Genomic DNA, 72,089 nt, shown 5'->3' on the forward strand with positions numbered 1-72,089 from the left:
TGCTTCAATCAAAACGAAATCCGCTTAAATTAAGAGGCTTAGTTCTTGATTTAAGCTAGATTCTGATTGAATCAAGAGTACTTTTTCTTGCCCATGTTTTTAAGAGTCTAGACTCTAGATCCATTGTGTTTTTTTTCCAGTGTGTTATTATCTCCGAAAGATGTTATTGTCTCCAGTGGCGTGGCGTGAATTGCGATATATCGATTGTTATGCCATTTAAACCTATGAAAAAAGATCGATTATCAGGGTGTTCGCAGCGAACACCTTAGTAATCGATTCTTTACCATAGTTTCAAGTGGCGAGATATCGATAATCGATTATTCACGCCACGCCACTGATTGTCTCCAAAACATCCCCAACGCATATCGATTATTTATAACTATTTCTTAAAAACAAAACTAAACTAAACACCTCCTAACCGCTCCGCGGTCCAACCCACCAATGCGTTTTGCGCCTCAAGCTTCATCCGCGACACGTTACTTTTATGATTTCATAAAGTGGAGTGAGATTTCGGGGAAAAAGGATAGAATTTTCGCCCTTATCTTCACTTTTGGCTATTAAACGCGTTACTTACTGTTATGATTTCATATGATGGCGTAAGATTTTGGTTGCATTTCCACGCTTTTCCTAGAAATTTCATAATATTTCCTCACACCTTACTTACTGTTATGAAGTCATGTTTTAGAGTAAGATTTCGGGAAAAAGTGATAGCATTTTCGCCCTTTCCTCAGTATCTTAAAATATGTCATTGTCACGCTACCCGTTGCAAAGTATATCATATTTGTTTCCATCGTGAATCAAAATTTATCACCAAGACAGCCCTAAATTGGCGACATGATGAAAGAAAAAGCAATATTCAAAAAGGCTGTCAAAGTAATAAAAGTATATTCCAACTTGAAACCAATCCATCCCTTTTTTCTCGGGTTCATCGAATCCTACCTGACTTTATTACTCGCACATTCCCCTTCATTTTTTATGTTATGCATCTTCGATGGCTCCAAATCTGTGCTCAGGCAACGCGGCTGTAACACAATTCTCCTGCATCCCACCCCCGCCCCGCCCTGCCGCGCCTCGCCCGCTGGCACAGGAGCAGCAAAGTTCGGAACTTTATTGCGCGATTATCGACAGCGGCAGATTAAGTTACTCGGCCCGGCTTCGACCTAGCGTAAAAGCGGCGTTGCCAAACATTTTTCTGATAGAGTTTTTGAGCATAACCAAATCGTGAGCAAAGCTTATAAGGAGGAGCCAGAGGAATAACTCACCATCTTGATGGATGGACAAATAAACCTTATTTCAGTAATGACTGTGTCCGTTGCGAAAACACCCTGTGGCTTTGGCCTTCGTGCATCAGCACAAACAACCAAGCAAAATGAAAACTGCTCAACTCCGCCTGTTTGAATAAAAGCGCCAAACACAGTGCGGTCGGCGTGCAACTGTGACGCATACTGGCGCCTACAAGACCGCGCGAATACTTCACGCATTGCGTCAATCACGGTACGGTACGGTTGGCTCGGTCGGCTTGGAACGCATATTAGCGCCTACAAGATTGTGCGAATACTTCACGCATTGCGCTAAACACAGTGCGGTCGGCGCGACACGCACATTCTTACCTTGAATATTCGTAATTTAAATTAATTGGTAAAAGATCTATCGCCCGCAGGGTGCAATATTTCTAACCAGTGCATACCGCGTGTGACAAACACTAGTGTACAAAAAAAAAAGAAATATGTTGCGTTAAAAATAGTGGTATTCCCTCTTTCCCCTGTTATCGATCCTTTTTCATAAGTGCAACTGGCAGATCAATTGATAAATCGCAAAGCACCCCACACCGTTGGCAGTGTCCTTGGCTAATATACAAGATAAAAAAGGAAGACCCTCATGTTATCATAATGACCAAATTAAATTATTTGAAACTGGTAAAATTTAATGTCGCCTTCATCGACCCAAGTTGATTTAGCTCCAGTTATTCGTTGTATCGTCTGAACGTTTTCTTGATCTCATTAATTAATTCATAACTTAACGGGGAGTTTGATATTTTCAATAAATATTAAAAAAATTTGAACAGGAATCAGATCACTTTAACAACTGTGTAACTTTTTCGGAGGTCTTAGAGTTGGAAAAGTTCCTTTAGAAAAAGTGAGCGAAAGAATGATATTTGTCGACTCAATGAAGTCTCTAGGAGTACGAAAAAGTTCCTGTGATCAATGTTCCCGTGCTTCTATTAACATGCTACCCTTAAAGTAATTACGTGCGCTCTGCGACACCCAACCGCCACTAATAGCGATCCTGCCAGAGATCTTCCGGCAAATTGCATCTCCTCATTTCCTGCCTCATTCCACCAATCCACATTTGGCAGGAACTTCTCTACGTTCCCGCGAATTCCATTGAATTTTTGAAAAAATCAAAAGAAAATTAGAGCAACTACAACGCTGTCAAAATTAAGAATTTCACTTTTTAATACTCGTTAAGACGCCGAGCATAAAGCAAAATTTCCTTGGCAATTGATACGAAACGGAAATTTGCATACATTTATTTTACGGCGCGATCTGACAACGCGGAAAATACGCATCGCTCGTCTGCTCTGTGCCGATAAACCCACCCACTCGACTGTGGTGCAAGTATATACGGGGCAAAGCGCGAGATTTGCAGGAAGAAAACAGAGAAAGGCGTGAGGTGGGGGTGGGGCAAACTGGGGGTGGGGGGTGATGGATCGGTATTTTATTGACCGATTATGTTGGAGTAAAGTTCAACAAGCGGAACAAAAGCTGAACGCACAGAAGGCGACCACTCATCATCGCTGTTTGTGTAGTTCCAAGTCAGCCGAGGTGGCAGAAGAAAGAACTGCCGAAGTTAACACAATCTGGATTTTGACTCCGTCTTAGAACAGGACAGAACGGAACAGAACGGGAAAAATGGAGATTTTCAGGAATGAGATCAAATCAAAGACCAATATTCCAGGGCAATTTTAGTTTCCGCGGATTAATTGAACTTTCACTCATTTAAACATTGATGCCAAAAGTTGCGGAAAACTTTGAAAGTTACACCCAAAAAGACCGTCCTTATCTTAAACGTGCCGCACTTTTTCGGCGACCCCCCCCCCCCCTTGAAAAGTTTTTGTAACGTAGGGCTCTATCCTTTAACAAGTAAAAAAGAAATGGCGTAACGGTCTTCTACATAACACCCCCCCCCCCCCCGGAGCATTACGTAATTTTCAGACGGCCCTGAAGATCGATTTTCCGAAAAACGTAAAAATTCATCGCTACGTAACGCATGAAAACCTCGATTCATTAGGCCTCGATTCAGACGACCAAATTCCGATCTGAATGTTTGTCACCATGGTATACATTCTTCTTTGATCAAATTTTGATCAAGCAGGAGTAAAATCATTCATTAGTTTTTGTTTTCATCTGTGAAAAATGCAAAATAAAGCTTTAAGGACTAAAATGACTTCCTTTCATATTCACTGGAAAAAAAAACAAACAAAAAAACACATTGGATCTTGAGTCCAGACTCTTAAAAACATCGACAAGAAAAGGTACTCTTGATTCAATCAGAATCTGGCTTCAATCAAGAACCAAGCCTCTCAATTTAAGCCGATTTCGTTTTGATTCAAGCAAAAATCCGTTTGAATCAAGAGTGTTTTTTCTTGTCAATGTTTTCAAGAGTCTGGACTCTAGACCCAATGTGTTTTTTTTTTTTCCAGTGTTGATCAGATTTTGATGAAAACTTTGATGGTTAATCGAGAGCTTCCCGGAAACGGAGATCAACTCAGGAGCTACAACAAAGGGACACCTAAGAGGCTCAGCCGATCATGAGTTTGGTCACGATCCAGATTAGGTAGCTCGATAATATTCAAAGGCTACAAGACTCCCCCGATCAAACTCATTAAGGAGAGCTTGTGAGGAGCTTTCGAGGCTTGCGCGGGGGAAGCGATGACTCGTTAAGGGAGAATTAAAATCGAATCTTTTGCCCTTCGAGCTCGGATTCAAGTGTTGACATGATGACATCCCCTGGACGCTCACGCTGGGAGGGGTGGGGAGTGGCGTGGCGCCTAGGTTTCAGGCTTGGTTGGGGTGCCGATGCCCACTCGCAAATACTTGAGAAATTGAATTCGGAGCCCCATTCTCGACTGTCTCGTCCACGGTTGCCTAATTTTATTATGCTACATTCAATATTGATGGTTACACTGCAGAAATGCGTACCTCAGTTTGCGATGTCGCAGACTTTCTGTACCGTCATACTTTATTTTCTGCATGGAAAGTTGCTGGACGTCATTTTTTCGAAAACGGAGGATCTTCTCCGAGATTTAAAAAAAGGAACATGTTCTCTTCCAGACGAGCCGTACACCGAAAGAAAAGGATGCTGACTTAACATCCTGATGGAAAAAAGTTTGCGGCAACTCACAGAACAATGAGTTAATAGTAACTCCGCATTTTGTGAGTCATCGCACACTTTTTTACGACAGGATGTTACGTTAACATCCCTTTTTTTTCGGTGTGGTTCTGGAACAGTTTTCCTGATTTTTCCAAGGTTAATTCTCGATTCTAAACACCATGTTAAATAAGGAAACGAGTTCTCCTTCAGATTAGCCATATTTCGTGTTACCGGATGCAGTTTTCAGCACTGGAAAAAAACACATTGGATCTAGAGTCCAGACTCTTAAAAACATCGACGAGAAAAAGTATTCTTGATTTAATCAGAATCTAGCTTACATCAAGAACCAAGCCTCATCTTAATTTAAGCGGATTTTGTTTTGATTCAAGCAAAAATCCGATTGAATCAAGAGTATTTTTTCTTATCGATGTTTTCAAGAGTCTAGACTCTAGATCCCATGTATAAGTTTTTTTTTTTTTTCCAGTGAGGGCTCATACCAGAGTTGATCCCTAATGGAAGGGTTGCCACTATATCTAGAAAATGAAATTCCCTGATAATTGAATGCATGCCAGATGCTTAAAAAGACATTAGAAATAGTTAACAGGCAAAATTTTTTGTTCGAAACGGTGACTAAACAATTTTTCTCTGACATTTCAACCCTTTTCGCTGACATTTCTAGGTTATCCCAGACTTTTTAAAATTCCCGGAGATTTCCCGGTTTTCCCTGACTGCGGCAACCCTGCAAGGGGACAAACGATGCCTTTGACTAGGAATATTAGATCCTGGCGCAAGATGAGACAACAAGGTGCTCGGTGGACAAGAGCCTCGACACTCGAATGCTTGAGCCGCGGCACGGGACTGACTCCGTACGGGTGCATAATAAATCCCAATGAGCATTTCATTACAGATTTGCAGTCCGCCCCACCCACGCCCCCTCCCCGTTGGGGTGTCACCGCTGAGGCAGGGACACGGGGACCCGCTGTGAGGACGATAAGGAGGGACTTCGAATCAGGATCCCGCTCCCCCATCCGCGCGCTGCAAATTTGTTCCCGGCAACGATAAATGAATTTTCAATGACGTCATGCTGGCGTTGGTGGCACCCGTGCCAAGAGAGGGGTGGATGACTCTTGAAGTCCTCACCTTCCGACCAAAGTATCACAAGCGTCATGTGATTTAACAAATTTGCGCCGCCATTTTATTTTTTTATAGAGAAACTTTTGGTTGAATGTGTTTGAAAATTTCACCGAATTTTATTAACAGCACAAGGAAAATTCAGTGAACTTTTCAAGCAAATTCAACCAAAAATTTCTCTGTAGAAAAATAAATGGCGGCGCAAATTTATAGACGTCGCATGGCGCTTGTGATACTTGTGCCGGAAGGTGACAAAGTCTTGAGCATGGTTTCTAGAATGTGTCACTAAAGGATGAGAAAGTTTTGGCTTGCGGATGCATTTATCGAAAGGTAAAAGACGCATAGAACACGATCTTACATTAAACACACGAAAAAGTGACTCAAAAACCGAGAAACGCGCAGTTCAAAGCCGCAACTTTTCCGCGACATTTAAAACGCCCCGGTTTCGCGCCGAACCGAAGATGTCATCCGGCACCAATCAGAAGCAAGCACGGGTTTCCATGACTTCCGTCGAAAGTCTCTCTACTCATCGTATATGAAAAAATTGGAAAGTCGAAACTACATCTTGCGCCGAATTTCTTGGTATTCTGGGCAGGGCTGATATTTTTACTCGCAAATAAAATTTTGAAATTTCATGCGAGATATTCCATGACATTTTAGAGGAAATATGAAATATATTTTTCGAAATTAAATAAAAGGCAAATGGTTGTTACTTTCAGGTTTTTCAGTGCGTGTTGCATATAATCAGACCTTGAAAATATGTTTCATATTTTTCACAACTTTGTGAAATTTCAAGAAATTTTTCGCGGCAATTACCAAGATTTCATTTCACTTGTGAGAAAATTGCTCGACGGACGCGACACCTCAACATCAACATCATACTGAAGTCCAATCCCGAGTGTCTACATGAATATGGTAACAACTTCGGAAGGATGAAAAATGCGCCGAGAACAATTCCCACGAATTCAGAATCGGCCATTACCGCCATTCGATAATCACTCGCGCGGACGAACGAAAAAAATCCGGGGTATTAAATCAAATCGAATGCAGACTCCATCACTACGACACGTGTAATTTCATCAAAAGGGGTGAAGGGGGGAATCCAGTTCGAAAGAGGATAATTGAAAGGCCCAGACAGTCGTAATGACCCCCTCCCCTCTTCCTTCGTGCTGCAGCAAAACGTCATAAATATCGGGGAACTGGGTTGCGCGATGCTGCCAGCTGTGGACTTCGCAAATATGAGCGTCATAAAACGCACTGTTCCACGGAGGGGCGATTTTGCAAGTTCGCAACACTGTTTTTCCTCCATTTAAATCCATTGAAAACATCGATTTTCGGTAAGGCAAGCTGCCTCACCAAGAATCGATCGTTTTACACACATTTAAATGAAAAAACAACAGAGTTGCCAAATTTCAAGAATCGCCACTGGCTCCATGCGTACGGCGGCGAATGATGTATTAGCAAACTCGAACACCATACATCGCTCGAAAGTGTTGAGTTTTTCAAAGATGAGCAGCAGTTTGAACGGACTTGATCTACAGTATGTAGTTGGTTCAAGAGGCTGAGCAAGAGGGTGTCTACTAAAACAGGCTGGCCAAGAATCAGTACTTTTACAGTACTTTTTCAGTACATTCCCAAGAAATCCAGTACCTCCTCAAAAGAAATATTCAGTACTTTCCAGCAACTTCGTTTAACGAAATTCGAAAAAGTTCAAAAAGTTTAATTCCTCGCTCAAATTGCGACAAAATTGACACAAATTCCGGACTTTCTGACAGAATTTCCGCACTTTCACAGTATTTCTGGACAGCCCTTAACAAAGCATTACAATTACCAAACCTTCCGGAAATTCGGAACTTGTAGACACCCTGGTTACAGGTGCGTGACGGGGAGGATGGTGGGGGAGATATCAGGAAATCCAACATTCAGCGCTACGTTTTTTTTATACGAACGGCCTCCAACATCCCTCCCAACGAAATAAAATTCAACCCTGGGTTCGGCGATCAAAACTACCGATTTTCGACGTGAGCCATCAATTTATGCCTCATCGCAACGCTACATCACCCCCTGCACGTACCGCACCGCACCGTTCCTAACCGAAGCCGAAGCGTAAAAATACTGCCGAACCCGCTCGAGGCCATCAACCTTCCGCGCTGTCGCGGGGGGCCGGGGGAGGGGGGGGGGTTCCGGGGACAGAGGGCCAGATAATTAAGCCCCGTTCTACGCGGCGCAGGCGGGGTGGGGCGGGGAGCTGGCGAAATCCCGGGGGGTCAAATCAAAGAGATCGGAATTCGCTCGCTATGCGACACTAATTAAGCCGTTTCAATTCCCACCGCGGTGTTCGATAGCGCTCGCACCTACTTTCGGGCGGGGGCCCGTCCGGACTTGGCGGAAATGTAACAGCCTCGTAACGCACGCTACGAGGGGGGCGGACGGAGAGGGGGAGGGGTGGCGTGTCCTTTTGGCCCCCGAAATATGGACGGAAAATTTGAATGTAAATTGACGGCGACGGCGGACGCATAAATTCTGCGTGATGGCGAAGAGAGCAATAAGTGCTTAATGGGATGAACCTCGAGATACGTAAAAGCATGTGCTGACCATGGCTCATACGGAAGTGCGCTTACTGCTCTTTTCGCTACCACGGCAGAATTGCGACTGCGTTCGGGTTGACGTTGTTGGTCGCCGTGGCGCATCCCCGAGTCAAGATTTCCCAAAGTGAGGTGAGGTAACACCGAAAAAATACGCGAGAAACATTTATTTTAGAAATGAAAAAGCGATGGTTTTGGATTTAAGAAATTTTTTTGTGCTCCAGATATTCACGTTTTTAAGAGGAAAATGTTCTCAAAGCGAATAGGCATTATTTCCTTTCTCGATTCAACTTCACTTATTTTAGGAAAAATTATTCCGCTCCTAAAAAATTATTGTAGTTAAATAATTTTGAATCAGATGTATAGAAACGAGATCAAGATGTCTTTCCAACCATAGTTATCAATGAGAGTTTAATAACTGGTGGAAGAACACATGCGATAAAGTAAAATGAGAAAAAATAATAATAATAATTCGAGGAAAATAATAATAAACTTCAGGAATACGGAGGACCCTTCTAACTGAGATCGAATGCTGCAACGAGACCGATATACAGAAATTTAAGGCAGCTGAAACTCTTCAGAAGAGTGAGCCTACAGAATACGCTTTAAGACACCCCCACCCCCCTTCTATCTCGTGTCGGCGGGGTGACAAAATATATTAGCAGCGCTCATTACAGCTCCCGAGGGAAAGATTGAGGATTTTGAGTTCCGCAGCTGAGGAGGGCTCATTGTCAGGCTGGAGGAGACAAATGGCTCAGATGACGCAACACGAAGTGGATCGATTTTAGCAATCATGAGACAATTCATCAAAATCCTCGAATATTGCGCGATGGGCTCGATATGCAAAACATTGAGAAAAAATGTTTCCAATAAATGAAAAGTATTGGCTCATTTCTTTTGGAAAACAATTTCACGCGTGATGATTCAAACACAGATAATTTTATTATGCTAAGAATTGTGTTGTTCTTGGTTTGAAATATGAAAAAAATGGACAAAATTTTACTCACGAAACAGGAAGACTGGGGGAGAAACATAGAGAACACGAAAAGTGACTCACCTGAAACAGAAGAAATACGTTGAACGGTAAGAACATAGTAAGATAAAAGTTAATAAAGATAAACATCACAGAGAACATGAAAAGTGACTCACCTGAAATAGAAAAACTTAGTTGAGTGGTAAGAAAATAGTAAGTTAAAAGTTCATAATATACATAATAGAAAGTCCCGAATCAGAGCGTCTAGTAATTTTCAAAAAATTAAAAAAAAAAATTCCCTGACCTGACAATAACGGCCGAAAAACCGGGCAAGATTCAAAATTCCTAGACGAACTTGACGAGAAGGAAAAAAATATTTTACCTCAAAATTTTAATCCCAAAACTCCCCCAATATACATACTCTGTACAGTGACGTGGCACGGTTCGTTTCAGAGGAAGGTAAATGAAATTGTGTTGCCCACTCAAAATTCCTTCGGGATCTTAAAGTAGGATGCTTACACAGTCATTTAAGCCTAAAATGAAAATATTCTGTCGAGCTCTTCGAAAATAAAATCGATTTTTGTGTTTTTGGCGCTAAAATGGCCTTCAAAGACGATCGATGATTCAATTCCGATGGGTTGTGCATATGTAAAATGGTACATGTGTGATGGGCTCTACGTATTTTTGGACCAGGAATCGATTGAGCAGGGTCCTGAATCGGTCCGAAGCTTCATTGACTGAAAAATGGGCCTTTTTTGGATTTTAGGGGTGTTTTGGGCCCATTTTCCCCCAATTTTGGCGTGAAAAAACCTGTGCCATCATGGGTAATGATTATCGGGTCATTTCGGGCGGACCATCGAATGCACTTGGTCCCGAGACACTCCGGGGCTTCCGGAGTGATACAGGTTTTCGAGATACAGGGGATCAAAGTCCCCGATTTTCACTCAATTCTGCAGGTATTTTAATGTTCAATTCCGACTATAAATTGATTTCTGATTTAGATATCGAAGCGCATTTTGCGGTGGTTGATTCAGCTACGTGTGGTGGATTTTTCTACATATTTCACAAACCCTCACTAGCTGAATCAACCACCGCAAAATGCGCTTCGATATCTAAATCAGAAATCAATTTATAGTCGGAATTGAACATTAAAATACCTGCAGAATTGAGTGAAAATCGGGGACTTTGATCCCCTGTATCTCGAAAACCCTGTATCACTCCGGAAGCCCCGGAGTGTCTCGGGACCAAGTGCATTCGATGGTCCGCCCGAAATGACCCGATAATCATTACCCATGATGGCACAGGTTTTTTCACGCCAAAATTGGGGGAAAATGGGCCCAAAACACCCCTAAAATCCAAAAAAGGCCCATTTTTCAGTCAATGAAGCTTCGGACCGATTCAGGACCCTGCTCAATCGATTCCTGGTCCAAAAATACGTAGAGCCCATCACACATGTACCATTTTACATATGCACAACCCATCGGAATTGAATCATCGATCGTCTTTGAAGGCCATTTTAGCGCCAAAAACACAAAAATCGATTTTATTTTCGAAGAGCTCGACAGAATATTTTCATTTTAGGCTTAAATGACTGTGTAAGCATCCTACTTTAAGATCCCGAAGGAATTTTGAGTGGGCAACACAATTTCATTTACCTTCCTCTGAAACGAACCGTGGTGGGGTGTTTCGCGATATATCGATTGATCTGTCATTTAAACCTAAGGAAAAGAATCGATTAACAGGGCGTTCGCAGCGAAACACCTAAATCATCGAGTCTTTACCATAGCTACAAACGGGAAAATATCGATAATCGATCATTTACCACTGACTCTATATCAAATACGTGTGCAGTAAATGCAAGTTGTAGTCTGCAATCCGGCGGCACCGAATCGGGATGACACCGGCATCGCATTGCTCACCGGTGCTGGGTGAGTTTGCGGATCCATATTTCATCGGTGACTCCCGCGCACAGGCGCACACCCTTCTTCCTTGCCCGCTCACCGTTGGCCGACGACGGCAATCCACCATCCACCTTGGAGCGGGCAACCGCAACACGGTATCGCCGAGATCTCGCCGGCCTGACATTGATTGAGTCATAGATCCGGAGCAACCCTCGACACCCGGACTCGGACACGCCTGCGCACACCTCCTTCATCCCGGGGTTTTTGGCCGAGTTTCTTCGGCTTCCTCGTCGGAACGGTCGGAAAATGACGATGAGCACGGCAGTCATTGATCAAACATGACCGCACCTCTTGGCAGTCGATTGACAGTCTGGGAAGGAACCAGTTGGACAACGGACTGCTATTAGTGGCTAAAACTTCTAGCTCATCCGTGATAACACTTGTGTGCATAAAGACAATAATGTTGAGTTTAATCCTGTCTATTCTAGTAAAATCACTTTCAGGGTGTCTAATGAAACAGGCTGGTCAAAAATAAGTACTTTTACAGTACTTTTTCAGTACATTCTCAAGAAAGTCAGTACCTCCTCCAACAGAAAAATTCCGTACTTTTTCAGTAGCTCCATTTGACAGCATCTTTATACCGAATTTTTGTTTTCTCGGTGAGGAAATTGAGCTTTAGAATGCCGATTACATTCGTTTCATCCGAATTGCAAGCGCAACACTATAAACTTCTTCAAATTCAACTCATTAGTGAGAATTATCGCTTTTTGTGCTGGGATCAAATATTCCACTTGCCAAGAACAAAGGTCTACCCTAAGAAGAAGCGGTCATTAAGTTTAATTTTCAGGTGCTTAGCAATTTTTTTATTCCGATAAGATTCTTCATGACGGTTTGCTCCATCCTCAAGCTGACAAGGAATCAAGAAAAATGCGGTGTTTCGCACGATTTGTCAACGTGGCGCGAGTAAAAGTGCTCCTGGAGCGAGAGATGCTGTGTCACAAAAAGGCTAGCCCGCCCACGCAAAGGCAGGCCTGACGCGCTCAAGAACCGAAGAAGTCCTGTTTGCGTCTGAGATTTGCCAAAACACAGTTCATTCATCAACGTCTCACTCATAACCCACAACCCCCTTCCCTCCCAATGCCCCCCCCCCCCCCCCAGAACCCCATTCCGGGACGAGAAGGAAGACGCGCGTATAGACTTCCCTCAGCGGTGATTAACTCGAGGTTTGAAGGGCTTTCTGCGGCGTTGCCGCTTACTGACACAAATTAAAGCTTATCTTTACGGGATTTGGCTATTTGATTACAAATTCTGGCAACGCTGACTCGTTTGCACTATGAGGTCGGCTTTAGCTTCCGAATTAAAATTTTCTGTCATTCTAACCTCAAACAAAAAGGATGAAGGTGATTTTTAGAAATTTGAAAATTTATAATCAAATCATGATAAAGATTATATCTTTGCAGCATATCTGAAGAGTCAAACACTAATGGACTATTAGAAAGTGGTTTCAATAATATTTAGACTTAAAATTATCATTTTAAAACCCTTAAAAAAAGGCTTCTGAGCTAACTATTTTCACTGGAATGGCTCCGATAAAATACTTGGATCTGAAATGGCTCCGATAAAATACTTGGATGGGTATATAAGGCTTTAATTTTGACTAATTCACATATATATTTTTGGCGTTACGAATAATTGGAAGTGTAAAAGGGTCATTTGGACCGCAGTTGGCAGAAAGGATCCAAGCCGCATCAGCTGTTGCCAAATTTAACCGAGCTTAATTTTGAACACATTTGTGCGATTCCTTTGAAAATTTTCGGAAGTTGGCTTGGTACGATGCAAAAAATTCACTGAATTTTTAACGAAAATCGTGACACCCGTTTCCCTGTAAAAAACGAAATCGCCCAATTTGGCAATAGCTGGTGTGGCTTGATTCCTTTCAGCTAAACGCGGTTCCATTTATAGTTATGAGGAAAAAATACAGTTTTTCCATCCTCTTTCCACTTAACTATGGGATTTTCGGCCAACTTACGCAACGCAGTCAAGAATTGGGAGACTGTTTGTAGCTGGATTTGTACCCCCGGATTAACTCAACCGCAGTCTCGAGACCCTGAAAGGTCGGGCGCCCCTCCAGCCTGCGCGGCGCCCCCCCCCCCCCTCCCTTGAAATTCACTCGAAAATTTAGTGATTGATGAATGAGCGAGGGTTTTGCTCCTGTCATCTCGATGACGGTAAGTAAAACATTCAAATTGGCCCCGGAAAAAGGGGCGACGTCTCTGAGTGCCTCCGCCAAGGCACTGCTGCGTCTCTTTCTTCATCCCTCGCCGCTTTCGAGTTCGAGAGGGATGAAAAAGAGACGGATCGAAAGTTCAGACTTTCGTATCGGAAAGTTCTCTCAGGGATCGCAGAGGACGCTCAAATCCACAAATCTGAGGCGACTGCGGACTCGGTTCATGCACGAGTCCGTCTCGCTTTCGCTATCAATCAACATCAATTGCTCATTCATAACTGAATTCCATTTGAGGTAATGATCCCGATGTATGTTCTGTCGAGCGCTGCTTCAATTTTAATGCGGTGATTTATTTTCCTTGAATCAGGACTTCGAAAAATGTATCAATTCTTCACGTTGTTGCATTCTTCCAGGATGTCTACTGAAATTTAAATTTGTACTTTACTGATTTTTCCTGATATTTGGAACAAGAATTCCTGATTTTTAGAGAAACGAAACCAGTTTGATTAAAAAAAATTTACAGATTTGATAAATGGAATCAAATGTTTGAAAAAGCTTGGATCACTCAGAATTTTCTGATCCATGACAGATTTCCCTGAAATTCTGGGACAAAGGGTTTGTGCCCTTTAATGGCACAAAACTTCAGCATTGTTTTGATATAGGCAGGTCTTATCTTCCCGAGATTGGCAGAGCTTTCTGGCATAAGTGATTTCCAAACACCAATGAACTGGTGAGAAGAGTTCGTAACATATTCGTAAAAAAAAGATATCTTTCGCGGTACTGTCTCAGAATTTCGCGTCATCTTTCCGGTCCGATGTTGACATCGACTGCAATTCTTAGCACTCATTTGTGCGAATCAACGTGCAGAATGTTAACACTTAGTCTACGGAAATGTCACATATTTGAGGCTCTCGGCAAAGTTTGCATAGTCTTAGATGTCTCCGAGAAGAGAGAAATTTACACCGTGAAACGTTTGACTAAGTCTCGCACTTTGTAGCTTCTCTGACGTATGGGCGTATATCAATTTTAAAACGAGCCAAGGAAAGCAGGAAGTTAAACGGAAAATAGGGATCATCCCAAAATATAGTTACGCCCTCACGTCCAGTGGCGTGGCGTGCTTTGCGATATATCGATTGATATGCCATTTAAACCTATGGTAAAGAATCGATTATTAAGGTGTTCGCTGCGAACACCCTGATTATCGATCCTTTTCCATAGGTTTAAATGGCATATCAATCGATATATCGCAAAGCACGCCACGCCACGGCTCACGGCAAAGGAGTGACAACCTATGCACACCTGATGAATCAACGTATGCTTCCAGTGTCCTGTACACGTCATCAGAGTACAAAATGCGTGTTTTGTTTGACCAAAAGAGCCAAACTTAAAGGAAATGACTCATAACCTGAGTGGATTAGACCTGGAGTTGCTGCAGGTGGGTGGAGACCAAAAGAAAAAAAAAGACGGAGAAAAAGAGGAGTGAAAAATATGTGCTTGACAGCTTGACAGAAAGCAGAGCACAAAAAGATAGGCCAATACTGCCGTGCTAAGGAAAATCGCCTCATAAGCCTTCAGGCGTTGCCGAATTTCCTCTGGCAAATCACTAATTTTCAAGAAAATTTTTGCATATTTGTCTTCCAATTTCTAAGGCAAAAATATTGCTGATTCAACAACTAATTTTGTTTAAAAAGTATGACAGTAGTAATAAAGACAAAAAGTAAAGTCCAAGTATGACAGTCAGTGGCGCACTATGGTCCACAGACTGGATTTAACGGAACTTTATTCGAAAATGCACTGCACCGTTATAAAAGGTGTTGGATCTTATGTTTTTTGGGTCGCTGATTTCATTTTACATCTTAGTTTAACAAAATTGTAACATCCTGACCGAGAAACTTAACTTCAAATGTGATTTCTGGCGCTTTTAAGACAGAAGATTTTTTCCACCCTATTTTGACATGTATAAAAATAATAACAAAAGTGTCTCTCGGTCGAGATCAGATAATTCTCATGTACTTTTAGGCGGTAAATCCGAATATGGCCTCCGTCTTGGTCCATCGCCCTTAAATTTTCCGGAAAAGCCGATTTTACCCGGAAAAAATGGACATTTTTGGTGTTTTTGCGACCGTTGACCTCTGCAACATGTAGGTAAAATTTTTTCCAGGTACTAAATAGTACTATTTCGATGTATATTGATCTACTGAGTCCGAAAATGACCTTTGTTGTTTCTTATCACCTCTCACTTTTCCGAAAAAGCGACTTTTTCCCGGGAAAATGAGCAAATTTGACGTATTTTTGTCATAATTGCAATTCATGTTGATAAATTATACTGGACCCGTGGTAAAGCGATTCTATCAAGTATATTAAGCTGCTGAAATCCGAATATGACATAGGTTTTGGTTTATCACCCTCCAGTTCTCCGATAATGCCGATTTTTCCGCGCCTTTTGAGTAAAACCTTTCCCGGACTCTTGTGTTAAAAATACGGTTTAAAATTGATTTCGATGTTTGATATATCGATTCTTATGTATTTTGACTTGCTAAACCCGAATATGACCTTAGATTTTTCCTATCACCCCTCATTATCCCGGAAAATTCAATTTTCCTCGGAGAACGAGCTTTTTCGGTATTTTTGCGCCAATTTTCCTATTCTATGGAGTTGTAGCGATTTTCCAAGTTCCTCTTTAGGTCTTCTCTGACGTCTTAAGAAACATTCAACCGGAGTTCAACCTCAACTTGCCTCTTACAACCCCCCGTTTTCCTCAGAATACGGAAAATCGTCGCAAAAATACCAAAAAAGCTCGTTCTCCGAGGAAAATTGAATTTTCCGGGATAATGAGGGGTGATAGGAAAAATCTAAGGTCATATTCGGGTTTAGCAAGTCAAAATACATAAGAATCGATATATCAAACATCGAAATCAATTTTAAACCGTATTTTTAACACACTAGAGTCCGGGAAAGGTTTTACCCAAAAGGCGCGGAAAAATCGGCATTATCGGAGAACTGGAGGGTGATAAACCAAAACCTATGTCATATTCGGATTTAGCAGCTTAATATACATGACAGAATCTCTTTATCACGGGTCCAGTATAATTTATCAACATGAATTGCAATTATGACAAAAATACGTCAAAATTGCTCATTTTCCCGGGAAAAAGTCGCTTTTTCGGAAAAGTGAGAGGTGATAAGAAAAAACAAAGGTCATTTATGGACTCAGTAGATTAAAATATATCGGAATACTTTTATTTTGTACCTAGAAAAAATTTAACAGTCGCAAAAACGCCAAAAATGCATGGAATATTCCACATTTTGATGTACGGAGGTGCACTCCGAAAAAAATTGATTTCGACCGTTAGGCGCAAAAAGGCGCAATTTAAATTGGCATCATTTTAAACTTAAGGATATGTTGAACAAGATTTCTCAATCCGCAAAGCATTAACTAGAATTAAAAAAAAGTTAGAGCTTCCTAAAAATTACGAATTTCACTGATTTCTAGCATTTTTTGGCGTATGTTTGGAGCGTTCAAAAGCATACAAATTTCGGTTCAAAATTAATGAAACGGGGTGAAAAGGAAGTCACTTGCCATCAGGTGGATCCATGTTGCCCAAAAATTTACATAGATGAGGCGTAACTCGGTAAAATAAACACCCTGTAACGCACCACCGAATGCGGCTCACAATCAGCTAATGAAGACCTGTCGCGCGCTCTGTTGTTAGGGTCCGTCACAATCTTATAAATCATTATTAGTCGATGAAAACTTAGGTGACGATCCATGAGAGTATGTACTATAAAACTGTAGTGCCAAACTTTAATTTTTTCCATCCTCAAAATTTGACTAAAGTTCCGTTAAATAGGGTCTGTGGATCATAGTGTGGCGTGGCGTGCTTTGCGATACATCGATTGTTTTGCCATTTAAACCTATGGTAGAGAATTGATTATTAAGGTGTTCGCTGCGGACACCCTGTTTATCGCTCCTTTTCCATAGGTTTAGATGGCATTACAATCGATATATCGCAAAGCAAGCCACGCCACTGCACCAAATTACAGAAAAGTTACTCTCATTCGGCATATCTTCAACGGAGCTCTATTGTGGCAACATCGCACTGCTCGTTTTCCTTCTTCACCATTGGCATTCTAAGTACAGAGCGAGGCATTGTCCGCCGGCGCGGTTGACTTCTGCATGAGTCGAGCACGATGATTTAACCAGTGACGTCGGATGTGCGAAAAAAATAAACCGTTTTATTTGTTGTTATAGAGAGTCGAGGATTTTTCGAAATGCGTCAACGGTGGATGCGCCCGACGCCGCTCGCCACTCCAACCCAACGGTCAACGGTTGCACAGTCAACATACATCGGACCCTGGGTTCGCGGGTCGTATAAAATGTTTGCCCAACCATACCGGCTGAGAGCTCCGTCGCTTCAACTCCACAAACTTCAAGATCGAAATTTGCGAGAGACAAAATATTTTAGAGACGTCACGCAGCTATGTTCAGGGTTGCCACAAAATTTAGGAAAATAAAATTCCCTGACACCTATGAGTAAAATTCGCTGACAATTGGACGGAGTTGAACAGAAAGGAACCAAGCCACATCGGGATCGAACCGAGAAAAAGAGGTTTAAAGTTTGGCTTCTGCATAAGACTCAATGTAAAAGGTAAACTTCAAGTTCAATTTATGCAAAATTTGCTCCATCAAAAACTTGGAATTTTTGGCGACAGATAGTAGAGCAGTGGTGGAGTTCAAAACCACTCATAACTCAATTTTTTTAAAAATGTGGGTTGGTTCCTTTCTGCTTAACTCAGTCCAATTGAAGATATGCCATATTGCCGAAGAGACATAATTTGAAAAAGTTTCCAAACAAAATTTGTTGTTCTAAACGTCAAATCCACTCTGGAAAGATAATATAGAAATCGGAAAATGTTCCCTAACATTTCCAAGTTTTCCCTGGGTTGTAAAAATTTCCTAACTTTCCCGATTTTCCATGACTGTGGCAACCCAGTATATTCCTCATTATGTGAAAATTGCTTCAGTGGGTCAACTCTCAGTTCGCCCTAATGATGAGTGGTGACCAAAGAGGGCGGTTTGTCAAACCTAATCAAATTCGCAAAAAGTCACCTATCAAAGTGCTCATCCCAGCATTAGGCGAAAAGTAGCTTCGACCTACGATCTTAATTGAAACCTCACCCCCATCACCATGAATAAGTAGATTGTAAGTGCGGAGATTTCATCAGTAACCAGATATGTCTATACAGGTCTGCTTTCAAATGTGCCATTATTTCATGATAGTGCCAAGAATTTTCCAGGTATGATGCAAAAATTATCTCAAATTCACTTTGGTTTTCATCTGAACAGCTTACTCAAAAATGCAACGCAAAAATAAATGTTGTGGACGATTTTTAATACGTATAATAGTCAATTTTTCCCTTTTCAAATAGCACGCAAAACTTCGTGGGTCTTCGATGGTTGACCACTTGCCCAGGCACTTGCCAAAAATCCCGATTTTACGACTTATCTGCGACAAATGCATCATGGAGGCTTAGGAACAGCTCAAACAGCCCAAGTGCCCTAAATAAATCGCATCCCTCTCCTTTCAAAAATGTACCTATTAACCATGATTGAGCCAGCCAGGTTGGCCTAGTGGTCAGCGCGTCTGACTCTAAGTCAATAGGTCCTGGGTTCGAATCCCGGTGGTGGCGTCTAATTTTCACGGAATTGACGAGTAGATCTGCTGAAACAGATTCTCCTCGACCCTAATCCCTGAAAATTGGAAAAGCCTGGAGCATGGAGATCCCACGATGTCTACGGACACTAAACATTGTCTAAAGTTGGCCGAAGGTGCGAGACACGAAGCCATTAAACCAGCAGAAAAAAAGAAAGAAAGAAAAAAAAAACCTTGGTTGATCTTGCTTAGCATGACGTCATAACTGAGCATCCAAGGTGTTTGTTTACCGGGGAGGGAAAAGCGGTAGCTGTGTGCCACCCTTGTAAGAACAGCCTCTTATACCCACTTCCCCACCTCGTTGCGAAGTACTTAACACGGAATCGAACTCGCATTGGATGCAGGCAGGCGGAACCCTAGCGCGGCGGGAGGATCAAGATAGCCGAGAACAATGCGTATGCCCAAAAACCGTGAAACGAGCCCCGAAAGCCGGAATAATCGGCTCGTTTGCGCCACTCGCAGGTTTGATATCGGTTAATCATCGGACAAACGAGGAGCACGGCTCAGCATTGCCGGCGCTTTGTGCCTGGCTGCGTAAAACTAACATTTTCGAGAGGTTTTCAGGTGGCTCGGGGGGTCGGCTCACGAGCGATTAATGTGCCCGGTAAATCTCGAGAGCAGCGCACTAACGTCTCATCGAAACCTTAAAAGCCAGCGGAAGGTCTTGAGGGATGGAGATGGGGTGGCACCCCGCCGCGAGGCCCGGGTCCTGCCGCAGCATCTCAAGTGCCCGCCAGCCATTTGCCCCGGGTTGCCAAGCTCGCCTTCAACGGGAGCCGAGGCCACTCGTCGTGTCGTGTTGAGGCAAAGAGCAGCAAGTCGAAAACCAAGTTTTGTACCATACTAACTACATTAAGATGATTGAAACTTACAGACATTAAAGTATCCTAACAATTTCTCAGAGGTTAGCACATACTGATGGCTTGCTAAGCAGCATACGTAAAAACCTCCCTTTGGGAGTTCGAATCTAGCGAACCTATCGATATTTGAACATCATAACTACATTAAGATGATTCCTGACGAATATCGACAACTTTACAACACAAACTGATAACGGTAGACGCATGAGTCGTATCGACAGTGAGTTGGAATTTTTTAGCCAACGTGCGTTAAAAATCAGCATAATGCTGACAATCTCAATACAGAGGGCAAAAGCTCAAATGAGCAAAATTTTTCCCTACAGAGATACGCTGTTTGGTGCGGCACCAAACAGCGTTTCTCTTTGAGGGAAAATTGTGCTCATAAGAGCTTTTTCCTTCAATATTGGGATTTTCAGCTTTATGCTGATTTTGAACGCACGTTGGCTAAAAAATTCCAACTTACTGTCGATACGACTCATGCGTCTACCGTTATCAGTTTGTGTTGTAAAGTTGTCGATATTCGTCAGGAATCATCTTAATGTAGTTAGGATGGTTAAATATCGATAGGTTCGCTAGATTCGAACTCCCACAGGGAGGTTTCTTTCATTTACTGCTTGGCAAGCCATCAGTATATTCTAACCTCTGAGAAATTGTCAGGATACCTTAATGTCTGTAAGTATAGCTTCGAATTCCCTAGGGGAGATTTTTGCATTTATTGCTTGGCAATCCGCAGTAGTATGTGCTATCCTCTGAGAAATTGTTATAAAATACATAAATATCGGTAGGTTCTAGCTTTGAACTCCTTTCATGTATTGCTTGGAAAGCCAGCAGTATGTAATATCCTCTGAGAAATTGTTAGGATGCTTAAATATCGGTAGGTTTTAGCTTTGAATTCCCATAGGGAGGTTTTTTTCGTATATTACTTGTGTTAAATCCTCCGCAAATCCTCTGAGAAATTGAATTAAAATCACTGCGGATAATTCAATTTGAATTCATAGGTGGGCTGCCCTTCGGGCCTTTAAACTCTACTCTGCATGGACCTTTCTCCGAAGAAATTGACGAACGACCCTGCAACATAGGAGGTGGAGAATCCCTGGCTGGACTCGGGAGATGGGGACGCTTCGGCGATTCCAGCCGAGCAGAGCGCCTTGATCTCAGATTGCCAGCGATGCTAATTACAGCCGGGTGCCGGGTCAGTCTAATGGCTTTTTTATGTGAGATCCAAGACGCCATCCGATTCTGCTCATCCTTTGTCCCGCGCTTTCTCACTCTTGTTGCTTCGAACCCACTACGCGATCGCGCTCCAAGTTCTAACTCCTCAGGTCGTTGGCTTCGTCCAAGCAAGAAGGGAAGCATGCGAGATCGAACTGGCGGGAAAGCTCCAATACGTTCGTATTTGAGAAGCGCTGAGCTGTTTTCTATACGAGCACGTTTTTCAGTTCCCCGAAGATGAAGAGCAAAGTTGAGGTGAAAGAACTCGCTCGCCGAAATTGCAACTATCAATTTTGAGGAAACTACACTACCGTTAAAAAATAAGAAATAAAAAAACGATGATCGTGCTCCGTGCTTAGACAACGGAAATATTGAAAAAAGGCATCAATTAAAACTACTTTTTTTCTGCGTTACACCTTTGGAATAATCTGTTCCTATAGAAAATCAAGCAAGTTCGAGATTAATTTTCAATCAGACCTAAAAAATTCTGGAAAATACAATACAATGAAATTATCGCACATTTCAGATCAACTCGGTACAAACATATGAGATTACTTTTTGGTCCAAAAATCAGAAAAATGGAGTATGGCAACCTAAAATACCATTTATCTGGGCACTTGGCAAAAATCGACTATTAAAGGGACAAATACATTGGACCTTTCAGATTTTAATTTGTTTCAGAGTAGGGCGTATTTTTTGGACCAGCGGGTTATGGAAAAGGGTGGAATATTGATTAAGAGTTTTATTGGCATGAGCAAACGCTTTTGCAGGACTTTAAGAAGTAGAACAAATTTGACATCTAGCGCCTCAAATCAATCAAATGCAGGAGACAAACGATTGATCTAGACTTCGGACGGCGAGGTAATAATCGACAAGTGCAATCTTGAATCATGAATCAATAATTCGACATATTGTGAGTTGGACGCTTTTAGCCTCCTTACCGGACAGAAACTTGGCAAAAAAGGAAGGAAACCCGCCGCGCGCGGTTTTAAAAGCTACTGCTTAATGGTGCTTTGATTGATCGCTAATCCGGGTTCCCGTGCTATGCATCTGTCTGCATCTTCGGTGCACTGCAGCCTCGGTAACCTCCACTTACGCACAGAAGCTTAATCCGGGCGGAAAAGGAGATCCATTAACCCACATTCCACGGTTGCGCGGGCGAGGAATTTGGCAACCGAGCGAACCGGCACGAACCGGTCAATAGGAGGAGTGGGGCATAAATGCGGTGAAAATGAAAATGATAATGCAGGGGGTTAATAGTAATAACATGAGTAATAAAGCCCCTCAACTTTGCCTTTTCATACCTACATCAAATGCCGATCGGAGGGATATCGAGACTAGTTTTCTTGTTAATTGATAGAACTTTCGATTCACTTGGGGAACAATGGGGGGGGGGGGGGTTCATGGGGAAGGAAGTCACTAAATCTATTGAATGACGAAAGAAAAAATAAGACGAAAGTGAGAAATGAAAATTAAATGAAAAAACTGCGTATTTAGCGGTGGTCGGGTACTCCTTTCCCTTTTCCCTTTCCCGGTTTCGTAACTTCCTGCATTTTTTAAATTTTTTTTTTTTTATAATTTTAGGTTTCGGGCTCCTCCGGTTTCCCAATGCAGGTATGATTGAAATTGATAGACAAAGCGTTAGACAAAGAAGACATAGGGGGTGCTAGTTGAAACAAGCGGTTATTTTAGACTAAGGAGGAAAATGAAGAATCAGTTGCATAATAGAAAATTTTATTTTCAAGTTTGGTTGATCTTGAAACCTTCTTTTTCAATCTGAAATTTTAGTGTCCTCAAGGGCCCACTAACCCGTTTGTAAGGATTCTTTTAGGATCGTGTATTCAATTGATTCAGATTTTGTGAAGAATAAGTCCGGCAATTGGGCCCTGGGGGAGGGGAGGGTTGAGGTGAGGCAAGAGCGTGAGTGGAGCTTGGCCGGCTAATGGAATGCTTTTAAATTCACCAACACGCGTCGGGTGTCGCGGCGTGTTCTGTGTTCTGTGCCATATCCTGGGCGACCTGGCTGCCAGCAGAACCGGTGGTCGTCAAGTGTGCAACTACTCTGTGTACCACTCAAAAATGTGCCACTTTAATCCACTCACGACAACCCGAAGCATGCTCACCCACGCCTACGGCGGCCTCCGTTCCGGAACGTACGTCGACTAAGTAAAAGTCTACGATTTAAAAATTTGGAAACTTCGAGAAAAAGAACACGAAAAATGTGGCTTAAATACTACGCCGTTAAAAATTTTGGATTGAAATTCTGTGCCAGAGCAGAGTGTCTACTAAAACAGGTTAGTCAAAAATAAGTACTTTTACAATACTTTTACAGTACTTTTTCAGTACATTCTCAAGAAATTCAGTACCTCACCCAACAGAAGAAGTCCGTACTTTCTCAAAGCCTCCATTTGATGAAATTCGAAAACTTTCAAATATGTGAAATTGCGACAAAAATGACAATAAATTTAAATAATTCCGGACCTTTTTGCAGAATTTCCGCACTTTTTCAGTACTTCCGGACCGCCCTTAAAAAATCAGTGCTATTTCCGGACTTTCCGAAAATTCCGGACTTATAGACACCCTGCAGAGTCTCTGTATGGCTCCCAAAAACCCCGAGTGATAAGCATACGGAACGGAATTCATTCATCTTACGCGATGACTTACTCTTTTACGGAGCGGAATCTACTCTTTTTGCGAAAGGTCGTATGCTTCTATGGTGCTCATTTCACTTCGCATTCATATCAGTCGGGATTTTTAGCGCTTTATAGACTCCGGCACTGAATTTCACTCCTCGATTTTCAATAGTGAATTACCATTTATCCTGACATAATTCCTCAGTTTTACACGCGCAGTGCATGCAAAAGGCTGTATTTTGCGACAAGGAACGACTTTTTCCGACTTATTGTAGAAACGATATATCTGCCAATAGTTTTCCTATATAGATAGGTGCTTTCAAGGATAGGCCAGAAATTCCAGTAGCTCCGTGCAAAAGACTACAACTTGCAATAGGGAACTACTATTTCCGACTCATTTTAGAAACGATACATGTGCTATTGGTTTCTATACATAGATAGATGCTTTTAAGGATGAGACAGAAATTACTGTAGCTGTGTAGCTCCTTACGGCAAACTGCAGTCCAAATCAAAAGAGGGAGGTCTACGTGATGCCGAATTCGAGGATTCGATCCCTCCTTCGTGAACATTACGGAACATTCCCTGAAACTGAGAGTTAAGCTATGACAAATTAAATCGTCATTTTCTCACCCCGGAAATTAAAACGATCCGCAGGAATGCCACCGTCACACTTCGAGGATGGAGAGATGTCTTGAAACTGTGTCTTCTCCATCGACGTACTCGAAATACTCTCCTTAAATTTAGCTTTACGGCGTGCGCACGTACCGCACCCTCTTCAAAATCAAGAAAAACTTCAAAATCTACGACAGCAGCTGTGGTTTCCGCGGTATCTGTTGTTCGTTTCCCGATTTGAAAGTTTCCCAAATGAGGAGGAGGGGAGCGACATGCTTCAAAACAGCACAAAGGTATATTTCAATCGTCAAAATTACATTTTCCGTTGGTGCACTCCTTCGAGTTCGATAAATCGCATCGAAATCAAATCGAAGGACTTGAAGGTGTCGACTAGGTGAAATTAATCGTTCGACGACAAACGATGAATCGATCAAGAGTGAAGCTTCGAGGGCAACGTAAGTGAAAAGTTTATATGCTCTTCCCTAGAGTACCTCTATAGACAGAGTATGGCCATTTCTGTGCCAGTTTTTCATTGGTCGCGAGAAAATAGGCTGACACGATGTTCTTACGGCCGTAAATAAACAAACAAACAAAATGGCTGTTATCAGCAAGCAAATTTGAGGTTATGCACATCTTACATCCTCCTGTGATAAAGGCGAAAGGCGATTTAACAGTGTGTTCATGTGTTACTCGTAGAGTTTAAATTGTCACTGCCGTATAATTGAGATTTTTGTCAAATTTTTCCTTCTTATCAATGTTACGGCGGGTCGCCATCTTGTTTGTTTATTTACGGCCGTAAGAGCATCATGAAGCCTATAAACTCGTTGACCAATCAAAAAGCGGCACAGTTTTCCTGTAGTTAAAATATACGAATGGCCATATTCTGTCTACAAAGGTAATCTAGTTCCACCGTGCGCCGCACAGTGGATCGAGTCAATAGGAGGGGTCGGACAAAATTTGGAAACTTTAGACGCTTATAACTCCGTTTATACAAAACTTTAAGGTTCTAACAGTGATTCCATAGGCTTCCTCTTATGATTTCCTTCCAGAGCACCCATTGAACTTGAAAATGTGACGAAATAACCATAAAAATTCGTAGTTTTTGTGAAAAATTTCATGTCCGACCTCTCAAATTGACTCGATCCACCGTGCGCCGGAGCACTCTCCCCGCAAAATCAAAATTGACAACTCACCCGAAGTTCAGGGCTCAACTTTGACCTGAGCCGGCAACGTCTTAAGCTCAAAAGCTGGGGCACCTCGGCGCGGTGCGCCTTCCGTCATTTATCACTCTTGATTTATTTTCCCTCCCCTTGTGCCTTTTTTCGTTTTTGCCCCGCCGCTTTGTTTGTTGAGTGAAAAATCTTGTCGGGTAATTATTTTTTTCCCTTTCGGGGCGGCCCTGGCTCCTCTCCTTCGACACTTCCTGCCTTCCGATGGAGTTGTCTCCCGCTCAGGTGATTCCCCGCATCCCCGCGCGGTCCCTCCGACGCGCTTCGGCGTTGCCGTTCGGATATCCTCTCGTTTTAGTATCGATACTCATTTAGTCGCTACGTCATTGGATTACACTAAAGTCCCTTTATACTGAGAGTCATGACAACCCTCCCCCCCCCCCCCCCTCATGGAGTCACAAACGGGAATAAAGATTACACAAATTGAAAGTTTTTCGTAATCTTTGATCGGCCCATTCTCAAATTCCTTTCTCCGTTCCTTCTCTCATTCCGTTTGTTCCTTGCCGAACCCGTAATCCCCTGGTCCATATCAGATTATAATCTTTGCAATCGGTGAAAATGAAATCTTTATTCCCGTCTGTGACACTGCGGAGGCCTAAAATACGGGAACCAATCAGAAGTGGATTCACATTGTCTTGATTCTCAGTATAAAGGGACTTGATCGTTTCTTGTCTATGTTTTCAAGAGTCTGGACTCAAGATCCGATGTGTTTTTTTTCCAGTGAGGTTCTGTGCCGTTTACATATGAACTAAGGGTTCGATATTATATCGAAAGCCGTGGCCACTAAATCAGTCTATTCTCATTTAGTGGCTGCGTCATTGGTTCATAACCAACAAACCTAACCTCATGCACAAATTCTGCGTGACTTTATTACGTTAATTCATCACATAGAACGAACTGTACTTTTAAACGAAGAAATGTCATTCACTAAATGGACTCAATGAGCGAAAAATACATTTTGCATTACTTTCCCTAATCATAAAAATAGCCGAGATAGAAGACAATTTTTGGCAGCTGATTCAGAAATATAGGAATGTCTGAGTTCAGAACTTCAGAGGGACTACTGCCGTCCTAAGGAAAAACGCCGGAGAGCCTTTGGGCATTGCCAAAATTCCTATAAAAAAATACGAATTTATAGGGAAACTTGAAAGTATTTTTCTTCTAATTTTTCAGACAATTTTATCCGCATTTCCAGCTACAGTATCTGTAAATTTCAAGAAAATGTATTTACCAAAAATGTGGTTGTTTCAGCGGAAATTTGGCAACAGCCGGATGTTCATACGGCGTTTTTGCTAAGCACGGCAGACGAATCCTCCATTCACGTCGTCGTTCCGAACAGCTGCAGATTGTGGTTTTGTGTGAAAAATGGGGCGATTCCCCTAAAAAATGCAGCACGTTCAGGATATAGGAGCGCTAAGTGATTTTTTTTACGAACTCTAAAAATGGTTTTTTTTCAAGGCCCTTTAACATTTTATGTTGTTTTTTGAGCAGTTGATAAAAAGTTAAGGACTTCAGAGCAGAACAACGGGACCCGATACGTTTTTAATTATAACTTCCTCGTTCTCCGCAAGGGAAGGCTCCATTTATTAACATCCTTTCATCCACTACTTCGTGGTGGAGGCAATGTGCGCTCTTTTCCCGCTACATCACAAGAACGGTCCCAAAACTGTTTTTCCGGTAAAAAAATGCTGCATTTACAGAACAGGGTGTCTACTAAAACAGGCGGGCCAAAAATCAGTACTTTACAATACTTTTTCAGTATATTCCAAAGAAATTCAGTACCTCCTCAACATAGATATTTGGTACTTTTTCAGTATCTCCAATTGACGAAACTCAAAATATTTCAAAAATTTAAATTTCTCGCTCAAATTGCGACAAAAATGAAAAAATGTAAGAAATTCGGGCCTTCTTGCGGAATTTCCGCACTTTTTCAGTACTTCCGGACTGCTCTTGAAAAATCAGTACTATTTCCGAATTTTCTGGAAATTCCGGTCTTTTGGTTGGCTCTTTTCCTGCTACTTCACGAGAGCTTTTCGACAACTGCTTTTCCGGTAAACAAATGCAGTGTTTACAGAAACACATTGAGCCCCGGTATTTCGCGGGTTTCCTTGCACTGGAAAAAAACACATTGGATCTAGAGTCCAGACTCTTGAAAACATTGACAAGAAAAAGGACTCATGATTCAATCAGATTTGAGCTCAAATCAAAAGGGAATTTGCCGCCCAAATTAGGAGGCTTGGTTCTTGATTTAAGCTTAAATCTGACTGAAATCAAGAGTATTTTTTCTTGTCGATGTTTTTAAAGAGTCTGGACTCTAGACTCAATGTGCTTTTTTTCCAGTGTGGTTCTGGACACCATGATTAAGTTAGACGGGCCATATTCTTGAAAGAAACTAGCTCCCGAAAATTTGGCCTTAACTGTTCTCTTCAGTACACGGCAGACCAACCCGTTGCCCTTGGCAATCGAATGGCACGCAACTAGCCCCGGGCCGCGAGTATTTTCGTATCCCTTCGCGAAACTTCCTTCCGCCTGGACCCCTCCCTCCCGACCCCGCCCGGCCCGCCCCCGCTGACGTTGACGCCGGGGTCAAAGCGCCGCCCGTTTCGCTTTCAGATCTTGGCGATTTTTCACACGGCGTAAAACGCGCTCGGCGGCCGCGGGGTCGCTTTTCATCTCGCCCCGGCCAATTTGCCGCTCTCATCGCTGGGGCCGTTTTACGACCCCTCCCCCGCCCACCCGCTCCACCGATATTTAAAATTCTATTAAGAGCTTTTTTCGCTGTCGTTCCGCTCCTCCCCCTCCCCCTCCCCGATACTTTACCCTTAAAGTTAATTGCAATCCGAGCGGCAATTTTATGGCTGTTTTCTTTTAGACGCAGATCCCCCGTTCAGATTGCTCGCGGCATTGTCAGATCCCGGATGAAACTCATCCGGGGTGCCTAGTGACTCGGGAGTAAATGAGTCTCTGATACTGAAAGTTTCCCTGAAAAATGATCGACATTCCCTGACTTTTCACATCTACGAATTCCACGTGTGGAACTGAAAGTAAGCACTTTATTGCGTTATTTTCACTGCGAAGGACAGGCACAACATGAAGATTTTCAGCCCGCAATCTATCGCCCATCATGCAATGGGCAGAAATTTCAAACCTTTGCTGAAGCGTATTCCGCTAATATCTACGATTCAGAGTAAAACTTGGAATATTGAGTCCTGAACAAGTTTGAGACTCAGTTGGATAGCGCTAATAAATTTCAAGAGTTTTCAAAATCCCAGTCTTGATAGTAAAATTTCCTGACTATTCCCTATCTTCTGGTGGAATTTCCATAATCAATCCTTAGATCAAAAACTTGACCAAATCCGCCTTCTTTATTCGTTTTCTGAATAGTTATTTTTTCCCTCCTTCCTCGCTTTTAGTCACGTCCCCCCCCCCCCCCCCCGTCCCTACCAACCTGTCTTAGGTCTCAGGCAACCATATGTTTACTTTAGTTGAGACATAGAGGTTATCTCAACGCTCAGCGGCCCTCCAAGGTGCTGGGCGATTGCGTTGGCCGATGACCCGCATTGACAGTCATCGGGTAATTAGCGTGATGTCAGCAAATTTTCAAGAACGATCGTCACACTCTCAACGGTTCTCATCGGGTAACCAACAGTTGACCTGATGCCTCCAGAGTACTTCAAATTTCATATTTCCTCATCCTCCATTTCCTCGATATTCAGTTATCCTACATGACAAAATTTAAGAGGTTAATCGTTCCGTTTGAAGTCCACCGCGAGCGTGCGGTAGAGGCGAGCTCGACGCTCATCGTTGAGGTGGAGACGTTGAACGATGGACGAAAGAATTCGCCTGCTTTGCATTGTTCAGCACCGCGAGCTGCGTTTTTTCACCACCAAGGCCCACAACGGTGAAGCGGGGGCTGCCGGGTGGTTTATGAATGATGAACGAGAGTGAAGCCGAGCTCAGTTCTTCAACGGCAATAAATAATTCGTCAAGCTCAAGCGCGGGCTGTTTGAGAGCTTGCAGCCGGTGCGTTTCGTCAGGTTCAAGAGCTTCGACGATATGAAAGGCACAACACGGGTTGAGCTTATGAAACAGCCGCGGTTCCTATCTTTTGTGAACCGTAGTATTCTCTTCTTAGTCACTGCCGGCTATCCAGTGCTCTCATTTCCCGGAACTAGTTCCGAATTCCGGAACTTTTGAGAATTTTCTATATTTCCCGGGAACTTATAAAAGTCCCGAAATGTTCCGGATCTTTTGCATTTCCCGGAACTTTCTCGGAACTCTTGAAAAAATCTAGGAGTCTCCGAACTAGTTTCGAATTTCAGAACTTTAGAGATTTTCCTTTTTTTCCCCGGAACTTATGAAATTCCCGAAATGTTCCGGATCTTTGGCATTTCCCGGAATTTTCTCGAAACTTTTGAAAAAATCTAGGAGTCCCGGGACTAGATTTGAATTCCAGAACTTATGAAATTCCCGAAATGTTCCGAATTTTTTGCATTTTCCGGCACTTACATGGAACTTTGGAAGAAATCTAAGAGGAATCCCGGAACTTTTGACGGTAATGGAGCGGGACTGCAGTATTCGATGGCTTCACTCATAGGTACCTCCACTTTCGTGTAGGATAGCAATTTTAGAAGACTTAATGGTTACGCATGCTGCAAGGGAAGGCGTTCAAATGCGCCGTTCTAACATTTGGGTTCTGTTGACTAGATTTGTTTCGGATTTACAATAGACAGCAGTAGCCTCAATAGCGATTCCGGAATCTTCATACAGATTCTGAAAAATTATAAAAATACAGGGCGTTCAAAGGAGTGTGGCAACATTTAATGATCGCATTAAGTCAACCTCTTCGCAAAAACCGACTGCGTCGTAGAAATACACTAAACATTTTGATCTACACTTGGTGTTGGTCTTTTGTTTGTGAGCCAAACGCCTTGCAGAAAATTGCTGAAGCCTCTTTAGAAAGAAGCGGAGGCCTAGAAGAATTGGACCACATTCCGCGATTAGGAACTACAATTCTGCCTTATCCGTAAAAACACCAATGAGCAGAGAGAAAATAATGGTATATATGTTTATTCTAACCTGAGCCAAATTGTAGTTCCAAATTGCAGAGTGTACAGTCCAGTTTTGCACATATGGCTTGTGTGACTAGCACATGCGTGCGAACGTCCTACGGTGATCTACAGCAAATATAGCCCATAAAGTGCCGCACATATAGAGAACCATATGAGTCTTCGGACGTTGCCAAATTTTATTGGATAAACTGCGAGGTTTTAGGCGAACTTATGAACAGTTCTCGTGGAATTTTTCAGAGAATTTAATTCGTAATTTGTTCCGAAGTTTGTAAAATTTTCGATGAAAAATACCCACAACTTTCCTTCAAGAAAAAGCATTTCATCGCGGATGATTCGGCAACACGTGAAAGCTCGATCGGCGTTTCTCCGTAGTACGGGCAGCATAATCCCGGACCCCGTGACTCGTGACGTCACACGTCCATTCATCGGGCCCGGATCAACATCAACGAGTGCTAATGATGCGCATTGTAAACAAGCTAACATCCTCGCAACGGGCGCGCGGGCACGCAACCCGCAAGCGGAGGGGGGGCGAGGGGTGGTGGTGCCCCCCCCCCCCCCCGACCGGGGACTGGACACAATGATATGCACCCTCGACTACTAATACCTCGGATTCACACGAAAACCTGCCCGGTATTTAAATGCAGTATCACAAATTAATGAGTCCTCCTCCGCGTCCGAAGGCTGTGCGGGCGGGGGGGGGGGGGGGGGGGTGCGGGGGGCGATAAGTCAAAACTGTTAACGAGATGTTTTTCGTCCGAGCGGAAGGGAAGCAACAACGAGGAGACTGGCGTTTTAATTGAGACCAACCGCTGGGACCTTTCGTTTCGGAGCCCGATGAGTCTGGCTGCTGGCTGGGAGGTTGCGAGGCTCGGGGCTGGTGGAGTGGTGGATCTGCTGCGCGCCAATAAATCCACCCCACGCTGTTGCCGTCCTAGATGTCACTTTCGGCTGGGGTGCACGCTAAAAAATATTTCGCTCGACTATCTCTAGTGTGGGAGCTGGATCAAAAAAGGACTCGAACTGGAGTCATTTCTATTCAAGTCGGGGGCATATGATCCGGGCAGGGGTGCAAAGGCCTCTCCAGGGTGTCTACTAGAACAGGCTAGCCAAAAATCAGTACTTTTGCAGTACTTTTCCAGTCAATTCCCAAGAAATTCAGTACCTCCTCACAAGAGAATTTCAGTACTTTGAGTACTTTCTCAGTACCTCCAATTGACGAAATTCGAAAAATTTCAAAAATTTGAATTTCTCTCTCAAATTGCGACAAAAATAAAAAATTCTGGACCTTCTAGCGGAATTCCCGCACTTTTCCAGTACTTCCGGACCGTCCTTAAAAAATCAGTACTGTTTCCAAACTTTCCGAAAATTCTGGACTTGCAGACACCCTGTTCTCATTGTGTAGGCATTTAGTAATTCTTTCTTTCTTTACTTTAAAAAAAAGAGAAAGAAAAAAAACGCCTGGAGAGACGCGTTTGATACATTTTACTAAAAAAAAGCCAGAAGCGGGAAGGCAAGTAACGCCCCTTCCTTAAACCCCTAAAAGAAATATTACAACATTTCTCCGGAAAAAACTGGCAACGGGGCGGAGCCCTCCGACTGAGTTAGACGCCTGTTTCGAATTTGGGCCAAGTGAGTTACGAGACTCTAACGTCATTTAGGTGACGTAGAGGTTAAATGTGTTTTTTTAGGGTACCGGGGTACCTGTTGGTTCTCTCAATCCCAGACGGTGTGAAGGGGAAGGAGAAAGGAGAGAGGGTGAAGAATGATCGAATGTCCAGTCCCTCCTTCCCGCCAGAGAAAGGCCTGCAGCAGCTCTTCTGTTTCCAGTAAAAAAAAGGGAAACAACCTCAAGGGATTATCACCAAAACAAGCAGGGTGTCTACGAAAACACGCTGACCAGAAATCAGTACTTTTTCGGTACATTCCCAAGACATTCAGTACCTCCTCAACAGAAAAATTCAGTACTTTGTCAGTACCTCCGATTGACGAAATTCGAAAAATTTAAATTTCTCACTCAAATTACGACAAAAATGAAAAAACATTCTGGACCTTTCTGCGGAATTCCCGCACCTCTTAAGTACTGCTGGACCGTCCTTAAAAAATCAGTAATATTCCCGGACTTTCTGGACTTGTAGACACCCTGCGCTGATCCTAGTCTCAACCAATTTATATAGAATCCGATAAAGACTCACAGAAACCGTCAGATAATACACCTAAAAAATCCTTGAAAAAATCATGTTTTGAAATGTTACCAGTTAAGACGGTCCAATCGTTTCATTTCGGCAATGCGTTGGCGATTTGGTCGTCATGTCATTAACGTAGCTACGTGAGAATGTTTCGTTAGAGGGGACTTCAAAATAAAACTTTAGACTCAAGCTACATTCTGCAATGCCATACTTGTAGACATACATGGGGACGGACGGCTTAAGAGAATGTTGCGGGGGCAATGTAGCATACTATCAAGGAATCTCCCAAAAAAGTTAACAGGATACTTACAATAAGAACCTATACTAGACTTTTCCGTCGTAGATTGAGTGATGGACCTAACATTAACATTTGGTCCGATATTCCGCAAATACAATATAAGTAACTTTGAAAATTGAACAAAACTCACCAAATTTGCGCATGCGTGGGATAAATTTGTTGCGTGGGATAAACTTGTTCCAACTTACCTACAACAAACAAAAACAAAAATAATGATAAGTAAATACTGGGAAAAAATGAATAAAATCGGTGTATCAATAACTCTTCCAAGAGCACGAAACACATGAAGGAAAATACACGAGTTCCTGATGAGGCGATATAAACAACAGTAGTCCCCAGTCAATGCTGATTTAACATTAACGATCCTTTCGTCCAAAAATACATAACACTGGACATTCATGAGATCAACCATGGTAATTAATGTTCAATAGGCTGGAACGCTAATCATTTTACCGTTTCTCACACCTCCAACACTCAGCTGCGAAAAGCTTAAACTTTGAGGGAAAAAAAGTAATTTGAGTTAAAACCTACTCACATACCGTAATTAGGAGGGGGGCAGGAAAGGGGGAGGGGGAGATAACGGACTCGTCCCAAGGAAAATTAGCATTGTGAGCTTCGCGGAAGGGCTTTATTAGCTTTTTGACGGTGACATCAACCCCCCCCCCCCCCATCGCTGCGTCGGATGAAACCCTGAAACGTAATTGCACCGTCTTTAATTGCGTTACGTTTCCAGGCGTGTACGACACCCTCCCCTTTCCCCTCCGGACCCCATGCCGGGGGGTCGCTCGTAGAAAAACCAATTAACAATAAATTAATTCATTAACCCTGGCGACTTTTCACTTTTAACGAAAGTTTACGGCTGCTGCGCCGAACCGAAATTACCATTCCGTTATGACACCGAGAATAGAGGAGCACATATCCAGGAGATGCGAGTGTAGAGGAGGGGAAAGGGGGGAGGAATGCGGGGCGCGAGGTGTTCTCGACTCGAAAAGTGAGGAGCTCCCCCAACCTGTTCTCAATGTTCAAAGTCCTCGCGAATTCAACCTATTTTCCCCTTTAAATTGGGGGTCCAGTGGGGTTGTTTCTGAATTTTTTTGACAGGTTCGCTGTCGCCAGTAAAAGCAAGGATGTTCACTTTGTTTTTCAATCAATGATTAATGGTTCGCACCGCTGAGAAATTGAGAATGGCTCGAACCTGCTGTAAAAAAAGCTCAACTTGCGGACAACTTGAGTTTAGAATATAATTTCCCCGACTTAAGGGTTCTGGATAAGTTCCGCAACTTGCGGTTGACCGCAGGCAACAAAATTCAGGCTTAGAGCGAGAGATGCAAAAGTATTTTACTCCCTTGAAAATGCTTTACACCCTGGGGAGAATATGCGTGAAGGTATACCAATGGCTTTTTGGAAAGAGGGGGAGGGGTCATAGGAAAAGGAACTATGCAAACATATATTAAATCAAAAGAAACTATTGAACACGCAAATAGTGAAAAATACGTTTAATCTTTGTATAGCTCCCTAAGATATGAATAATCCGATACATCCGGACATTTAGAGGTTGAAAACTAATCGCTTCAATTCTGGGTCTATCTCATTGTCAGTGCGAGGCGTGAAGCATCAGTTCAATTAGACTCTTGTGATTACATCAATGCCACGGTTGAACACAGGTTTCCGTAGTGTAGTGGTTATCACGTGCGCTTCACACGCGCAAGGTCCCCGGTTCGATCCCGGGCGGAAACAATTTTTTCTTGTATTACTTAGACAGGCCGGCCAAAAATCAGTACTTTTTCAGAACACCCAAAATAAATTCAGTGCCCTCCTCAACAGAAAAATTCAGTACTTATACAGTACCTCCATTTGACGAAATTCGAAAATTTTAAAATCTCTCGAATCGCGACAAAAATGACGTGGAAAAAAAAAATTCATTGGGGTCTTGAAGATTAACTGACTGCACAATCGCGATCTTGCAGGCAAATACTACTCTAAGAATCAATGCGCAGGGGATTGCATACTTTCCAGGCTTCATTGGAGAACACGCGTGGTATGAAGGAAAAAATTCCGGACTTTCCTGCGGAATTTCCGCACATATTCAGTACTTCCGGACCGCCCTTAAAAAAACCACTTCCACCTCCGGACTTTCCGGAAATTCCTGACGAGTAGACACCCCACTGAGAGATTCAATTTCTCCTTTGTTTTCTCTACGTTTCACGCTACCCGGACACGGGCCACGGGGCGTGGGCCCCCACCCTCGAGCCCCCTCGACAAATTTCGAGGACAACACATCGGTACCCACTCTCGAGGTCTTTAAAAGCAAATTTCTCGAGCGAGGACCAAACAAACACGACCGGTCAAACAACAGCTCAACAGAATCGTTGTGATGATTGTCACCGAGCTCTCACGAGCGACGCGTAAGCTCCGGAATTCGTAAGCAGCCGGTATTTACCGGTGCTGAGCCTGTTGACGCCGGCCGCGCCGCCCGGCCCGGGAGGGGGACGCTAAGCTCCGAGGAAAAAGAAGGAAAAAATGAAAAATGGACGCGTTAATGAGACCGGTGTGTAGGTGTCCTAACCCCCTGCCCGCCTCGCCCCGCACCCCTTCTATCGAGACACCGGTGTCAAGAAGTCTCGAAAATTCCGAAAACTCCAGAGAACAAAACTAATAAACCTAACTTGAACGCGGATGAATGCAATGAAAAATTGTGGATCTCCCAGCTTAGTTGAATTTTTTTCTTTTTTTCTTCTTTTTTTTGCAACATGTTAAAGTGGATATCGTCGGTGGAATTTCTAAATCACGATTGCCATGTTTCAAAATCTCCGCTCCTTTTTTAATTTTTGGAAGGAGAAAAAAACAACATTATCCCTTCCAGTTTTTACGGAATTTTCTTCGCACACAGCAGAAGAATCAAGGAAATCAGAATTGACGTTGAGTGGTTCTCTATCTAAAAAATAAAGTATGGCAGGAGGGGCTGTAACGACGCAAATCGCGATGGGGGGGGGGGGTCCACCATCGGTATAGGGTAGACGACACCCCAGGTAATCAAGTTTTCTATTTTTACTGTTTTATTTTTGCTCGTTTCTATTTATACTAATTTTTTTTTTTGGCTGGTTTCTATTTTAACTGTTTTTTTTTTGGCTCGTTTCTAATTTTGCTGTTTTTCGCTCGAGTCCATTTTTATCTGAATTTCTTTTTCCCTTTTTTCTTTTTTTTCTATTTTTTTCTGGACATAAGTCTCTAGGAGTGTACATCGTCCAGGCGTGACAATGGACCGGCGGCCCGCTCAGACAACGCAGGAGGCGCGTCGAGCACCGCGAGGCGACACGCAGAAAAAGAGGCGGTCATGAAATATGAGTTATCGCTCATGAGTTATGAAGCGATTAATTTGCATAAATACCTCCGATTTATGTACACTTTTACTCGGGCTCTCCGAGTACCATCCAGGCTCGTCCTTGCCATTCCATTCATTCGCCACTTGAGCACGTGCACGAGCATCTTCAGACGCCCCTGCCAAACCTTCCTCTCAACCTCATTTCTCCGCAAGAAACTAAACCGTTTCTTTGCTCGAGCGGCAACATCGCTCCGATCACGTTGCCGAATCGACCCTCAATACATAATTTTCAGTAGTTTTTAATGTGAGAATTGGCAACGTTATTTCACGAGTGGGTGTGCGATCGACCAAGTGCTCTTTCACCCCCTTCGGAAACCTTCCTTGCTCCCAGTTGCTGACGAAAGCGTCCTGCGTAAAGATTTGTTTGGTGAAGTGATTGTAAATCGCAATAATAGAGAGTTATTGGAAGTGCTACTTGGGAAAAGCCGGCTATAAAGAAATCGTCATCCCTCTACTTCTCTATTGTTCATCAACTTTGACGTGTAGCAGTTAAAGAGCTTGATGCAAAAAACGGCTTTTTTCGCCCCCCCTCTGGAAGTTCTTCAGACTTTGTCTATTGATTACTCATACTTGAGCGCTTCTTTTCCCAAATTTTCAGACCCCCAAAAAATTTTGGGGGGGAGCTAGAGGGGGGTGGAAGTCAAAACCTGTGAACCTCGATATCTCTTGAACAAAGAAAGATATCGAGGTCTAGTTTGGACGAAAAATCGTCTAAAATTGCATACTTTAGGTTTCCAAATGTCGAAATCCCGATATCAGATTTTTAAGTCAACATATGTGCTTTTTTCCAGTTTTTAGGTCTAGAAAATTTCTTTTAAACGAAAAATTTACAAAGATCTCAATTTTTTATTTGAACCAAAACCAGTTTTTTAAATTGTTCGTCTTTTTCCGTATCCAACGAGTGGTCCATTAAGCTGGGGAACCAAACGGTTCCGGAGTTATGATCGATTGAAGTTTCCGCTCAACGCGCGCCGACCGATTTTCGCGCACAAAAATGTCGGATTTGACTGTTATTAGATCAGATTGAATGTTCAAACTGAGCAAAAATGCTTTATTAGGGACTCTTGGGGGCCGCTGAGTTCAGAAATTACCGATACTTCCAAAAAATTCACGATTTTAAAATTGCAGCTTCGGACAGGACCACTGAGCGGCCGTCAGCGCTCAGTGGGCCTCTAAAATAGCGCTGCGGAGCTGTAATTTTAAAAACGTAAATTATTTGGAAGTATCTGTAATTTCTGAACTCAGCGACCCTCAAGAGTCCCTAATAAAGCATTTTGCTCAGTTTGAACATTCAATCTGATCTAATAACAGTCAAATCCGACTTTTTTGCGCGCGAAAATCGGTCGGCGCGCGTTGAGCGGAAACTTCAATCGATCATAACTCCGGAACCGTTTGGTTCCCCAGCTTAATGGACCACTCGTTGGATACGGAAAAAGACGAACAATTTAAAAAACTGGTTTTGGTTCAAATAAAAAATTGAGATCTTTGTAAATTTTTCGTTTAAAAGAAATTTTCTAGACCTAAAAACTGGAAAAAAGCACATATGTTGACTTAAAATCTGATATCGGGATTTCGACATTTGGAATCTTCAAGTATGCAATTTTAAACGATTTTTCGTCCAAACCAGACCTCGATATCTTTCTTTGTTCAAGAGATATCGAGGTTCACAGGTTTTGACTTCCACCCCCTCTAGCTCCCCCCCAAAATTTTTTGGGGGTCTGAAAATTTGGGAAAGAAGCGCTCAAGTATGAGTAATCAATAGACAAAGTCTGAAGAACTTCCAGAGGGGGGGCGAAAAAAGCCGTTTTTGCATCAAGCTCTTTGAATTGAAAGGGAGGAAGTTCGATCGGGTGATAAGAGGGCGGTTCAGTGTGACGATGAGAATTTCCTCGGTTGTTTTTCATTTCGACGCCCAAGACCCTCATAATGCACTGAAGATCCGAAAAGGGCCTCTTTTTAACGCTGTCTGGTTCTAAAAGGACAGCAATTTGAAATTTGGAGTTAAAATTCCTGGCTTAGTTCAGAAATGACGTATATAATACTATTCGTTTTCCTATGCGAATAATCATTTTCACTTCTCGCTGACGAGTCAGATATTATAGTTCCTTACTGAAAAATACTTGCTCTTGCTATACTAAGAACAACACTTCCTTGTATAGAGATCAAATTATGGAAATAAAAATTCAGTAGCTGGTTAAAAGATGGAAACCCTTAAAAATGGCCAGAAAGTGTGAATAGTTGGAAGATGAGTGATATGTCCTAGCGATTGGTAGATATATCAGAAATTCCTTTACTTTTCTCGCCAATCTCCTGACTTTTCCCAAGAATGGAGATGTTGCATGTGTGAGGAATTTGCGATTTGACAACTGATTTTTATGTATAAGTTCGCGAGGAACACGATGGTGCCACTGGTTTTCTCTGAAATCAACTCCCAAGCTCAAAAGAATCTCTCAAGTTGAGGCCAAAATTAAGGGGATATCCCACGCTATCCTGAGAGTCCACCTCTACATCAAGACAAACTCTCAATGCAAAGATAGGGAGGAAATACATTAGCAGGGATGCCGTGTGTTCAGTTTTAGAGTCCCCAAATGAAGTGGCAGCCCTGTCAATGTATCTGCTCCCTATCTTTGCATGGAGAGTTCGTCTTGGTGTAGAGGTGGAATCTCAGGATAGCGTGGGATATCCCCTTCATTTTTCCCTCAACTCGAGAGCTTTTTTTGAGCTTGGGAGTTGATTTCAGAGAAAACCAGTGGCACCATTGCGTTTTACGCGACCTTTTACGTGATAAGCATTAGTCAAATCGCAAATTCCTCACACATGCAACATCTCCATTCCCTAACTTTTTCCGCCAATCCTCTGACTTTTCACTGACCGTTTCCGGTCGTCGCAAATTCCCTGATTTTTCCGGTTTTCCAGACGGCTGGCAACCCTGCACTATCGAATACGCTCCATTTCTCCGAGACGTTTCCAAGGGACAAGACACAGAAAATACAGCCTCCGGTCATCGACGGATTACTCGTGTTGGCACCCTATCGCTGCGCGTCACACTCGCCGACACCGGAGTCCGGGGAGATACAGGGACAAGGATGATTGGGCCGAAATCCGTGCTCGGAGGCGCATCCTAGCACGTTCGAGGCTCCATTTCGGGGCGGGGGCGGGAAAGAGTGAAATGTATTAATTGGGGGCGCGGAAGGCGGACTGGCAGATTGGCTCAATTTGCGATTTCACGCTTCCGAAGGAGAGAGCCCCCAAGTCCTGCACATGCCGCGCAGCAGCTTCGGGCATCAGCCTCCCGAGTCAATCAAACTCCTCTTCCTGACGAGCCCTGTCTTCCTATCGCACAATCTCGCCCCTCTCGCGTAACCACGTGTCTCCAGCTCCGCATGAGCCCGAGAAAGCTTGGACTCATATGTAAAACAAGGCTCACGTGGAAATCGAGATACGCCCTAACGTCGAAATGCCGGAGAATGCTCACCAGTAGCATCATTAAATGGATTACATTTTGCAATAAGGAACCACTATTTCTGGCCCATTTTGGAAACAACATACGTGCCATTGGTTTCCCTATGCAGATATGCGCTTTTAGGGGAGAGCCAGAGATAGTGGATCCTTATTGCAAAATGTAATCCAAATGAGGGAAGGCGTGCGAAAATGTTTGATCTTGCGACGGTGGAAAATTTTAAGCGAATTTTGAGTCGTGCGAGGTTTTTAAAGGTGAAGACAATTTTTTCTTTTCTTCGCTTGATACTGTAAGAAAGTGGTGAAAGTTGCATAGGATACCGGAAATTCGGGCATTTGTCGTGAAACCAGACGTTTGGACATCGAACGTCGATCGCAAATCGCGAATATGCCGTGAGGGGAAAATCTCAGGTTGCCGCAAAGGGATGGCGTTTTGAAATTTTCTGCACTCCTGGACAAAGGCTACGAAAAAATTCCCTTTTCAACCATCGTCGAATTGAGCGAAATCTATTCATAGTCGTTCCTAGGACGGCTCCTTTTCAATTTGAAATATGATAATTTTTGTGGTTCAACTAGATTGCTAAAATGAGGCCTTCGGCGTGGCATCATAAAAAAGATAATTTTCACCAGCCACGAATCAAATTGGACGATATGACTACAGTGTTGTTTTACTACAAAAATTACGAGGTACGATCGAAAAAATACTCCTGTTGTTACAGTTTTCAGGCCACACTTTCAGCAGTTTTCCCCTTCAGTATCTGTAAATGAGGCCCCTTTCCTCTGCCGAGAGATTTTCAAACATAAGACTCAGGTTCTAAATGCCACGAGAAGGCGCAGGTCCATCAAAGGCTAAAGTAAGGGGAACGCGATCTAATTCCTTCTTAGTCATTAGCTTCTACTTAGCATTTTATCCGGCTCATCACTGCTACCAACAACGGCACATGCCCTCAGAATACTATGTTCCAACACATTCAACCCACGGGTCTCGGGACGCCACACAGTGTATCGAGTCAATAAGAGAGGTCGGACAAAATTTGGCAACTTTTAAAAGCTTTTAACTCCGTTCATACAAAATTTTGAGGTTCTAAAAGTGGCTCCATTGGTTTTCTCGTGCAATTATCAAAATTAGCAGTTTTAGAGAAACATTTCATGTACAACCTCTCTGATTCCCTGGAAATAAAAAAAAAAACACATTGGATCTAGAGTCCAGACTCTTGAAAACATCGACAAGAAAAATTACTCTTGATTCAATCAGATTTTTGCTTAAATCAAAAGAAAATCCGCTTAAATTAAGAGGCTTGGTTCTTAATTTAAACAAAAATCTCATTAAATCAAGAGTACCCTCTTTTTGCTGATGATTTTAAGAGTCTAAACTCTAGATTTAATGTGTTTTTTTTCCAGTGTTGTCTCGATCTACTGTGTGTCGGGACGCCAGCAAGTTCTAGGTGAGTAATTCACAGACAGGTGCGCGGGAGTCCGAGGGGGGGGGGGGGGGGGGGGGAAGCACGAGCGCGGGGATCATTTTGATAAACAGCGCCGTATTTCAACAGATTAAAAAAGCCCCCCCCCCCCCCCCTTACGGGAGCCCGGAGCGGGACAGTCCCGAGGACCCAGCGCGCCGAGCCAAATCCTAGTCGAGGGACATCCTTCATATTTCCTGACACCCGACTTACTCCTGCTGCCTCCGTGCTTCCTTGCCGAGTAAACAAATCCCCCCCCCCCCTCCTTCCTCCGACGTCGGTCTGGCCGTGGCGACACATGTAAATCCGTCTTGAGCCTCACGTACGCGTCGGGGACGGGGACGCAACGACGCACGTCGGAACGGATCCGCGCTGTCGACGAGGACTCCCACGAGATGGATTGCCGATTGGCCCGCCAACAGGACCCCGAACCCTTCTCGACTCGAGCAGGGTGTCTACTAAAACAGGCTGGCCGAGAATTAGTACTTTTACGGTGCTTTTTCGGTACAATCCCAAGAAATTCCGTATCGCCTCAATAGAAAAATTCAGAACTTTTTCAGTACCTTCGATTGACGAGATTCGAGAAAATTAAAAGCTTTCAATTTCTCGCTCAAATTGCAACAAAAATGACAAAAAATTAAAAAAATTCCGGACTTTTTTTTGCGGAATTTCCGCATTTTTTTAGCACTTCCGGACCAAAAGATGCGAATAACTCTATTTTGGTTTTTCGAGATATCGTCACCTTCCACAAGAAAAAAAGTCGCTTGGATCTAGAGTCTAGACTCTTGAAAACATTGACAAGAGTGTAATACTCTTGATTCAATCCAATTTTTCCTTGTAACGAAGAGCAGAGCCCTGATTGAGGGGGAGTTCCTTCATTTCAAGCAAAAAGTCCGATTGAATCAAGAGTAGTTTTTCTTGTCAATATTTTTAAGAGTCTGGACCCCAGATCGAAGCGACTATTTCTTCCAAAGATCCGGCAAAAGTATCACAAGCGCCAAGCCGTTTCAAGTTTCCGCCGCCATTTTATTTTTTTACAGAGAAATCTTTGGCTAAAGCTGCTTGAAAATTTCACTGAATTTTATCGGCAGCTCAAAGAAGAGTCAGTGAAATTTTCGGACAGCTTCGTTGAACAACTTCTCTGTAGCAAAATAAAATGGTGGAAATTTTTAAAAATCGTTTGTTGCATGGCGCTTATGATACTCTGGCCGGAAGGTGACGACATCTAATTAAGAAACAGTGGAAGAAAAAAAACACATCAGATCTAGAGTCCGGACTCTTAAAAACATCGACAAGAAAAAATACTCTTGATTCAATCAGACTTAAGCTTAAATCATAATTTGAGCGGATTACCTTTTGATTTCAGCTTAAATCTGATTGAATCAAGAGCCCTTTTTCTTGTCAATGTTTTCAAGAGCCTGGACTCTAGATCCAACGTGGTTTTTTTTTCCAGTGAAAATTAAAATTTGCGAGGAAGAGAGTTAATGCAGATATCCACAGCAACGGTGGGACATCACGAGGCCTCCTTTCGGAAAAGTTCTGAATAGTGAAGTCAGTGCGGTTACCGCTGAATCCGGGACTTCATTTATCAACTTCCCATTGTCCGTGCGTCGCTTTCAAAACTGCGTTCTTTTCCGCGATTCTTTCCCGACACAGGGCTGAAAGTTTCCGAGCGGGATTGAAAAGACTTGGCCCTGTCGATTGTGATCCCGTCAGTGGTTGCTGGAAAAAATGGCGGTGTGAAATTTTTAACGAAGAGCAAAAGCTCTATTCAAATCCGAGCGGGGGCGGTTCGTTCTCTCCAACTTTTGGTCGATAATATCAATATTTTCTCTTCGGGTGGGAGCGTAGTTGTCACAATGATGGTACTGGAGGGTATTCTTAGGAAAAAGGAGGCAGGGTTGCCATCATTTGGACTTCACTTTGCAATTTGGAACTATAAATTCTAGCCCGCTTTAAAAACAAGTTATGTGCCATTAAGTTTCCCTACGACATAAGTGTTTTTCCAGAGCAGCCAGAATTTATAGATCCAAATTGCAAAATGCAGTCCATTTCTTCATCTTCAAGTCCCTGGCTTTGTCCAATTTTTCCTGACTATTTTTGCTTCCCTGGAAAAGTAGGCGCTTGGATCTGGAGTCCAGACTCCAAAAAACATTGACAAGAAAATATTCTCTTGATTCAATCGGATTTTTGCTTGAATACAAAAAAAACCGCTTAAATCAAGAGGCTTGGCTCTTCGATTCAAGGGAAAGTCCGATTGAATTAAGAGTATTTTTTCTTGTCGATGTTATTAATAAGAGTCAGGACTCTAGATCCAAGCGACTTTCTTTTCCAGTCTTGTCTCGGACTCATACACTTTCTAATTACCTAACTTTCCCTGAACGTTTGATAAAATGTCCACTTTCCTTCTTCTTTTTAAGTACGCTGACTTTCGCTTAACTTTCTACAAAATTTCCTTGTTTAGAGATCAAATTATGGAAAAAGACATTCAGTCGCTGGTTGGAAAATGAAAAGCCTTAAAAATGATCGCAAAAGGTAAAAAGTTGGAAGATCAGTGACACGTTTTCGTGATTGGTAAATGCGTCAGAAATTTTCTACTAATTTCCTGACTTTTCCCGGTCGCCGCAAATTCCCTGATTTTTTTCCAGACAGCCGGCAACTCTCTGAGAGGGAAAACTTCTGGTGAATATACTGATAACTATTTGAATCAATTATACTAAACAAGTTCTCCTCTTTTTAAAGCAGTAAAAGGAATCTATTCCCACGGATGAAAAAAGTTCAGTTTTGAAAATCATGGGCCCAAGAAAATTCGTTTACACGAAGCATACAATTGGGAAAGAATCACAACTTACACGTGTGAGCACCATCTCTTATTTCATGATCAGACGGTTCTCTTCGGAATAATGTAGTGCAGCTGCAAGTTCGAGATGGCAACTGGGAACTATAATCGAACGAATGGCAACAAAGGCACCATCTACTGTCCGAATACCGAGCAAGCTATAATTAGCCGGGAACCGTGGCGACTTTGAACCAATCACGTGACTTGAATCCGTAGTGTGCAGGGGGTAGTTGGGCACTAGGAGCTGTCCGGCCGTCCGTACTCGAAAGCATAATGAAAAGACAGGATTCGAGTCCATGCAAGAGCAAAAATTAACCCTTTTCCAGCTGAATTAATTTACATCCGCCCCTTTTGAGTCAGCCGCGGTTGCGAAATTAATGTTGAATAAAATTCTTGCGCTGAACGCGATTCGGACTGAGCGAAATCAGCGACACATCGTCAGTTAATGACGAACTTTCTCTTCGGATCGTTCTTTCCTCAGTAACCTCCTCGATACTAACTATCCAACTTGTGAGCAATATTTAATAAAAATGCGCGAATGTGGCAACAAGCCTCGTTTACCTCGGTACTACGTTAGGTGACAACAAATCATGCAGAATAAAGGGATGTAGGAAACCCGTCTGGAGTACTAAAGGGATACCCTGCATTTTCGTGCCGCGTTGCAACGAACGTGCAAAAAAGTTACTGACAGCGTTGCATTTTGCATATCCTTCAGGAATCCTCCACCATAAAAAAACGGAATTCCATTATTTTTTTCATTTAATTTCGCAAAAGGTGAATAAATAACCTTAGAGATGGCAAGTTTAAGGCATTTTAGTTCGGCTTAGTGCGCTCGGTAAAATTCTACGTTTAATTTGCCTAGTTCTGGTCATGTGAAATACTTTCTGTCACAACCTTTATGATTGGCTAGCGGGCAGCAATTGGCGGGTCCATCAACCGTTTACACCGTTGAATAAAAAATTGAGTTGGTTTTTTTTAAAGACAATTTATACCTATTCACACTTTACTTCTTTAACTTAGATCGCATTCGAGACGAAAATAAAGACACTTCATGAGACTTAATAAAAAAATGCACTGAGAGGCATTTTTCATGATCTGCAACAAAACTTTTTCTAAGATTCCTGCCGCAACTTTGAATATTTCAATACCTATTTTGAAACTTTCGAACGAAACTCCTAATCGCACAAAACCTCTCCAACACACTGATACAAAATATTCGTGTTCTTGTTTTACTTTTGGTTTATACAGGAAGTAAAAAACAAACCACCTCAAGTTTAGTACAGATTGCGATGAATTTAGCGCAGGAAACAATATGGAGAGACTGGGAAACCCCAGTGTCAACCGAAGCCTGGGGCTATCTTGTGTTTCACTCCCGGTATGAACTAAACTTTTGTGTTGAGTTTGCTTCTTGTGTAGGGCAGGCTACATTATCGAAGCGACACATCTTCTCTGAATGTCTTTGCGCGGTGGAGCCGCAGCAAAGAGCGTATCCAAAGAGTGCACAAGGGCAGGAAGAGCCTGCAACTTCATTTCAAGCAATCTCCCCTTCATCTTTGAAATCCGGAAACCATAAAATTAACACGCTGCGGAAACAATTAGCCCGTGTCAACGCTCGCGCGCACAGTAGCCCCCGGGCGCCTGCCCGGCGTCCCCGGCTCCCTCTCCAACTCGCCCACCTGCTCTCCCTGTAACCCTCCACCCCACCCTCCTGATACCCACCCCACCCCCACCGCTCGTGGAAAAGCTCCAAAGCCGCCACACCGATATGCCAGATGTTGCCGTCTCGAAGAAAAAATCATCATTTCGTCGCTTGGCTGACGAAAGGGCGTAACTACAATTTGAGATGAGCCCGAGAGAGCACTGAGTTATATGGACAACAGGGCTCATCGTCGAGTGTAGTTACGCCCTTACGTCAGGAAGGCGACGATTTATCCGAGTTGAGTGCATCACGACATGCAGAATGTCTACCAGTTATAAAATACCATAATTGGGGACTTTCGAGGACTTTTAGGGGTGTTTTTGCAACAATATCGGGGACTTTTCTCCCAAAATAATGAGAGAAAGGGAGCTAGTTGAAGCGTTAAAGGGCGTATTTTATACGATTAATTTTAAAAGTCATGTTGAACCGATGAAAACATACGAAAAATCAAACAACACTTCAGTTTTTTGTTCCTGGTTATACCGCGCCGCCGTGGCTGGTGAGAAAATTTGAAAATGCCGGTGTTGAGGAAGATTTTTGTCATTTTTTGGGGACCTGGATAAGAAAATTGGGGACATTCAGGGATATCGGGGACACCCTTCCAAAATCGGGGACATATGGGGACTTTTGAGGACCGGCAGACACCCTGACATGAGTCCGTTCACAGTGCCCCAACTTTGCCGGGCGCCATACCTAAAATTTTCTAGACTGGGACAGCAAAAATGATTATACCAAGGGGGAAGGATTTCATCCCCTCCTCTCTGTGCTCATAAGTTGAGCTTTTCCTGCTACTCAAGCTAGACCAAAACTTGACTTTCCGGTTAAAATCCGGCGACTCGGCGACCTACATTTAGGCCCCGAGGCCTTTCGCCGGCGAAGAGGGAGGGGGTGAAAAGGGTGCAAGCAGTGACCCTGAATTATACATGACCACTACATTGCACCCCCGCAACCCCTTCAAGTGTTCCGAACACTTACGCTCTCCCGCGCTCCGACCGCGATTCGTTCAACTTCCATTCCGGCGCGCTCACCCCTTTTTCACCTTACCCCCACCCCCCGACTACCGAACCAACACCGCGCGGCGTTTTGTGAACGGCCTGAAGGAGCTCCCGTCGGTAGCGGTCGATGATGAAGTTGCGTGGGGCTCGACCCAGCCAATACGCTCAAAATGGGTACGTTATAAAATTGTACTACGGCGGCGAAAAAAGCGGAATTTAATGCAAATAGCTGAAAACTATAAAGGTGACCGTATCAGGAAAATCTGAAATTCAATCCTGCCATCTGGTCTTCGTAAAGAAGTAGTGCGTTTATGAACTTTTAGCTTCAAAAGTACTTAGGTAAATACATGTCGCATGCGACAGGCATTTGCAAAATGCCTAGGCAAATAGAAAATTGCGTGTAGTACACGTGCAATTTAACACCGTCCGATGTATCTGCGGCATGTATTGCGTATCGCGGCACTCGCTGACAGACTTTGGTCACCGAATCGTTGGGCGACAAATCACAAAATTTCGGGAAAATTTGTAAGAGTTTTTCTTCCGATTGCAGAGATTTTCATTCATAACTTGATCTGAAATTTGTTAACATCCGGATGCTCATTCAGCGTTTCGGCGTGAGACAGCGATAGAGCCCAGCGCCTTGCAGCTCGGATCCGGCCGGCGCGACATGGCAACATGGTAACGTGGAGAGCGTAACTGGCGTGCGATGGTCGAGACTGAAATGAAGGGATGAAAACTGCATGAGATCCGGATGAACTTTGCATCCGTGCCCAGGCCCTAGCTCGTGGAGACGGACAGGCGTTTTCTGCCGTGCTAAGGAAGAACGGCATTTGGGCCTTCACGCATTGCCAACTTTCCTTAGACAAATCGGAAAATTAGGGAAATTATTTCTTCCTATTTTTTAGTCGAATTTTATTCGTAATTTAATCAGAATAGGGTATTTACTAAAACAGGCTGGCCAAAAATCAGTGCTTTTTTAAGTACATACCCAAAAAGTTCAGTGCCTCCTCAACAGAACAATTTAGTGCTTTTTCAGTACCTCCAGTAGACAAAATTCGAAAACTTTCAAAAATTTGAATTTCTCGCTCAAGTTGCGACACAAAAGATAAAATTTTCGGACCTTCTTGCGGAATTGCCTGTCTTTCTCAGTACTTCCGGAACGCCCTTAAAAAATCGGTCAAGATGTCTACTAAAACAGGCTAGCCAAAAATCAGTACTTTAACAGTACTTTTTCGATACGTTCCCAAGAAATTCAGTACCTCTTCGACAGAAAAGTTCAGTACTTTCTCAGTACCTCCACTAGACGAAATTCAAAAACTTTCGAAAATTAGAATTTCTTGCTCAAGTTGCGACAAAAAAGACAAAATTTCCGGACCTTCTTGCGGAATTTCCCCACTTTTTCAGTACTTCCGGATCGCCCTTCAAAATTTAGAACTATATCCGGACTTACCGGAAATTCCGGACTTTTAACGTTAATAAAAAAATATTTTCAGAGAGGCGATTTGGCAACATTGGAATGTTGATACGGCGTTTTTCCTTAGCATGGGAGTTCTGCCTTGTGCAGTTTAATAATCCAGATCCGGAGCCGGGCGGCGGCGGTGGCCGGGCCGAAGCGAGGCGGAGCCAATGGAAACAATTGGTGAGCATCTCGGGGACTCCGCGACTTTGGGTGTGGTTTGCGCCAATAACGGAGAGCCCTCGTTTTTTCCCGTTTCAAGCCCGACCGAGATACGAAACGAGCGGATTGTCGGTCACTTCGCCACTTATTATTGAGCCATTGCCGGACCCAACAATTTTGCAACGTTATTTTCTATCGATTTAAACCTACGGAAATGAATCGATTCCATTGGGTCCATATCGACCCAAATTTTTCAACTCAAAGATCGGTTCTCCCGACTAAAAGCTCAGTTCTCCGGACTGAGCACGATTCGGTTTGCAGACCCGAAGTTTCTTCCCTCAATTATTGAGCGACTATTGTTGTTTTAGTGCAGGGTGTCTACTAAAACAGGCTGGCCAATAATAAGTACTTTCACAGTAATTTTTCAGTACATTCCCAAGAAATTCAGTACCTCCTCAACGGGAAAATTCAGTACTTTTTCAGTGCCTCCATTTCAGGAGATTCGAAAAATTTCAAAAATTTTAATTTCTCGCTCAAATTACCACAAAAATGACAAAAAAGTGAGTAAAATTCCGGACCTTCTTGCGGAATTTCCGCGCTTTTTCAGTACTTCCGGGCCGCCCTTAAAAAATCAGTACTGTTTCCGATCTTCCTGGACTTGTAGACGCCCTGCAGTACAGTTCGTAGTTGGTAGTTGAACGATCAGCCAACGAACAAAAAGTAAATTCGATTAAACAGAAGTAACGTTTAAGTAATACGCTCGTGATTGATTACAGCTGTATGCAGCCCTGTGACAGTTGGAGCCGAGCTCTTTTCACAGCCCCGGGGACTACCGCGTTGTCGAGCTTCATGAAAATCCATAGAGATTCGTTGCGGGAACACGTGAAATTCGGGGGCTGTTACGTAAATCCGACAACGGAACGGGAAAACATGGGGGCAAGTTCGAATAAGGCTTCTCGCATCGAGAAGTTACAGCCTTTCCCGATGCTCGGAACTTCCGGAGACATTCGGTTGGATGTTTACTGGCGCTTACGAAAAAGTAAAACAAGGAAGAACAACTCGGGTTTTCACACCCGGTTCCGAAGTTTCCCAGGGTCGCGAGTGCTCCCGTATACTTCGGGACTCGTAAAACCGGTCGAGTGATTGGAGATATAACAAAACAGGGTTGCAAAATAACCTTTGAAATCTACCATTTACCTCTCAAAACTCCCCTTCGAGAGAATACTTCAAGCTGTTTTTTCTTTCTCGACTAGAGATATGATACTTACTTAATGATGTGTTAAAACGATGACGAAAACAGCTTCGGTCGTGGAGGCCATACTTACGGGCTGTATAGACATACCGTCCTTGTTCCGGGCTCAGAGGCCGAAGTTCCGGGCATGGCACCCGAAGCAATCGAAGCAACGGCTCCAACACCTGGAACTTTTAGCCTCTGAGCTCGGAACGTGGACGGTGTCTATATAGCCCGTAACTTTGGTTTTCAGTGAGGTTAAGATCAACTCAAATCTGTAAGTTACATTTCTGATACTACTTTAGATACTTTAAAATCACAATTTGAAGATTTTTCTTGAAAGTACATTTTTCAGGAATCTTCAGCAGAGTAACAATGTGTAATTAACTAACTACGTCAAAAGAAAATAATAAAAGCCCAACCTAAAGCCCGAATGGTAGTCCCTACAGATGGGGTGTCTACTAGAGCAGGCTGACCAAAAATCAGTACTTTTACAGTACATTCCAAAGAAATTCAGTACTTCCTCAACAGAAAAATTCAGTACTTTTTCAGTACCTCCAAATATTAACAAATTAAACAAATTTCAAAAATTAGAATTTCGCTCCAATTAAGGTAAAAATGATAGAAAAATTAGAAAAATTCCGGACCTTCTTGCGGAATTTCCGCACTTTTTCAGTGCTTCCGGACCGCCCTTAAAAATCAGTACTATTTCCGGACTTTCCGAAAATTCCCGACTTGCAGACACCTGGATTACGAGCCCCCATTCTGATCGGTCCGCGAGTAACTCCAAGACGAACAAGATCTTCCGCAACTGGCATCGTCGAGTGGCTGACTAACCGCAACTCGAATTCACTAATGTAATCAAGGCTTCATTAATTTATCACCGAATCAAAAGTGAGGGGCTCACCGCATGGCAGCAGCAGCCACTTCCTCCAACCGACACCCCCCTCCCCGTTCCGCCAACCCCCATCCCCCAAGATATCACCGAAGCCACCGCTCTCCCGACTCCCGATAAGAAAACAAACATCCAGAGTCGAGATGAAAGGGCGCGAGTCAGTGAGGAAAAGAGTTGCTGCGCGGTAAACAAGCGGGGCGGCGAAGGGAAACTCCATAAAATCCCACCGTAACGTGGGAACCGGGCCGGCCGACAGGGGGCGCTGCCGGCGGATCGTGCGCGGGATCCCGGGGCGGCTCGGCGGAGGCTCGCGGGGCTCGGGTGCGGGGCGGCAACGCGGGCGGGAGTCGACTTCACACACCAATGATAACAAAAACAGCGATAAAATTCTCCTTGCGCGCCAGACGGGATCCGCGCGCGATGACCCTAGCTAACAATCGTTGCTTTGTCGTCTAATTTTGATGGCTCGGGATCCGGTACTTGAACTTGGCGTCCGGACTTCGCTTCGAGTGCGTCGCGGGGCCCGATCTGTTGTTTCAGCTTCGGCCGTCGTCATTGAGGGGCTTGGAGGACAAGGCGCATCAGTGCAGTTTATGAAAACTTGAGATACTACTGATTTCAAGTAAAACTAGTCTTAATGCACAATCTGTGCAAAATTCGCTCCAAAATTCCAATTTTTAAGCATTTAAATGTCGGTTTCAGCTTTCTTTCCGCCATAAGGACCTGTGTGATTTCAAAACTTCAAACACGTATTCCTTAAAAGAGTAAAAACTGCACTTGTGCGTCTTATCCTCCAAGCCTCTCCATTACGGCCCAGAAGCGCAGCCAAACTTCTAACACTAGAAAGGTTACTGCCCATCTTCAAATTCCGATATCAAACCAAGATGGTCAAAATCAGTTCAACATTACGTTGGCAAGTCCCCAAATTTCGGGAAAAGTTAAAAAAATGAAATTTAAGGTAATTCAATTTGACCGTTTAAATATCATTTTTTTTTAACTTTTCCCGAAATTTGGGGACTTGCCAACGTAATGTTAAACTGATTTTGACCTTACTGAGATAATGTGGAGGCAAATCCAGGGGAAATTGGCTTATTTCGCGGGAAAATTGAATGACCTTTGAATTGGCGTATTTGGGGGTCCGAGCCCCCCCCTTAAAATTAAATCGAAGTGATTTTTGCAATTTTGACTTAAAAGCGGACACAATTTGGTAAATTTTCCCGTTTTATTTTTTTCTTTACAATAATTTGAACCGGAGTTATGATTTTTTGAAAATAGGTCAAATTTGACCTTTGACCTATCATAACTCGGTCAAAAATTAAGATATTGATCTGCGGTTTGCGCCAAAATTCTTAGTTTTTTATGTTCTTTCGAATGAGGTATCACAAGATAGGGGTTGCCATTTGAAAAAAAAAGTTGGGGGGCCCCCGTCCCCCCCTGAGGGGGGGACCAAAAGTTTGACCCCCCCAAAAGATGGTCCACTTTGAGATAGGAACATTCCCAAAGTTTCATTTCCCTAGCTCAATTCGTTCAAAAGTTAGAGGGGGGGGGGGGTCGGGGACTTTTCGCTCACCCTGTAGAGTTACGACTCTTGAAAACATCGACAAGAAGAAATACTCTTGATTCTATCAGATTTTTGCTTAAATCAAAAGCAAATGCGCTCAAATTAAGAGGCTAGGTTTTTGATTTAAGCAAAAATCCGATTGAATCAAGAGTATTTTTTCTTGTCGATGTTTTTAAGAGTCTGGACTCTAGATACAATGTTTTTTTTCCAGTGTAAGTCAAAAACGTGCTTTAAAAATGGCGGGACCCACAGCCGGCTTGCTTACAAATTATGACTTTTCTCCCATTTTCAAAGGGCCAACAAGCGGACGAAAACCGACAACGCAACCGGTTCTGAGGTGGCGGGCACCCCGAAAAGTGATTGATGAGCGCCACAATTAGACAATAACAATAACTCGTTGAGCAGGCGTGCTCCCAAACCAACACCCCGCCATTGAGGGACCGCAACCGCGCGAGGAAATGTAAATAGTGCAACTCATTTTTCATGACGAGGGCCTCTTCAAATGGGCAAGATTGATTTCCCTGCTTTCTCGTTAACCAACCCCCCCCCCCCCCCCCCGGGGGAGGGGCAGCCGTTTTTCACTCATTTGCGCGGCTCATTTACGTATGAATCGGTTCGGTTGCGCGCGCGCCTTGATTTACCGAGTGTCGGCCACGGAAGACAGAAGCGCCTAGCGCGGACACCGAGCACTTCTGGTTTTCGTCTTGGACGCTCGAAATATGGGTAGGACGCGGCCGCAAGGAAGAAAAATTAAGTGAAATGAGCTTGAAAAGAAAAGGTTTTTGACCTGATGACGTCATCATGGTGCGGAAGACAGCGCTGCACTGAGAGAACATAAAGGTAGGGTGACTTCCAGTTAATGAATGAGACTACCATTATCGACCGTGTGTAGAGAATTTGGCACGTGGGAAGACTTAGGACGCTGAAGTGCGAAAAATTACGTGAAGGAAGCCTGAAAAGAAAAGGTTTTTGACCTGATGACGTCATCATGGTGTGCGGAAAATAGCGCTGCACTGAGGAAAGGTAAAGCACTAGAGGTAGTGTGACAGAGTGTCTAGTTTGTTTTCAGTTTGGGAAATCCTGATTTTTCCTGATTTTGGACTGTAAAATCCTGATTTCATAATTTTTCCAAATCCTGATTTTTTTGTGGAGAAAAATTAAAATTTCTGAATTCACGAAAATAGCTCGATTAAAAAAACCGATCAGACGGCCGAATTTTCTTGAATCCTGATTTTACGACCGATTTTTCCTCAAATCCTGATGAAATCGGGATTAAATCCTAATTGACCTCAAATCCTAATAGAATCGGGAAAATTCTGATGCTAGACACCCTGGGTGACTATAGGTTACTGAGAGGGACCATTATCGACCATGTCTAGAGAATTTGCCATGAGGAAAGACAATATTTGACTCTCAAGAAAAATTTTGCAGAATTGAATTGCGGTTAGGCCATGAAACGATAACTTGTATTCCATAAACGAAGCATCCATACAACCAAGAAGCAAACTAACGAACGCAATGGCTAAGACAGAGAAAGCCGCAAAGACAGAAGCTTCGGACGACGGAGGCAAATTTGGCACCACAATTACCTCTTTAAATCACTGATGGGTGTATCTTGTATAAGACCAATTTCAGCAACAGCGAGAATAAATTGACTCGGTTACAAGACCTTATACTTACCCCGGGTTGAGCGCAGGGTTGGCGCGTGTATGTAAGGAAAAGCGGAACAGGGAAAGCCATCTGCACGCGTCCCGGAAAACATGGTGACAATATGCAAAGGATGCGGTGGTGCCAAATATGGAAGGGATTCCCTCAGGATCTTACGTGAAGAACCGCTAAAAGCTTTAGGGGGTATTCCCGAAACGCTACGTTAATACTTCACTGACTTATTATATTTTAATACGATGACTTTCTCGGTAAAAGGGGGTATGAGGCTTGGAATGCTGCTAAGTAGGGATGGACGAATATCGAATTCGAATGCGATTATTCGAATATTCGAAACTTTTCGAATGCGATTATTGCGATTATTTGAGAATTCTAATATTGCGATTGCGAATACTTCGGAAGCGAATATCCGAATATTTTCGATTATTGCTTCGATTTGTGATTTTTTATGAACCGTGAAAGATAAATGACACTTTCAACTAAGATGGTCAGTCATTCTAGTGTGGAGTTGTGGACGAGTTTTAATTAATAACGAGATTGACGATAGGGATGGACGGTTATCGAATTCGAATGCGATTATTCGAATATTCGAATTTGCGATTTCGAATACTTCGGAAGCGAATATTTGAATGTGATGCGATGATCTCGGTGCCGATAATTCGAATATCGAATATTCGATTATCTAAATATTCGACCATCCCTACTGCTAAGATTAAGCGATTTTTAAAACGTTCGCGGCGGATGAAATTCATTCACATTAGACTTTATCCTTATAACAGTGAGGAGAATCTCGGAGCAGAGTCAGGGAAAAATGCATACCAGAACTGCTGGATAAGTTACTTACAACTAGAGAAATATGTTGCACAATCTCAGTAGCATCGGAAGTCTCATACGCCTTTTCCCCGAAAAATGCCTCGATTTCCGGATTACCATACGTGTCTTGAATGAGATTTTTTACTATGAGCTCCTCTGCTCGAGCTACCTAAGGGTACTAGAGCTTCAACTGTCGGATACGATTTTTAGGAAAAACTGCGAAAAATATTTCCAAACCCGCAACATTAATTATGAAAAAAAGTGACAAGAATCAACTAGGTATACCCGATTTCTTTGTAATGGAAAAGCAAGAAAAAATGGATATAATTTAGAACGAAAATTTACATTCAAAATCGTATGTCCCAAAATATTTAGGTGTGATGACACCGTCAGTCTAGAGCAGCGAGATCATACCGTTGGTTTCACTCCTCAAAAATGTTTCACGGATGATTTTGGTAAGATTTACGGGGATACACAGAAAAAAGTTAGGTAGCATTTTTACCATACTCAGGTTAAGAAACGGCACAATCAGACAGTACGGTAACTTCCACCAAAATTATCGTCATAATAGGGAAGAATCTTGTAACTTTCACGATAATTTTGATGAAAGTTACCATACTCTCTGGTTGTGCCGTTTCTTAACCAGAATATGGTAAATGCTACCTAATTTTTTTCCGTGTAACCAATCGTCTCATTTTCCTGATTCCGCCTTATAAAATTGAATTGATCGGAGGTTGAAAGAATTTTCCGACACCTGACTTCCCAGACCGGCTCTAGAAACCAATTCGATAGAGACAGGAGCTGACGCCACCGCCCAATATTCCGGCTCCGGCAACGCAGCGCGAAAGCTGCTGCGAGTTGATTGTGCGAGGGCCGAATTTGCATAAAAGCTTTATTACACCCTCACACTCGAGAAATCGTCGAGCGCATCCACCCCCTCCCCCTCACCCTCCTCCAACACTCGAGAGCGGGGGGGGGGGGGGTGGAGGAGGTGGCGGTCGTCGATTTTGATGGCACGGGACACCGCGGCTGCGGCTCCTCCGGGGCTCGTCACTAATAACGCGCTAATACTCCGCGGCGCTCCTTCAACACCGCGCCCGCAACCCGCCGAGCATCGGTGGCGCGCCTTCAACGCCTCGCCCGCAACCAGCCCAGCATGACCCAACACGACTCCGTGGAGATCAGCGACACCACGCACAGGGGGCGCAAAATTGGAGCGTGGATATTGGCATAGTATTTAATGGACCACATTTTGCAAACAGGAACCATTATTTCTGTTTCGTTGGAGAAATGACATATATGCCAGTGGTTTTCCTACGCAGAAATGTGATTGTGAGGACGAGTCAGGACAGTGGCTACTTTGTGCAAAATGTAATCTAAATGTATTGAGTCAAGACAAAGGAGAAGAAAAAAACCCTTTCCCATGCCTTGTAGGATTTCAATCGAAAATTCAGATGGCGTTTATAGCAGATTTTCTGAAAATTCCTGGCCTATTTTAACTGTAAAAAATCCCAGATGTATTCATGCGTATTTGATTCTAGCATTTTAAGGTTGAAACTTTAAAACTTTTGTTCAGGGAGCCGAGTTAACCTTAACTTAATTTTCTGATGCAAACTGTCTAAGCTGAGCCCTCTCTCCCTTTAGTTTTATATACTGGTACTCATTAGAGCTCAAATATTTTGGACTCTGATCGAAATAGTAGAACTTTTTGGCTCCCCCCCCCCCCCAAAAAAAAAAACCAGTGTGGCCTCAGCACAATTTTACCACCTATTTAAGGAAGAAGTAGACAGATCATAAAGTTATTTACAGTGGCATTTGAATTAATCAATTTCCGAAATTCGATTTGTTTAGAGAGAATTTTGAAAATTTTAAGCCTCAAGTCCTCGACTCCATAAAATTTAAATCTGGCAAATTTCTTATCATGTCTGTGGGTGTACTTTAAAAATCACTACTCCTTGGGGATACTTTCTCAATTTAATAGGTAAAAAAGGACTCGTTGTGCCCTATCACCCTTACACGCTACAAGTATGCGTGACGATTTACCGATGTTTTCGGATTTTCTAACATCCTTGGGTTGCCGACCACCGAGCGGCGGCGCGCGATATTTATTTAATTTCCGCGGGGCGCGAATGCAAATTGCGTTTCGGATCGAAATGCACTTATCGCCGAAATTGTCACGACTCGGGCTCCGGTCCACGGCGGTGGTGCCACTCTGGGCGGGAAATCCACAATTTCACGATTGGGAAAATTCAAGTCGGAAGACGGAGCGGCAAGACCGGCTGGAGTCTACTTGAGATTTGTTGGCTTCTCGATACTAATAGCCTCTATTTGGCCTCAGCTTTGACTTGAATTTCAATCAGGACCTCATCGAGCCCTTCGTACGACAGACACAGACAAAGATCTATCATTTTACGGATCACAGATAGAAAATGATGATGATGGATATTATTCTGTATCGCCGTACATGCTCTCTCGGAAATTTAGTAGCAATTACTAGATGCCTAGTGACATAAACAGTAAGTCTCGTACATTTTCTAGACCACAAAAATCTGGTACTGACTGGGGATGTCCCGACGGGTGATGAAGGGTGTCTACTAAAACAGGCAGGTCAAGAATAATTGTTTTTTAAGTGCTTATTCACTACATTCTCAAGAAATTCAGTACCTCTTCCAACGAAAAAATGCTGTGCTTTTTCAGTACCTCTATTTGACGAAATCAGAAAAATTTCAACAATTTGAAATTGCGACAAAAATGACAGAAATTGAAAAAAAATTCCGGACCTTTTTTCGGAATTTCCGCACTTTTTCAGTACTTCCGGACCGCCCTTAAAAAATCCGTACTATTTCCGGACTTGTAGACACCCTGGTGATGGAACAATATTTTGGGGACTGAGCGAACCCTAATCAAGGGCAGCGAAGGGAATCGAATCTTGCTGGAAAAAAAAGAGAGAGAAAACCTTGAGATTCCGGATATGGTGTGTTATTATGAGCACATTCCGTGAGTATGGCGAGTATCTTTAGGTGCATGATGAGTTTCGAGGGGCATCTTAACGGCCGAGCGGCCAGGCGATTAGGTGGAATCGTCCATGGAGACGGGCTCATGCTGAGAGACCAGTTGACGCTGCAAGTCGTCGTCGAGGTAAAAGCTGGGGACGTTCCGGATCATGAGATGCGACAAGCTTGGTGCTTTGCGATATATCGATTGATCTGCCATTGAAACGTATGGAAAAGGATCGATAGACAGGCTCTTTGCAACGAACACTTTAATTATAGACTCTTTACCATAACTTCAAATGCGAATAAATCGATAATCGATCATCCACGCTTCGCCAATGGAAGTGCTGGTCTTCCGACCAGGATCTAGGATGTCACGAGTGCGAGTGATAATTTCGCGAAGTCGGAGATTGCTTCAACGCATGAGAAACTTTACAATGATACGAGAAATGAGCCTGAATCTAGTGTAAGTTATTGTAGACATTCACGCTACTACAGAGCGACGAAATTTGTTTATCGTTCAAAAATCCCTGACTTGCCCGATTTTATAAAACGCAAATCCTTGCTCACCCCGCGTTTCAATTATTATTCGTTCTTTTCCTCCTGACAAGATCATTAAAAGCGCCACTACTTACTCTTTATTCTAAGGATAATCGCGCAAGTAGTGGTGACAATCCTTGACTTTTCGAACTATTTAAGAAACTTTCTTCAGTTTTTTCCAGGTTTTGAAGTTTTTGCCGCCTCCAGAAAATTTCCAATTTCCCATTGATCCAAAAGCGGAAATTCTCTGTCACTTTTCCTCAGTTCCAAAAAGGCATTGTTTATCATTTGGTAAAACAATTTCCTACATTTTTGCCGTCCTAGGGAAATACCCTGACGTTTTCAAGTCACTCCACCTTACTAATTCTTAGTTTTCCAGGCTTTCCAGAGTGTTCGGAACCGCATTACTTTCCTTCTATTCCAAGGAGTTTCTGGGTGAACACATGCATCCTTCGACACTGGAAAGAAACATCTCTTGGATTCAGAGTCCAGAGAGGGAGAAAAACTTGAATCGAAAGGAAATCCGCTTCAATAAAGAAGCTTGGCTCTCTATACAAACAAAAATTCGATTAAATCAAGAGTATTTTTTTCTCTTCACATGTTTAATTAGAGATTCTGGACTCTAAGTCCAAGAGGCGTCTTTCTCCAGAGGACTTTTGAGGCTTGCAAGTTACTTCTTTCCTCCTGAAAGTACCCTGTTTCCAATAATGACTAGACATCTGGGATCCCTTTCACTATCCCACTGCTCCAAAGTAGTTCATCGTGCGTCTGATGTTGGGAAAGGCGCACAGTGGATCGAGTCAATCAGAAAGGTCGGACATAAAATGTTTGACTTAAACTGCAAATTTTGATGTCTATTTGATCACATTTTGAATTAGAAGGGGTGCCTCTGGAAGCAAATTTCACGGGGAACCTAAAGGAACCACTTTTAGAACCTCAAAATTTTGTATATACGGAGTTATATGCTCTTGAAGTTTCCAAATTTTATACGACCTCTCCTATTGACTACATCCACTGTGTAGCAACCATGAGATGCGGGCAACATGCGGTTGGAAGGGGGGAGGGGAGAGGGGGGGCCTGATTTGTATACGCTGAGCGGAGGATCCCGGGGCGGCCGATGGCGAATGACGGGCAACAGCGAACGCACAGCGCGCCCGACAAGTGGCATCGACTTTCTGGCGCAGAAAACACGAGGGCTCGCTGTTAACACGGGCCGCTTACCAGATCCGCGGATAAGCCCCGGGACGACCGGGTCCTGCGCCCGCCCCGCCCGGGCCCGTGCCCCGTGGAGCGTCCTCGCGGATAACCTAAAAAGTTGACCGCGGCGGCCGTGATAGCGATAGGAGTTTTAAGTGCATACTGGGATGAGCCGCGAGACACGTAAAGGCATGTGGTAACCGTGGCTCATACAGTAATGTACTTAGTGCTCTCTTCGTTATCACGAGTCGAGACTCGAGAGCAAGACGCTTCTCCACGTGAAAGTGCGATCGACTATCGGGGGCCGCGTGGGCGAGTGGGATGTTCAACAGGTGGAACACGACGCGGAGCAGTCCGAGCCAAAAAAGAGATTCGAAACCGAGCAAGAGTCAAACCGAAGGCAATACATTTGGATACTTACGAATAGCTTTCATTCATAATTGACGTTACCCTCTGGGGTTTATGATAACCATGGATGATTTTTGGCCTTAGGTTTTAAATTAAAATTAAAACGTACCTTAAATTTCTGTCAGCCACCAAGTTTCAAGATTGATAGCTCGAAGTGAGATTAGGAGTAGAAGTAATAGAAAGGCAACTATCAACTATCGCTTACCTGCAACAAAAAAAGAGACAAAGATTCAGAAAGTGATTAAACATTATCAAACGGTAGGAAAATAAAATTTAAAAAAAAAAAGAAGTAAAAAAAATTAAATCAAGGCGGAAAACATATACACTAAACGAGTAAATACACAAATAGGGATATTATTTGATCCAAAGTGTGAAACAACAGAGCTTCCTGCTGCCCTAATGAAAATCTAGTTGCGACGATCAAAATCCCGTGTACACAACAGGATTCTTCCGGCTGTCTAAAATAGAGATCCGATAAGGAAATTACAAACGGGGCCGGTGCTGTGGCGTCCTATGCGATGTATCGCTTGATCTGCCATACAGAAAAAGAATCGATTGATTAGGTATTCCCAACGAATCCATTATTAATCGATTCTTTACCATAGCTTCAAATGGGGAAATGTCGACAATCGATCATTCACGCCTTGCCACGGCGCGCCGTGGCGGGACGTTCCTGAAGGAGGCTCAAGGAAAATCTCCATGTGAACTACAGAAAAATTCCTTCAGGTTCGCAGTTCTCCGGAGATTTCTAAACTCGGAGCACAAATTTTGAATCAGAGCGTGCATTCGTATGATAATCCTTTGCATGTCGCTGCATATGATCAGGACTTTCTACCGGACTCGCGGGTCGATCAGGCGGGTTACAAGGTCGAGGAGGCCGCACCGGAGGCTACACTTCAGAACGAGGACCCGGGTCCCGACATCGAAATGTTTTGACGAATCGACCGCGTCCAATTTTGTGAATACGCATAACGAGTGGGGCAAACAAACTCGTTAGAAGGTTATGCAAACTGTAAACAGAGGCGTGCGCACCGTCGGCTCCGCCGGGAATTAACACGCTTTGGTGACACCGCCTTTCCGAAAGGCCCGTTTCGGCATCCACCGCTGTTGTCGAAAGCTCAAAAATAGCCCACTCTCACGTGAACCTGCTTCATACAGGCTAACAAAACATACATTAAAGCAACGCAGACTATATTTCGCGTATAATTGGATGCAAAGGAACTATCGCTTTTGCAGGTCAAGTGATTTCGAGGACGTCGTTTTTTGGAGGAATAACTTTCACCACAGCTATCAACTATATATGAACGCGAAGAAACCAAGCAGCATCTTCTGAAGTTCTGGCATGCCAGCAGATTTAAAACTCAGCCACGAATCCCAGATAATAACCAAAAACTCTGTATTGTTACCTCCACGGATATAAAAGTGATAGGAGTTATGCCATAAAATCGCGGTATTACCCCAATTAGTAGTTGGATGATATGGAAATTTCTGAATATTTGAGGTAGTACGACAACACAAATTTCTGTAGTACTACCAAATTTGGGTTACTTACCTAATTTGGCACTACCACAATTATTTGGGGATGTCCATTCATCTTCCAACCTTCATCTCATGATGTTTTTCTTATTTGTACAGGCAATTTTGGGTAAAATTTGATGCTAGCCTACATTAATTTCAAGTACAGTAGTATGGAGTTTTCTAGTATAAAAAAAGGCAGGGAGAAAGATCGAGCAAATTTTGTTCCTCGTGTGTCTACACGAAACATGATGAGAATTGACCAAATATTGCGAAATTTGACAGCAACGGGGAGGAATCTAAGGAGAGAGCGGAAAAAAGGAAAATAAAGCAAATACGAGGCGACAGTGCGCTAACTAATAACTTGCGGACGCCGCTCAAGAAAACGCTTTGCCGATGATTTTTCGGGCCGACCAGTTAATTACTCGGTGATGAATCTCAAATGAACTTCATTTTATTAACTCACTATTTCAAATTTGGTCGAAGTTATCATTCTTTGATTTGTATGTACCTTTCCTAACGTGCTTTCCAACAGCACAAAGTTGGCATCCTAATTTTTACGTAATTTAGTATTTTTCTCCATAATTTTCCTGGGTTTTTCCTTGTTGCCAACTGAAAAGCTTCGACCTCGACAGTGGCAACCGCGCGGCGACATCCTCCCAAAGTCGATAAAAATAAATCCGGAGAAGTAAAGGCCGGCGTGGAATGCCATCGGGGCACTTAAAAATAATTAAAAAGGCCTCCGCCGTTCCGCGGAGCGACCCGGCCCGACGCAGCGCAGGGCCAGGCAGGGCGCCGTCCCTGACAGCTCGGGCGAGCGAGCCCCAACTTTTTTAAATTAGAAAAGTTTCCCTGGCTGGAGGTAATGTTGCGGCCATCAGTTATTTTATTCCTACCGATATTTCGTTCGACGGGTGAGGGGGGGGGGGGGGGGACGGGGCTGCGATTGTTTCGGAGACCCGTCACGGCTCCGGATACGTTTTCAGCATCGGAAAATCCCAATTCCGATCGAGCGGCGTCGTGTGACTGATGAAGAGAGGGAAAAAAATGCACGCACGTCATGGAGTTGCTTCCGCAGGCATTGAAAACGGGAGGCGATGGATGTAGAATTTAGTTGGATGGACAGGAGGGGTTAACTCCGATTCGGATTTCTTTTATTTTTCAGCATTCAAGATATAAAAATTACATAAACATATTCTACCTCCGGAAGAAAGTACTCCTAATCGTGTTGCAATGCTCATTTTCAGATAACAATCTGGATTCAAATCCTAATTCCCGCAGCACTGCCCATCTCGTGCCGTTAGGTCATCTGTCCTTGATTTTATTGGGAACGAGCATTGTACTCAATTTTTTATCGTTACAAATTAAAAAAAAAATTCTATTTTTTTTTAGTATGCTGCGACAAATTGTACTCTACTCGGCTGGCTGATTTTTGAAATGGACAGTCAAAGCTCCAGACGAAGAAGACAAGAGGGATATAGAGGGATCTTATTGGTGTAAGCGGGTGACTGTAATGGACAAATGAGGAAGGTAATAGACTAACTGACGATAACCCATGAGGGACCCTGAAGTTTGACTACATTTTGGAATGAGGAACCACTATTTCTGGCTCTTTTTAGAAACAACACATATGCCATGGATTTCCTATGTAGGAAGGTACTTTTAGGGAAGGGCCAGAGATAGTGCTTCCTTATTACAAAATGTAATCCAGTTATTCCATGATTTTCTCCCTTTGTCTATGGGAACCACCCATTTCTACCGATAGGATCTCTCAGTACTACTTATTTCTTCTTTGTCTATAGCTTTATCTATCTATTTCAACGATCAGCCCGCGGGTGCATTATCAATCCCGAGAAAAAGGAGCCACGAATCCTGGGCATGGCGACGAAGCGGCAATGCGGCAGAAGCGAGGGTGGGATAACTTGAGGCGGGGGTTCCGAACATAGATTGTAGAGAGCGCCGCTGTCAATTGTCATCTTTGATCTGAGCAATCACTTCCTTCCACCCTCCCCTCCGGCTGCCGGGGCGATGCGACCCCATCCTGTCCGACGGGACGAGCGACGGAATCCGGGTCCGCGAGACAAAGGACGGCTGACGTGCGCCGGCTGGATAATTAAAAGTTTCTCGGGCCTCGCATCCAACTTGGAAGGCAGAGGAATCTCACAGGAGGACTTCGGAGCTTGTCCGGAGGACTTCACGTTCTGTGTTCTCGGTCGGGTGTCGGTATCCAGATGGAGGTAACCACATCGCGCTTGGGAGGACTGAGTGGAGGGGGGGGGGGCTTCTAAAATTATGGTGGGGGCTCTATACAATTCTGGTGGGGGCTTTGTACAATTCTGGTGGGGGCTTTTTACAATTCTGGTGGGGGCTTTTTACAATTCTGGTGGGGGCTTTATACAATTCTGGTGGGGGCTTTATACAATTCTGGTGGGGGCTTTATACAATTCTGGTGGGGGCTTTTTTACAATTCTGGTGGGGGCTTTTAACAATTCTGGTGGGAGCTTTCTAAAATTATGGGTAGGGCTTTCTGAAATTATGGTGGGGACTATCAAAAATTATGGAAATAATAAGCTTGGATTCGAATACATTCACACACGAACATATACAGGGTTATCCAAAAGTCACTGACCACCCCTGTAACTTTTTTCCAAATTGAGATAGAAGTTTGAAACTTTGGGAATGTTCCTCGGTCTAAAGTAGCAACTTTTTGGTCCCCCCAAAATTTTGGGGGGCGGCCCCCCCTAAGGGGGGCGGGGGCTAACTTTTTTTTTTCAAATGGCAACCCCCCCTTTGTGATACCTCATTCGAAAGATAATAAAAAAAGAAAATTTTTGGCGCAAACCGCAAGTCAAAATGTTGATTTTTGACAAAATGGCGGCCGGTCAAAGTTCAAAATGGCGGAAATTTGGCATCTCCGTTTTTTATTGGCGGATTGGTCTGAAACTCGGAATCTAAGGGTTTTTTGGGACGAGAAAGACGATTCTGGCATCGGTTTTCCAGAAAAGTCAGTCCTTTTCAAAATGGCGGCGGTCAAAATGGCGGCCTAGAGCGAGAAGTGGATATTTAGGCTGCTTATCGTTGGATTTGCATGAAACTTGGTATCCGGGGGTATTTCGGCACGAGAAGAACGAATCTTTCATTGGATATCTGAAATTCCGAAAAATTTCAAAATGGCGGCGAAAAAGTGGCGAGAAATCAGTTTTACGGCTGTTTACCGATGTATTTGCATGAAATGCGATATCGATTATTTAGTATTTCAAGAATTAATGAAAGATTTCTTTTTATCCAGCCAAAAACCACCAGGATATCGAATTTCATGCAAATCCATTGGTAAACAGCCGTAAAACTGATTTATCGCCACTTTTTAGCCGCCATTTTGAAATTCGTCGGAATTTCAGATATCCAATGAAAGATTCGTTCTTCTCGTGCCGAAATACTCCCGGATACCAAGTTTCATACAAATCCAACGATAAGCAGCCTAAATATCCACTTCTCGCTCTAGGCCGCCATTTTGACCGCCGCCATTTTGAAAAGGACTGACTTTTCTGGAAAACCGATGCCAGAATCGTCTTTCTCGTCCCAAAAAACCCTTAGATTCCGAGTTTCAGACCAATCCGCCAATAAAAAACGGAGATGCCAAATTTCCGCCATTTTGAACTTTGACCGGCCGCCATTTTGTCAAAAATCAACATTTTGACTTGCGGTTTGCGCCAAAAATTTTCTTTTTTTATTATCTTTCGAATGAGGTATCACAAAGGGGGGGTTGCCATTTGAAAAAAAAAAGTTAGCCCCCGCCCCCCTTAGGGGGGGCCGCCCCCCAAAATTTTGGGGGGACCAAAAAGTTGCTACTTTAGACCGAGGAACATTCCCAAAGTTTCAAACTTCTATCTCAATTTGGAAAAAAGTTACAGGGGTGGTCAGTGACTTTTGGATAACCCTGTATGATGTCATTGCGTTGTTGCAAAACTATCGCTAAACTTTAAAGCGTCATTTCAGCTTCGTCGTCCAGAGGCATTATAATTAATTTTGGGTCTCGGATTCTGGGGGCACAAATCGGAGCTGCAGCATTGAGTCCCAAATTATTTCCCAAAAATTCCAATTTAGTAATCATTTTCCTAAAAATTTAAAAATTATGGTAATTATTTTCCCAAAAATGTCAAAATTTTCAAATCATTTTTTCAAGAAAGAAAACTTTAATTTCAATTTGAAACATCTTGCCTCAATGTATTTCTCCGTAAAGAATTGGTAGCCGCTTGACGAAGAGATAAGGTTTATTGTCATGTACTATGTACTAGATCCTTTCCCGCGTAAAAATGACCGTTTTGAATGGGTCGGTTCCTGAAATAGCTTCATAGGAGTTTGGAAGGTGATTTAAAGATTTTTTAAAAGCTCCATCGTTCTTTTCGTAAAATTTGCCATTGCAATCAGTTACCAATTCGAAAATCTTCGCGCCTTAAAACAGGGCCATTTCAGTTCTATGTGTTTCAAACATGGGCATACTATGGAGGCATGCATGTTTAGAAGTCGGCGATTGGTTTATTAAAATGTAAGACAGCACGAGCCACTCGCGACGTCACGAAGATAAAAGCCGCGGCGTCATCGTCAAGGCGTGCGGCGAACGGACGTGTGACGTCCACGGTTCCCCGTTCCCGGTTACTGAACCTCCAAAATTCCTTTCAACCGTACCGACAACTTCGCCTTCCTGTTCAACTTGCAGCGGTGCTCTCTCGCCGTCGCTGCAAACTGGACAATGGATTTCTTGCAAAATTTTGCCAAAGCGGAAGTGAAAATTTTTTTTCTTTTTCTCACAGGCCACGATGGGCACATCGTCACCTTCCGGCCATGGTATCACGAGCGCTATGCGACGTTTAAAAATTTCCGCCTCCATTTTATTTTTTAAAGAGAAATTGTTCAATGAAACTGTCCGAAAATTTCATTGAACACTGAGGGAAAAAAAAGAAAAAAGAAAAAAACACATTAGATAGAGTCCAGACTCTTGAAAAAATTGACAAGAAAAATTACTCTTGATTCATTAAGATTTTTGCTTAAATCAAAAGGAAATCCGCTCGAATTAAGGGGCTTGGTTCTTGATTTAAGCAAAAATCCGATTGAAGCAAGAGTATTTTTTTTTGTCGATGCTTTCAAGAGTCTGGATTCTAGATCATATGTGTTTCTTACCAGTGAATTTTCTTTGGCTGCCGATAAAATTCAGTGAAATTCACAAACAGATTCAACCTAACAATTTCTTTTGAGAACGAGAAGCAAAACGACAAAAAACCTCCTGCAGGATACTAAAATAGGAAACTTAGAGCCGAAAAAAATTCTAATGATTGTTGACAAGGTTTACGGCGTGCAGCTGATTATAAGACTCATCTCGAAGTTCTGTTGAATTAGGGTGACGTTTAAACTTTTCGTAACGAGTTTATTAGGATAAAAAGAGAAGAAAAAGAAAATGACGTCATTGCTCCGACAACCCTAAAAGGCGATGGAACTTCCGATGCACTCCCGAAAGATTCGCGGTGGTCACTGAGCGTAACGCCGGCGGCGCCCCGCCGTGCGATCGACGTTGCCGGGTTAACGAATAAAAGGCATAAATAAACTATTTGCTGGATATTAAGTTAGCAATGGTATTCTGTGGTTGCCACTTGTGTCCGAGGATATTGGATTCTGTTGGACTACCTCTCGAATATTGGAAAAGCTTCGGGGGAAGCTGATGCAATAAATTACGTGCTGAGAAGTTTTTACTTCACGAGTGGCACGTACGAAACTTACTTCTCTTTAAAATTGAAATTGATACAATTATTTCTGAATTTGAAAATTATTAGTTTTGCTCCACTTAAAATGATAATAAAAAAAATAAAAATCAGTAAAATATAAAAACATAAATTTCACTACACTGAACTTGATATATTTGTTATTATATCATGTCAATCACTTGCTAATAATTATCATAACCCCCAAAAAAAATTTGTAAATAACAGTGACCGATGATAGGGAAACTAAATTTATTAATCTAATTAAAACCTTTAAATAAATCACCAAAAATAATTAAGCTGCTTTAATGATAAGCTGCAAACTAGCTGCCAGGGATGAAAAAAGAGATGGCTTTGAACTTTCTGCAGTCGTTCCGTAAGGAGAAAAGATTTCGCTTCGCATTGATATCACTCGCGGTCTTTGGACGCTCTATGGACTCCAGCATAAAATGTCAATCCAAAATTTTTAACAGCATGGGATTTGTATTCATTCTATGATATAATTAATGCATATCACTGATTACTATTGAGATAACACTCGGAAAATTGCAAGGCAACAGTGTCTCATCCAATCCCGAAATTGAAGAAAACTTAAAAGCAACTGAGCCCGGCCCTAAATTATCGAACTTCATCCCCCTCCCCGACCCGGAAGCCTTTGAAGTATTCGTATCGTTCAACTTCCGTGACCTCGGCGACTTCGCTCCTCCCCCTCCCGGGTGCGTCTTAAGGTCCAGTGCACAACCGCATTATCTCTTCCCGACGGGGTTGTCAAACCATGCACAAATTCAATCATTTTTCAAGCTCCGAACCAGCTCGAAATATCACATATCCGACCACTTGACGCCCCTGATTCTGGTCAGTGCGTGCATGCATGTCTAAAGTTGTGACCCGGGAAAATGGGCGGACGGTCGGAATTCAATTTCGGCCCTTCTCGCCCGGAAACGACGAGGGTCTGTTGCAGGGCCGCATCCCTCCGAGCTTGGCGCGAATTCCTAGCTGAAAGCACAATCTTTTAACTCTTCGTTTGAGGCCACTTAGTGCTCCCTTAAGTTTCTGATCGGAGAGTTAGCAGTGACACGAGGGGTCAAGTACCCGTTCAGTCAGTGCTGCCATTTCATTTTATCAGAAAGATTCCGAAATAATTCCGATTTCCGGAAACATAATTCGTTTTGCCAAAGTTCCGAGAAAGAATTCCGGGGAAAAGTTCCGGAATACGCCCGGATTTAGTTCTGAAGATCGTCAAATTAGATCAAAAAGTCCCTAAATTTGATCAAATAAATGGTCAAACTGGCGAAAAACCGCAAATTTCGAGGAGATTCCGGGAAAAGTCCGATTATTGGAAAAGTTCCGAAATTCGGAATTAATTCCGGAAAATGGCAGCACTGCGTCCAGTAGTTTTAAGGGAGGTTAAAAATTGACCCTAGCGATACCCCGAGTGTTAAATTGAGGAAATAAAGGATTTAAACGACAGATTCTGTGTGGGATTTTTTTTATCAACAGTCAATGCTTGTAAGAATCGGGTTACATGCTAGCTCCCTGTGCGATATCTGAACTTCTAACGACATTTAATCATATGTGACTTGGTGAAGTCGAATGGAGCCGGAAGGGCTCCAGACAGCCACAGCTGATAAGAGACTGGATCGAGAACCTGAGAAGGAATCGTGTTTCACCGCAGTCTCAGACTCGCTAAAACTAAACATTGTGCGGCCGACAAAATTGGCGAGGGAATGCTGATATGTTACCGGAGAGGGCAGTGGAGCAAAATGATGTTTTGAGAGAATGGATTTTAGAGTCAATAATCATCCAAGGACTCACAGATATTATCAACGACTTTCTTTAGTAGGTGGTGAATCTTGAGTAAAATTCAATGGAGGAACTTCGGAAATAGATCATTCGAAGGCTCACGCTGATTGGTCTCCACAAAGGATTAAAAACAACGAAGGAAGTGAAGGTTTTGAAAATGTTAAGTTTTAACATTTTCAACTTAATCTGAGAAGTATTTCCTTCGTTCTTTCATATTTTGAAGTAACCAATCTTTGCTATCCTTTGCAATTTTCAAAATTATTCCGTTGAATTGTTAAGGAGCTCTTCAACAGGGTGTCGAGTTTTTTTTTCATTTTGGAAAATCCTGATTTTCCTGATTCTTGACTGCTGAAATCCTGATTTCATAATTTTTCCAAAATTCTGATTTTTTGCGGAGAGAAAGAGGCGAACGTAACTTCACAAAAATAGCTCCCAAAAAAAAAACCGATCAGACGGCCGACTTTTCTCAAATCCTGATTTTACGAGCGATTTTTCCTCAAATCCTGATGAAATCGGGATTAAATCCTGATATAAATCAGAAAAATCCTAATGATAGTCACCCTATTCAAGCATCCAAGCCTTAGCTAAAATATGCCAGCCCTCACTCCTATCAACGAAAGAAGAAAAGCTCTATGCAAAAGGATTTTCTAGCCCGGACGTTGTTGTGATAGAGCAAACCAAGACAAGTTTTAAAAGCTCATTAAGGATTGCGGGCCGGAAGCGTTTAAGCGGGCGAGGGTGGGGGACGGGGGTGGCGATGGCAAACGAACCACAAGAAAGCTCACGAGGCGCTCTCGACGCGTCGCGATTAGCCGAGGATGCCCGCGGGCCCCGGGCACCCTCCTCCAGAGTCGAGGGTCGTCCCTTTCAGGTGGCGCTACCCCCGCCGGAGCCGGAAGCTCGGCAGACAGCCCTGGCGCCCGGAGCGACCTGTTAAGTGGTCACCAGACGTTTTGCGCCCCCCGCGCATTTCCACGCGGCAAATCGTGCGTGAGCCCCTCGCCTCGAGTGCCCTCCTTAATTTAACTCATCGCCCGCCGTTGCAGCAGGCGCGCTGCACGGAAGTCAGCCGAGGTTTGTGTCTTCGCAGTCACCAGATTGATGCACCCACGTCCGGCGCCAAGGTGAATTGCACTAGCGTGAACGGTTAATTTGGTGTCGTCACATTTTCCGGATCAAAAGACATCGTACACGCTGATTATTGAAATTGATAAAACATAACGATAGACAAAAAAGACATGGGGGTTGTAACGGGTGGTTGATACAGAAGGAAATCGATGGGCTAGTCATCGGATATCTCGGGAGTTGCCGTGAGTTTGTCTGTTACTCAACTCCTTTGTCCATTGCAACAACCCGCTTCCACCAATAGAATAGCTTTGTTCTTCCCTTTCGTCTTATTTGTCTACCGCTTTGTTCATCAACGGAGAATTTGCACGCACTTTTATGTTGCTTCATCTGAAATACCTGAAGAGCTGATTTCGCAGTATTTTTTATAATTTTTTTTAGCTATTTGGGAAATAGTATAAAAATAGATTTAAAAGTGCGAAAATCCACCGCCTATAGTGGCGTCATCTAGCGGCATTTCTCATTTAAACACATGTGTTTCAGCATGTGAGGTTATTTTGTCGTATTTCCTCCAATAATTGTGCGATTAATGAATCAAGGGTATCCTCGTGTTCAGCTCACTCAGTGGCATCCACTTTGACACGGAATTGTCAAATTTCAGACACTTGCAAAATCTCTATATTTAAATGATTATACCACCGCTGTGTTAAAAAAACACGCAGGGCATGAAGTAAACAGTTCCGGAACTTTTGACGGAATTTCTGTTCTTTCGCAATTCTTCCAGGTGCCCTTAAAAATTAGTACTATTTCCGGACATTCCGGACCAGTAGACACCCTGTATGGGGCCTCTTGAAGAAAAAAGCTACTTCAAAGTCGAGTATGCATGCGGCCCTGAATGCCTTTGGACATTCCTCGAGATGATGCAACGGATCAAGCTCCGTCGAAAATCCAACGGCAGCTAAATCCTCGCGGGAATGCGTCGGATCAACACGGAACCGGCTAAAAAATGCGCAGTCCCTCAGCGTCGCGATCCTTCTCTCGGCGTATCAATTCCGGATCACCGCCTCCCCCGCCCCGCCACGACGATGAATTCCCACAAGTGACTCATTCATTAATTGACTTTCCATTTTTAATGCATACGGAAGCGAAGCGAGATCCCTCGGAAGTGGGCCCGGGTGTCATCTTTCTCACATCGAATCCCGATTCCTCTCACTCCGCGGCAACTTCCTCGCTTTAGTTTTTCCGACGACGAGAAGCTTCGTCTGTGCTAAGCAGATTATGCAAAATAGCCGACCAGGAGACGGGACAAACACGCTGAGAAACTTAAGCACTCCTCTCCTCGGAAAATCTTTGCCAAGTAGCTCGGAAAAGTATATCTCCCTTCTTTGGGCGCCGGGTCAACTGAAGTTCTGCCGTTCACATCAAAAACCCCGTAACTCAATTTTAAACTTCAGATTTTTCTTCATACTGCTCTATACTGAAAGAGAACCCAATTGCCAGGATGCTTCATTTTATCATTTCGGAGTACTATTCAGGGTGTCTAGTTTTTTTTTCCATTTTGAGAAATCCTGACTTTTTTTTATTTTTGACCGCTAATTCCTGATTTCATAATTTTTCTAAATCCTGATTTTTGGCGGAGATAAATTAATGGAATGTGACTTCACAAAAACATCTCGATAAGAAAATCCGATCAGAGAGTCAACTTTTCTCAAATCCTAATTTTAGTTACGACCAATTTTTCCTCAAATCCTGATTGACCTCAAACCCTGATGGGGTCGAGAAAATCGGGAAAATCCTAATGCTAGACACCCTGCTATTGGTGTGCCAAAATCGACTTGAAAAATGAAGGATAAATATTTGTCAGTTTTCTTATAAAACACCATTTTATCCAAAAAGAAAAAGATAGAAAAGTAAGATGGAAAACAGCTATTGACAAAACTGGGGCCAGAATATAAAACTGATGAGTGAGGGTATATTAAGTCTTTCAAAGAATTCTAAAGTTAGAATCAACGTTAAGTGAAAAGGGGGTGCTTAACTGTAAAACGTTGATATCCAAGCAACTGCTACCTTGCATAATCTCTTTCTCGCTCGCATAATTTCTGGACGAAATAGTAAAGAAAAAAACAAACTATGATACTGATCGCTTTGCTTGTTCTTCGGGGGAAAAATCATGAAAAAAAGAAATCAAGAA

At 43.1% G+C, this 72,089-nt stretch overlaps 1 non-coding gene across 1 annotated transcript; it reads left to right on the top strand.

The window, feature by feature from the left end:
- The first annotated feature begins 34,671 nt into the window (after nt 1–34,671).
- On the top strand, nt 34,672–34,744 carry TRNAV-CAC (transfer RNA valine (anticodon CAC)). The gene has a single exon. It is a non-coding gene; the product is annotated as a tRNA-Val (tRNA).
- Nucleotides 34,745–72,089: the final 37,345 nt, after the last annotated feature.

The sequence above is a fragment of the Bemisia tabaci genome, chromosome 2 (assembly GCF_918797505.1).
Source record: "Bemisia tabaci chromosome 2, PGI_BMITA_v3".
In the NCBI taxonomy this organism is placed as follows: Eukaryota; Metazoa; Arthropoda; class Insecta; order Hemiptera; family Aleyrodidae; genus Bemisia; species Bemisia tabaci.